The sequence below is a fragment of the Triturus cristatus genome, chromosome 6 (assembly GCF_964204655.1).
Source record: "Triturus cristatus chromosome 6, aTriCri1.1, whole genome shotgun sequence".
Lineage (NCBI taxonomy): Eukaryota > Metazoa > Chordata > Amphibia > Caudata > Salamandridae > Triturus > Triturus cristatus.
Window position 1 is genome coordinate 1,187,958,516 of NC_140589.1, and position 72,089 is coordinate 1,188,030,604.

The window sequence follows — 72,089 nt, forward strand, 5'->3', positions numbered from 1 at the left end:
TATTCTCATTTCTTGGAAACTTTGCTCCTTCTTCAAAATTTATAAGAAATGATAAAAGTTTGGGTGAGGTTTTTCCGATTGAGTTATGGAGTTGTGCCATCCATCTGTGGCGTTATTGGTCTTTGCTCCTCCCTCTAAGCAGGTCGTTAACAGGTCCACCACTTCACAGGATACCTTGCATTGCTCCTACCAACTGACCTGCTTAGACGGCCAATCAATGTGTCCTCAAAGTAATTTGGTAGGGCGCCCAATTTGTCTTCATTTTTAGTAAAACAGACAGATTCAGTAATTGAAGTGTAGTATTCATCCACACAGTCAGGAAGAACAAAGTACAAGGCAGTTTGTTTTTTCAATTAAAATTGCAGTATTTTGTCTGATATGTAATCCTCAACTAAGGTTAATTTTTTAATGTTTTGCCAATTCGCCTCTGAAAAGTGAAAACAACATCCTTGAATTTGAGTTCTGGATACATTTTGGTTATGGTGTTAATCATTGATAATCGAAATCATTTATCACTGTACTAGGACTTTTATTTTCTGTTTCAGATTTTAGAACTGTTGAAAATTCAGTGTAATTTGAGGTGTGCTCAACAAGGAGTAAACTGTATACTAATGGATCTACAGTGTTATTAATGTAGGTGCTAATAGTGTATATTTGGGTGACTGGGTGGGGTGTGGATTTGAACGTCACATCCATCATCCAAATATCACTAGTCTCCAATTTTACAAAGTTACGGGGTGTGCTAAAGATTAGTATTCTTGTCTTAGGGTTTTCTTTGTCATACAAAAGAAAGGTTTCATTAGTAACAGTGATAGTTAGTTCAGGAGGAATGTAAATATCAGTTTATGATTGGGGTGTTACACGTTGGGGGTTACTTGCCTGTTATTTTTACTGTATAATTCTGCATAAATTTGGGATTGTGGGCATACAACTTGCTACATGCATAGAAATGTGTTGAATACCTCCCTCAGAACTGCGCCACAGGGTTCATTGTAGGTGGATGCAAGTTTTCATTTGATTTATGTTTTCTCAAACATAAATCTTCATTGCAGAGACAGAGTGGTTATGCTCTGTGGTCCAAGAGTAACCGCTCTGCCTGCTCAATGGGATGAGTAATATTGCACACACCTCCAATGTCTCCTATGCTCAGTTAATCTGTCCAAATATAAAGGTAGCCACCTTGTTCCAGGAGTCGGTTTCCTCTTGGGGATTTGACATAAGTAGCTTGCCTTGCTAATGCCATTTTTGAAATGTCTGTAAAAGAAAGGAAAAAAAGTTTTTTTGAGTTTTATGTTTTTAAAAGAATGTTTAATCTGAAAATAAAAATGTGTTAGACATGTTTGACTAGTGACATTTCAGAATACAGTTTATTACAATGTATTCCTGGTAATATGTGCCTTAGCAATTCAATATTGTTTTGTGTTTTGAACCTCTCCAAAAAATGGTAAATAGTTTTTTTGTTTTCAAGTGAGATTTTCAAGAACATGCTCTTTGTTACTTATTTCTCTTGGTTTTTGCGACCTGTGATTTTCTAATATGATTTGTAGTTGATTCCTGTTGTAAGAAAAAGAGGCATTTCATATACTTAAGGTTGTCTGCCTCACCTTACTAAGGTTTCCTTGGTTGTCTTTTTGGTGTTCTGAAATTGTTTCCTCTGCTTTTTGTGTGGAATAAAAGTGTTGTTAGGAAGGTCTAAAAGAACATTTTGATTTTCAATGATTGATGTTTGGCTAGCTTTTGGCTTTGTAAAACGAAACATTATGGTTAGTTTTTGTGGCATGAATAGTTTTTTTAAATTCTTTTACTTATGAAAGGCTTTCTCATTGTCAAACTACTGCCGGTGATGATGCTTTGCAGTCCAGATGATGGTTTGCTGTTTATTTAAACTGTACAAAAAAAATAATAATATATGTTGGATTTTTCATTGTTTAGATTTAGTTAACCAAATACTGATGAACACCTTCCCTGAGGCAAGCAATTGGTTGAATTAAAGTAGTAATTTTGCCCCCTACCACTGACCTTCTCTGAGGGTATCACCCGTCAAAGTTAGTGTAGTGATTTTGGCACCCAACACTGAACAGCACATTCCCTGAGGCAAGAACATGTGTTAGTTAGAATAGTACATTTCCTCCCCTGCACTGACCAGTACCTTCCCTGAGGCAAGCACCCTGTATAGTTAGAATAGTTATTTGCCCCCCACCAGTGACCAGCATCTTCCCTGAGACCAGCACCCTGCGGAGTTAGACTAGTACTTTTGCCCCCCACCAGTGACTATCAAATTACCTGAGGCAAGCACACAGGGGATTTAGAATAGTAAATGTGCTCCCTTACATTGACCAGCACCTTCCCTGAAGCAATACAAAGAACAGAAATTGAGACTGCGGTGGTGGCGATCGCATCATAATTAGGCATGCGGGCGTTCTCCATTCCGAAAGGATGTCTGCTATCCTAATGAGGCCCTACATTTTTACCCATGCACTGACAAGCACCTTCTATGAGGGAAGCACTCTGTGGAGTTAGAATAGTAATGTTGACCCCCACCAGTGACCAGCACCTTCCCTCAGGCAGGAACCCTCCGGAGTTTGAACAGTAAATTTACCCCTCACTTCTGACCACCACGTTCCTGAGGTAAGCAGCCTGCGGAGTTATTGTAGTAATTTTGCCCTATTTAACACTGGAAATATATAAGTTGTTGTAATGCAAACAATTTACAGTGTACTTACAGAAGAATTTCTGTTGAAATGTATTTCAGTTTTCATTGTTGTATATCTATGGTCCAAGTCTGCAAATGTTTTAAAAATGTAAATGTAATTTTTAAGTTTGGCTTTTTTACATTTAGGTGCCGATTCCAATCCTGTAAAACCCGGGTACGAATGGTCGTATGGAGCGTATTCTCCGTACGACTCGTACCCGGGAAATCCACCATACAAACCAGCAAGTACGATTCGTACAGAAATACAATTTCCATACGAATTGTAAAAAACTAAGGGTGGCTAAAAAATACCCACAATTCTGATCAGGGACATCGTGCACGTGATGTCCGTTTTACGGACCAGCAAGTACGATTCGTGCCTACGTCACTCCGCACGGCTCATTTTTTACGGCAGCCAAAAACTCCTGGGAAATTGAGTACGACGCGATTAAGGAGCACCGGTACGCGACGGACAGCCATGGACCACATCCTACGTGTCATCCTGGCCCTCCTAGCCTACGACCTGGTGCACCGAACCCAACGCACACGCCGCAGAAGGTGAGAACAACACCCATGGGTCAAGGGGGGGTGAGGGGCAAGAAACATACTCCCTACACAAATTAAAACATACAATATGGAGGACATACATTACCTCCAGGGTCTGGTCACTTCGGGGGGGGCGTGTCCACCAATCCCTGCGTACCGCAACAACGAAAGTGGACTTGTGGTACGGACCATACCCACGCCCTCAGAGCATGGGTACGGTCCGTACCACCATTGTAGGGGTGACATAGGGGTACGCGTGGTACGGACCGTACCCACGCTCTGAGGGCGTGGGTAGGTCCGTACCACCATTGTAGTGGTGACATAGGGGTACACGTGGTACGGACCGTACCCATGCTCTGAGGGCATGGGTACGGTCTGTATCACCATTGTAGTGGTGACGTAGGGGTACGCGTGGTACAGACCGTACCCACGCCCTCAGAGCGTGGGTACGGTCCGTACCACCATTGTAGTGGTGACGTAGGGGTACGCGTGGTACGGACCGTACCACGATTGTAGTGGTGATGTAGGGGTACGCGTGGTACGGACCGTACCCACGCCCTCAGAGCGTGGGTACAGTCCGTACCACCATTGTAGTGGTGACGTAGGGGTACGCGTGGTACGGTCCGTACCACGCGTACCCCTACGGCACCACAACAATTGTGGTACAGACCGTACCCACGCCCTCAGAGCGTGGGCACGGTCCGTACCACGCGTACCCCTACGTCACCACTACAATGGTGGTATGGACCGTACCCATGCCCTCAGAGCGTGGGTACGGTCCGTACCACGCGTACCCCTACGTCACCACTACAGTCATGTCAATGCCTACTAAACTAAGAGAGCCAAAGAGAACACACACTGTCACGCACATCCCAGGACTGATAGGAATGTACAGGTGCTGGGACAGCCACCAAGATGTTGTCTCTCATGGAAGGAATAGGGTGGAGTTCCCACAGATACAATGCCCACAATTGTGAGTCAGGTGCCCAAATACCCTGCAGAACAAGAACCATATGTGTGCTAGGCTGGGATTAAACACATGCATAGTCCGGAAAAGGGAGAATTTCTCCATGAAGGCATGGCAACATACTCAATACACAATGCAGCCGGAGGCATTGCTGAGCAGGCATGGCCATAGTTCAAGGGATCCGTCACCAACAAAGGGAATGTATACACAGGTCAGCACAACAATTGTGCAACTCTCTGCAGGGAAGATGTCATGTGCCACGGAGGAAGGGACACTCCTTGGTACAATGTATGAAAAAACAAATAACACACACGACCAAAGATCCTTTGCAGAGACCTTGTGATGGCACGCAGATCCCATGGTCCACCTCATGACCATCAGACTCGAACCTTTGCCAGAAACATAACACATTACCACAACCCCAATTCCTGGAGCATCAGCACCAACATCAATACCTGAAATGCAATAGTGTTCAAAGTAAAAAGAAAATGCTTTAATCAGCATAAAAATTATTTTTTTCAAGAACACTATATACAAAGGCCAATGGCCAGTCCAGAATAGAAGTCCTTGGGGGGACACATGGGCACGCGTCTCCTCTAGCTTGCCTGCACAGTGGAACCCTCAGGTTCGTCGACTGGGGGGGGCATCATGTGGGGAAGGACCAGGCACTGCAGGGACAGGAGGTGTAAGGGTAGGTGTGGTGGGTGCAGGGCCGGACGCCTCCGCCACAGGGGGTGGGGCAGCACCAAAGGTGGAGGTGAGCTTGGCGCTGCACACTTCTGCCAGGGCGTCCAGAGTATCCCCTGCACCGGAAGAAACCACAGGCACAAAGGAGAGGGGGGGGTCGGAGGGATGGGGTGCAGCACTACTGGGGGAGGGGGTGGACATGCGGGGGACTCAACTCCCCTACCCGGGGAGTGCCTTGCCCGTTTGCGGGCTGGTGACACAGTGGGGCTGAGGCCCAGCACAGACATGTAGCTCTCCTTGTCTGACTGTGTGGCAGGGGAGCCAAGGGGAGTGCTTTTGGAGGGACTGGGTAGTGAGGCATGCAGACTCAGACTGTGGCTGCGTGTATGTCTGTGTGCCCCAGACCCAGTGGGTGTGCCTTTATCCCCCTGAGTGTGCGTGCCAGGAGGTGTGTGCTTGCCCTTACGTGGTGGTGTGCTGCCTGTGTCTGGTGGGGTGCGAGCTTGGGAATGTCTGGGTGTGCATGGGACAGGCATGGGAGTGGGAAGTGTGGATGGGGCTGGGTAAGGGGGGACGAAGCACTGCAGGAGACTCACTGCTGCCGTTAGTGAAGAGTCCATGGACCTCAGCAACAGCAGTTGGTCAGACATCGCTGCTGACATGCCCTCCATGAACGACACCATCTGTGTCAGCAGTCTGGTGTGGCCATGGAGGACATTCAGCATTGATGTCTGGCCAACCTGCAACTGCCACTGAATGTCCACAGACTCTGCAGTGAGGACAGCAGGGGTCACAGGGGCAGGGGGTGCGGTGCCTGGCACGAAGGAGACATGATGGTGCCCTGCAGGGACAGAAGGGACCGGAGCAACTGGGAGGGCGGTGATGGGAATGGAGGAGGCGGGGATAGATGTTGTGCTGCTGCCAGGTGTTGTGTAGCAGCCTCCGCCCCCTCGATGAGTTCAGCCTCTGACCCGTCAGCGTCGTAGTCTGTCTCGCCACCAGACAGGTCCTCCACCTGACTCCCCTCGCCCTCCGTGCCACTTGCTCCCGCAGACTCGCCAGCACTGGTGGCACCAGTGCTGGATCCCTCCTCCAGGTCCGTGCAGGTGTCTCCCTCGGTTTCCTCTGATGATGCTGTGGGCAAGGTGAAGATACAGAAAATAATCAGTCACCTGTATACATCTGACACATGAGTCAAAACAAAATAGGTCACAGTGCATATCAGGCAATGCATCATGAGTAACATCTAGATTACTCCGCACATATGTAAGTCCTGTACTCCCCAGTTGGTTGACCCACCATGCCACTTGGAAACAAGGAAAAATAGGACACAACAGCCAAAAACTTGATTTAGAAATATACTGAGAAGCTAGTGTCTGGGAACAGTTGAGCACAGCAATACTATGAAGGCATGCCACCTCTTGTTTACTGTGAAAGAAACAGTATTGGTGCACCCAAGGCTAAATAACAGACCTCAATGCTGAAGGTGTCCCCACACTCAGAGACCTGTAAGTACTTTGGAAACCCAAACGAAATACGTTGTTATCCCTTGGGAATCACACCACTTTACACAATCTACATGTTTAGAAGGTGTGAATGTGCCACTTTGTGAACAGAACACACATGTGCCTGTATAAAAGAAGTCACACAAGGAGGTGCACACAAAACTACATTTACACAGTCATTGTATGAGCTGGCAGCCTTATTCAAAGAAGCCACTGTTAGAAAGAAATGGGGTTTCAGTAAGTACATATACATGGGACCACGGTGGTCTGGATGACTTGACACTCGTAAGTTGGTATCAGCAACAACCAAGGACTTACCCAAATGCCACCACACTGTGGGTCCATGGATATGTGTAATCTGAAAAATAGTCTTATTCGAACTGTGCGTTTCTTGAAAATGTGCCAGCGTGTTCCCTGAAAGTGTACAGGTGGTTTCTTGTGCACTTCCTTGGGAGACATCTGACATTCAGGCACATTATTGTCCTTGCAACCAATCAATGAGAGAGGGGACTAGGAGCGAATGAAAAAGGTCCTGTACCAGTGCTCCTGAAAGTTATATAATTATTCCATGTAAGGTTATACAGTTCCTATATAAAGAGAAAAGGATAGCAATAGCCCATGTATCGGCTATAGAGAGTAAGGTGTGTCTCCAAGGTCAAAGTGAGTGTGTAGAGTGAGGAGAGGGTACTCCTTGTTGTGATACTGAGTGCCCTCACACACCCTTGCGGATGTTTAGCATCATCATTGGGCACAATTGCTCCTCGTGGGGGTGGCGCTGCAGTCCCTCACGGGCCCTTGATTAGGGGCTCTCTGTTGGAGTTCTTTTAGGAGTTGCCGCATTTGTGAGTGTGGGTGTGTGGGTCAGAGTGTGCTAGTGAGTGCAGGTATTAAAATTGAGACAGGGTCCAAAAATAATTTAATTGGGAGGTCCCTGGTTCAAATTAAAAAATTGGCGGGGATGGAGATGCACGATAGTGCTTATTATGAGAGGGGAAACTAAACAAAATAATGTCCCACTTCTCTCAACCCGTATGGTGTGATAACAAAAAGTGCTATAAGAAGAGTTAGGTCAACATGTTTCGCGCTTTAAGATGGTCCCTATTGGATCAAGGAGCGCTTCGTCAGGACCAAAAGAAGAAAGTTTACAAGGGTGGGTTCGGGAGGAAACAACCCGTAATCCCATCCGTTACCTAGGTCTGGTACGCTTGACAATTCGTGTTCAGAATCCGTTATTATACGAAATTCATGTTCTCAGCCTAAGGGGAGACATAACAAGGAAAAAAGGGGGGGGGGAGGAAAAAAGATAGAGGTAGTATTATATCAAGATTATTGATATTGCTCTGCCACGAGTGCACTGGAAGTGCTATAGTGCCCAGTGCATGAGGGCCCACCGAATGTTATACAGTGGTCATGCTGCTGAGGTGGCCGGGAAACCACCTAATAGGAATGGGCAAGTTGCCCATGGTTGAGAGTGCTCAAAGGGAAGAATAGCGACACACGAGGTGAAGAGATAACATTGAAATACGCCCCTGAAATAGTGCTAAATAAGTGCCGGTGTGCATCAATCTCGTTAAGAGCGAAAGTGCGATGCTGCGGCGCCCGGGCCTTACCTGGTACAAGGGGAGGATCTGGTTCTAATAACCAGGATAAAGGCTCAGGTCTTAAAAGGTGGTACGCGTGCAAGGCTGTGGAGGAGATACCTGTGAGAGCCTGGTGCGGGGTGACCTAGCTGTTGAGTGCAGGGATCGAATGGTAACACTATGAAATACACCCCTAAGTAGCTATGTAAGTGCCCGTATGCAACCAACTGGGTAAGAAGATTGGTGCATGGCGACGGCGTCTGAGCATCACCAGGATGTAAGGAGTGGGTCCGCTGACAACGAGCAAGTAAGAGCTCAGGTTTTATGGAGTGAAGAGTAAGCCGTCCGTATATAATGGCTGTGGAGGAACTGCCGGTGGGGTGCGGGTGCGGAAGGACCAGGCTGCTAAGTGCACGGATCGTGGATCAAGCAGTGAGGTCAAAAATACAATAATATGTCAAAATAACAAAACATAAAGCGCGGGCGCAAGCCTACCCCCTCCTATTCAGTGGTGGGCTCCGTCAGCGTGAGCCGCGTGGTAAGGCTGCAAAAAGTAAAAAGTAAACTCGGTAAGTAAGCAGAGTTGGTACCTGGATGAAGGCAACTGCTGGGGCGTCCCGGGTAGCTGGTGCTCATACTTACATCGTCGTTAGCCTTACGGAGCGGGAAGACCTACCCGTGCGGTGGTTCAGCCGGTAACATCGGTGTGTGCTGGCCAAAGGTAAATATAGTATTTCCGGGTAGGCGCGTCTCCCTGGCTGTTGACGTCACGACGTCCAGCGCTACGGAACGGACTACTCGTGGGCGGTTCGCCGGGTGCTCTGATAGTGACTGCCGCGGCCATATTGGATGGGTAATAGACGGCCCGGTTGAACATAAGTATTAACGGAGGGTGCGAGGAGGGAGGGGCCCCTTCCTCCAAGTTCCTGCCGCTGCGCTAGACAGGATAAAATCCGAGGGATGTTAAAACCGGACTTAGAGTTATAATGTCCACAAACGGACTTAGAAGTACTCATCCCACAGATGGTAAACAGAATATGAACTCTAGCACGGACCACAGGTCACGGATGTCCCCGTGTTGATCCTGTGTGTGTGGACATGTTGTTTGGGTAAAAAAACAAAGGGGGAGTGAGAGGGGGATGAAGGAGAAAACCGCGCTGTTCTCTAGGTGTGTGGAGTATGAGTATGTGAGAGGACTTCTCTTCTAATTGTATGGGGAACTAAAGCCCATCTTGTCCATTAATGTCATGATCATGGGTGGATGACTCTGCCGATTGAAACAGTCATGTAGATAATGTGAGCCCATGCTCACCGGTACAGCGATAGACATTCAACATCATATTCATGATGCTTGATCTCGTAGATTGTCGAGTGGTGGTGCTCAATGATATGTTAGCTAAGATCATCTCATGATTGTTCTAACGAGATAATTCCACCCAGGGGATGTCATCATTCAATCCCCCATTATTACTTTTCAATTTAAACACCCATCGTTGTTCCTGCCTGAACAGTGTGGCTGCTGACCATGTGGGATTGGATTCAATGATGGTCCATCGCAAACTTTCAGGGGGGTGATTCTTTTCTAGAAAGTGGCTTTGTAGTTTGGTAGCTGTGCGTCTGCACCGAATCGTGCTCTTATGCTCACCGATTCGTGTTTTGATTGGTCTCATAGTCATGCCAATGTATCTTGAGCCACAGGGGCAGGTAATCATATATACACAGTTTTTCGTATTGCAGTTGGTGTGATGTAATTGCTTCCATGGTTTCGCAAGTCCCAGGTCAATTTCCTTGGTGGCGCTGGTCAGTGGGCATACTGTACAGGACCCACATGGATAGTGGCCAGTTACCGGGGGAAGGTTCCACAGAGTTGGTTGGATTTTAATCGTATTCTTAGGGTGTGTGTGAACTAGTATGTCTCTTAGATTTTGTGTCCTCTTGAAAGCAAAGAGGGGTTTTGGGCCTGGTTGAAACTCCCCAGTCTCCAAGATCTTCCAATGCTTCTTAATTATCCTCTGAATTTTGTTGGAATTCGGGGTAAAAGATGTTACACATGTTAGTGTCTCTGAGATGGTTTTTTCTTTGGTTTCCAGTAGAGCTTCTCTATGGTTGTTTCTGGCTCTTTTCCGTGCTTGTTTTATAATTTTCTTTGGGTACTTTCTTTGCGTCAAGTTCTCTGTAAGGGTGTCTGCCTCTTTTTCAAATTCCAGAATGGTATTACAATTGCGGCGCAAGCGGAGGAATTGCCCAACCGGTAGGTTATTTCTTGGAGCCTTAAGATGGTGACTCTGGAATAGGAGTAAACTATTCCTGTCCGTGGGTTTTTTATAGTTAGTGGTCATCAGACAACCTTCTTTTAGGGATATCAGTAGGTCCAGAAATGGTATTGATTCTGAAGACTGTGTGCCTACAAATTTAAGGTAAGGATTGAGTGTGTTCACCCATGTGAAGAAGGTTTGACATGTTTCTTCGTCCCCTTTCCAGAAGATGATAATGTCATCGATATATCTGCGCCATAACATGATGTTGTTCTTATATCGGTTGGTTTCTGTCAAGATGTGTTCCTCTTCAAAATGTGCCATGTATAGGCAGGCCAGACTCGGCGCAAAGGTGCTCCCCATACTGGTGCCCTGTGTTTGGTGATAGAGGTTTTTTTCAAAAGCAAAAAAGTTCTCCTTAAGTGCTATTGTCGCACAGTCACAGATGAAGGTGACCGGAGTTGGTGATGTCCATGGGTCGATGTTCCGAAGGGCCTGTTCAAGGACCGCCAGTGTGGCATCTTGGGGAATGTTAGTGTATAACGCTTCCACGTCTAAGGTCACCAAGAGGTTGATAGATTCCGGTGTAGTAAAACCCTCAATGAGGTTGAGCACCTCAGTGGTGTCTCTCAGGTACGTCGGGGTCTCAGTTACCAGGGGGCGTAGAAACACATCACAGAACTTGCTCAGGGGTTCCAGCAGGGAATTAATCCCGGACACAATCGGTCTACCAGGTGGAGGGGAGACTCCCTTGTGAATCTTCGGGAGACAATAGAAATATGGTATATGTGGCTTGTTGTTCAAAAGGAATAGAGCCTCCTCCTTAGTAATCCATCCCTCTGCCTCTGCTTCAGATGTCAAATGTTGTATCATGGTGGAGAGGCGTGTAGTAGGGTCTTCATTGATGGATTCATAGTACCTTGTATTAGATAACTGTCGTAGGCATTCCTCATCATAGACATCTTTGTCCTGGACGACAATGGCGCCTCCCTTGTCGTCGGGTTTTAATATGATGGTATCATCCTCTGTCAGGTGTCTGAGGAGTGATCTTTCTTTTCTCTTCTCTGTTCGAAGCAAGAACACAAGACCTTAGTGGTCAACTTATCCTCAAGGCTTCTTACTGAAGATGAGAACGCACTACTGGAAAAGGGCCTGGGATTTGTCCCTACACCGAAGGAAGACGACTTCACCCTGCAACAAGAACTACATCAGTTTTTTCGGAAAGTCCGCCTAAGAGCCTTCTTCCAAGACAAACCGGAGACCCCATCGATCGGGTCGGGCTTGAGGAATAAATCCAAATTTACCCCCACATCAGCCATGACCTTAAATGAAGTACTAACATTTGAACAAGCTGTCTTGAAGGAGATAAACAACATCGTCCCTACTCGCCCGTTTGACAACCTCTCGAGAAAAGAAAGATCACTCCTCAGACACCTGACAGAGGATGATACCATCATATTAAAACCCGCAGACAAGGGAGGCGCCATTGTCGTCCAGGACAAAGATGTCTATGATGAGGAATGCCTACGACAGTTATCTAATACAAGGTACTATGAATCCATCAATGAAGACCCTACTACACGCCTCTCCACCATGATACAACATTTGACATCTGAAGCAGAGGCAGAGGGATGGATTACTAAGGAGGAGGCTCTATTCCTTTTGAACAACAAGCCACATATACCATATTTCTATTGTCTCCCGAAGATTCACAAGGGAGTCTCCCCTCCACCTGGTAGACCGATTGTGTCCGGGATTAATTCCCTGCTGGAACCCCTGAGCAAGTTCTGTGATGTGTTTCTACGCCCCCTGGTAACTGAGACCCCGACGTACCTGAGAGACACCACTGAGGTGCTCAACCTCATTGAGGGTTTTACTACACCGGAATCTATCAACCTCTTGGTGACCTTAGACGTGGAAGCGTTATACACTAACATTCCCCAAGATGCCACACTGGCGGTCCTTGAACAGGCCCTTCGGAACATCGACCCATGGACATCACCAACTCCGGTCACCTTCATCTGTGACTGTGCGACAATAGCACTTAAGGAGAACTTTTTTGCTTTTGAAAAAAACCTCTATCACCAAACACAGGGCACCAGTATGGGGAGCACCTTTGCGCCGAGTCTGGCCTGCCTATACATGGCACATTTTGAAGAGGAACACATCTTGACAGAAACCAACCCATATAAGAACAACATCATGTTATGGCGCAGAGATATTGATGACATTATCATCTTCTGGAAAGGGGACGAAGAAACATGTCAAACCTTCTTCACATGGGTGAACACACTCAATCCTTACCTTAAATTTGTAGGCACACAGTCTTCAGAATCAATACCATTCCTATTCCAGAGTCACCATCCTAAGGCTCTAAGAAATAACCTACCGGTTGGGCAATTCCTCCGCTTGCGCCGCAATTGTAATACCATTCTGGAATTTGAAAAAGAGGCAGACACCCTTACAGAGAACTTGACGCAAAGAAAGTACCCAAAGAAAATTATAAAACAAGCACGGAAAAGAGCCAGAAACAACCATAGAGAAGCTCTACTGGAAACCAAAGAAAAAACCATCTCAGAGACACTAACATGTGTAACATCTTTTACCCCGAATTCCAACAAAATTCAGAGGATAATTAAGAAGCATTGGAAGATCTTGGAGACTGGGGAGTTTCAACCAGGCCCAAAACCCCGCTTTGCTTTCAAGAGGACACAAAATCTAAGAGACATACTAGTTCACACACGCCCTAAGAATACGATTAAAATCCAACCAACTCTGTGGAACCTTCCCCCAGTAACTGGCCACTATCCATGTGGGTCCTGTACAGTATGTCCACTGACCAGCGCCACCAAGGAAATTGACCTGGGACTTGCGAAACCATGGAAGCAATTACATCACACCAACTGCAATACGAAAAACTGTGTATATATGATTACCTGCCCCTGTGGCTCAAGATACATTGGCATGACTATGAGACCAATCAAAACACGAATCGGTGAGCATAAGAGCACGATTCGGTGCAGACGCACAGCTACCAAACTACAAAGCCACTTTCTAGAAAAGAATCACCCCCCTGAAAGTTTGCGATGGACCATCATTGAATCCAATCCCACATGGTCAGCAGCCACACTGTTCAGGCAGGAACAACGATGGGTGTTTAAATTGAAAAGTAATAATGGGGGATTGAATGATGACATCCCCTGGGTGGAATTATCTCGTTAGAACAATCATGAGATGATCTTAGCTAACATATCATTGAGCACCACCACTCGACAATCTACGAGATCAAGCATCATGAATATGATGTTGAATGTCTATCGCTGTACCGGTGAGCATGGGCTCACATTATCTACATGACTGTTTCAATCGGCAGAGTCATCCACCCATGATCATGACATTAATGGACAAGATGGGCTTTAGTTCCCCATACAATTAGAAGAGAAGTCCTCTCACATACTCATACTCCACACACCTAGAGAACAGCGCGGTTTTCTCCTTCATCCCCCTCTCACTCCCCCTTTGTTTTTTTACCCAAACAACATGTCCACACACACAGGATCAACACGGGGACATCCGTGACCTGTGGTCCGTGCTAGAGTTCATATTCTGTTTACCATCTGTGGGATGAGTACTTCTAAGTCCGTTTGTGGACATTATAACTCTGAGTCCGGTTTTAACATCCCTCGGATTTTATCCTGTCTAGCGCAGCGGCAGGAACTTGGAGGAAGGGGCCCCTCCCTCCTCGCACCCTCCGTTAATACTTATGTTCGACCCGGCCGTCTATTACCCATCCAATATGGCCGCGGCAGTCACTATCAGAGCACCCGGCGAACCGCCCACGAGTAGTCCGTTCCGTAGCGCTGGACGTCGTGACGTCAACAGCCAGGGAGACGCGCCTACCCGGAAATACTATATTTACCTTTGGCCAGCACACACCGATGTTACCGGCTGAACCACCGCACGGGTAGGTCTTCCCGCTCCGTAAGGCTAACGACGATGTAAGTATGAGCACCAGCTACCCGGGACGCCCCAGCAGTTGCCTTCATCCAGGTACCAACTCTGCTTACTTACCGAGTTTACTTTTTACTTTTTGCAGCCTTACCACGCGGCTCACGCTGACGGAGCCCACCACTGAATAGGAGGGGGTAGGCTTGCGCCCGCGCTTTATGTTTTGTTATTTTTACATATTATTGTATTTTTGACCTCACTGCTTGATCCACGATCCGTGCACTTAGCAGCCTGGTCCTTCCGCACCCGCACCCCACCGGCAGTTCCTCCACAGCCATTATATACGGACGGCTTACTCTTCACTCCATAAAACCTGAGCTCTTACTTGCTCGTTGTCAGCGGACCCACTCCTTACATCCTGGTGATGCTCAGACGCCGTCGCCATGCACCAATCTTCTTACCCAGTTGGTTGCATACGGGCACTTACATAGCTACTTAGGGGTGTATTTCATAGTGTTACCATTCGATCCCTGCACTCAACAGCTAGGTCACCCCGCACCAGGCTCTCACAGGTATCTCCTCCACAGCCTTGCACGCGTACCACCTTTTAAGACCTGAGCCTTTATCCTGGTTATTAGAACCAGATCCTCCCCTTGTTACCAGGTAAGGCAGCATCGCACTTTCGCTCATAACGAGATTGATGCACACCGGCACTTATTTAGCACTATTTCAGGGGCGTATTTCAATGTTATCTCTTCACCTCGTGTGTCGCTATTCTTCCCTTTGAGCACTCTCAACCATGGGCAACTTGCCCATTCCTATTAGGTGGTTTCCCGGCCACCTCAGCAGCATGACCACTGTATAACATTCGGTGGGCCCTCATGCACTGGGCACTATAGCACTTCCAGTGCACTCGTGGCAGAGCAATATCAATAATCTTGATATAATACTACCTCTATCTTTTTTCCTCCCCCCCCCCTTTTTTCCTTGTTATGTCTCCCCTTAGGCTGAGAACATGAATTTCGTATAATAACGGATTCTGAACACGAATTGTCAAGCGTACCAGACCTAGGTAACGGATGGGATTACGGGTTGTCTCTTCCCGAACCCACCCTTGTAAACTTTCTTCTTTTGGTCTTGACGAAGCGCTCCTGGATCCAATAGGGACCATCTTAAAGCGCGAAACATGTTGACCTAACTTTTCTTATAGCACTTTTTGTTATCACACCATACGGGTTGAGAGAAGTGGGACATTATTTTGTTTAGTTTCCCCTCTCATAATAAGCACTATCGTGCATCTCCATCCCCGCCAATTTTTTAATTTGAACCAGGGACCTCCCAATTAAATTATTTTTGGACCCTGTCTCAATTTTAATACCTGCACTCACTAGCACACTCTGACCCACACACCCACACTCACAAATGCGGCAACTCCTAAAAGAACTCCAACAGAGAGCCCCTAATCAAGGGCCCGTGAGGGACTGCAGCGCCACCCCCACGAGGAGCAATTGTGCCCAATGATGATGCTAAACATCCGCAAGGGTGTGTGAGGGCACTCAGTATCACAACAAGGAGTACCCTCTCCTCACTCTACACACTCACTTTGACCTTGGAGACACACCTTACTCTCTATAGCCGATACATGGGCTATTGCTATCCTTTTCTCTTTATATAGGAACATTATTGTCCTTCACAGCAAAACATCAAAGTCAAGCAGCGAAAACATGAAGACATGTTGACAAGTGTAGTGAGTGCCAAGGTACAAGACTTTTTGACTAACAACTTGAATCATGCCACCTGTCACATGACCATCTGTACCATGATGACACAGTTGGCAACACATCTGACCCACTGCCTGTCATGTGGAGTGGCACACATGTCCAAACACAGGACAATGCATAAGCTAATGGGCCTGCAATTGTGTTGGAATAAGGCACACCTGCACTGAGGAGAATGTCCACACAGATGTCAGCACACAAAGACAAAACTACGTAGCATCTGGACCACACACTGGTGCCAAAAATGGATGAGCAGGAATCATGTATTTACACTTTTGACACATGCAAAGCACAAACATTAAACCCTGCACAACATCACTGGGTCACTGCATGTTGAGTGTCTGTCCAGACAATTATCACACATAGGTCAGACCTGGCAAGGAGACATAAGGTTTGGACATGTAGGCCTCACCCGCACAAACCCCCCATACCTGAGACAATGTGATTGAGACAGATCAAGAAGTGACACCTCTTAATCGGGGTTTACAAAAATGTGCATCAAGAATTCCCAAATGTACTCCACATCACCTCGTGAGGCTGCCAACACATATTTGTGACAAACAACCATCAACAGATAGTTGTAAATAGACACACAGGCACTGCCCAGTGTGAGTATGCACAAGCCAAATGGGGTCACCCTGTCCAATGGACACATGTAGCACACTTTAGATAAATACAAATGAGGCCAGGGAACAATGCCACAGAGGCCAACCTATGCTGAACACACAGAGAATGGGCACAGTGTTGGATGAAACACATGATTACGAGACAAGGGTGTCTCAGGGGACTGTAGTGGACACACTGCTCCATGGACCTGGAATGATGTGACTGTAACATGAGCAACCGTCCTGGCACTATGCACATCTCCCACTCATGCACATCATGTCTAAGGCCACAACATCGGTCATGCATGCTGCAAGTCTGTTGATTTGAAACCTCACACTCCTATTTTGAGACTCAGCATCACTGCCAACAAATATGGACCCCCAAATGAACAAACAGGACAGGGCACAGGCAAGGTACCGACACATGTCACAGACCACCCCCTCACATGATGCAGAAAGCAATGTGCACTTGGATTAACTGGCAGCCTAGATGACCATGTGCAATAGTGATTACACACAGACCAGGGAACACATGTCAAGGAGGGGAAGGGAGGAAGAAAAGCAACGGTTGACTTGGGGGAACAGGATATGCACTGCACATATAAACCCTGGCAGTGTATCCAGGCAACTGAGCACTTCCAAAAGCTGGTGACACACAACAAACACACATGTACCTACCACCTCCTTGCTGCTGTCTCTCTTGTAACTGCATATCCATGTCAGGGAAGACCACCGCCAGGACACGCCTCATCTGGTGGGTCAGGCATCGGCGCCCGCCGTGGGGGCGTGGAGGTGAGTCCCCCAGCAGGACCCGGGCGATCCTCCGGGTCCAGCACCGGATGTCCTGCCACCGTTTTCGGACTTGGGCTAGGCGCCGATTGCGACCCTCCACCCATATCACAGCCCTGATGGCCCACGTCCAGATCTCCCCCTTCTCATAGGCAGTTAACTGTGAGGATGACAAAGTGAGACAACATCACTACACCTGCTCCATGTCAGAGAGACACACATTTGAACATCTTTGATATGTTGAACAGGGCATAGGATGCTGCCAAGGAATAGCATCTTTGTCATATGGACATCGGCCTCTGTGGAAGCCCCAATGCACTACATGGCATTGAAAGTACACAGGTGGCATGAGGGGTGCAACACACTCCATGATCATGGCACACACTGTGCATCACAAGCAACACCAGGCTGATGGACAGCACCTCCAAGCAGTTACATGCCCCAGGCCACTGACACAACCTCAGCAGAGTACACAGACACACACTGGCACAGATCAATCACATGCCATTTGCAACAGCGGATACAAACCTCACTCTGCACATGTGCCACTTGTCTGTGGGGTGTCACAGGTGTGGGGCTAGCTCAGCAAGTCAGACACACAGCACGACTTACTTCTCACATCAGATGGGTAGAGCTGTTGCCTCCTCCATGCAGCTGTGGTGCAACACTTCACATAGACACTCACCCACATGACAAGGAACATTCACACACATCAATGTCCAGGGGGCGTATACATCACTTGGACACTCTCACCACAGCTCCACTCAACTCACACACATCTGTGGGTACAGTCACCTGTCACACCGGTGGGACCACTGAATCACCTCAGGACTATAGACAAAAAATGCCACACAGGATTAGCCAGGCTGAATGTGTCATGCACTATGCAGTGAATGTCACAGTAAGCACAATGCAAGTGAGGAGTGCACACATGAACTACATCCTGCTCTGCATGGGTGACATAAGCCATTCCCCCCTGGGACCCACTCTAAACAACATTGCATGTCTGTCACACCTGGACACAATGCCAGAAGTGACAGTCACAAAAAAGGTGCACAGTCAAAGGTAGTAGAGTCAGCACTCACCTGCTCCCCTGGTCTCCCATACAGGCTGGTGTACTGTGGGAGGATGACATCCAACAATGCCTCATTCTCCTCCTGGGTGAATGGCTGGGCCCTCTCCACAGACCTTGACATGGTGCCAGAGGAAGCACAGACAGCAGCAGTGTTGTCAACAGGAAAGTTGTGCAGGCAAGTGCCCTCTCATGGGTTCTGGCTGACTTATATTTGTCTTGCTGAGGGGCATTCATTTGGAGGAGTACATAGTGATTGGTCAGATTCATTCGCATCTTACGTTTACTCCAATCCCTTTCCACATACACCAGTGACAGCATTTGCATCGTTCAAATTTTGAGCATCATGTCAAGTCAACAACCACTTTGCAACATTGTATTTTGTGGCCAACTGACTTTTCCAGGACACCTGATGGAAAAATTTGAACTGAAAACTCTGTATCCATGACAACCAGCATACATTTAGTGCCTAAAACTTGTCCCTTATGTGTCCCCTATGTAATTTTCAAATCCACACACAGGTACGGTGCGTTTCACACGTACCCCTACGGCACCAGTTGCACAGTGCGTTTGACACGTACGTGTACGCACTGGTAGTACACGTACGGGTACGTGTACTACCAGTGCCTACATGTATGGGTACTACCAGTGCCTACACGTATGTGTACGCACTGGTAGTACACGTACGTGTATGCACTGGTAGTACACGTACCCGTATGTGTACTACCAGTGCGTACACGTACGTGTACTACCAGTGCCTACACGTACGGGTACCACCAGTGCCTACACGTATGTGTACGCACTGGTAGTACACGTACATGTACGCACTGGTAGTACACGTACCCGTACATGTACTACCAGTGCCTACACGTACGTGTACTACCAGTGCCTACACGTATGGGTACGCACTGGTAGTACACATACCCGTACGTATACTACCAGTGCCTACACGTACGTGTATGCATTGGTAGTACATGTACGTGTACGCACTTGTAGTACACGTACCCGTACGTGTACTACCAGTGCCTACACGTACGTGTACTACCAGTGCCTACATGTACGGGTACTACCAGTAACTACACGTACGTGTATGCACTGGTAGTACCCGTACGTGTAGGCACTGGTAGTACACATACATGTAGGCACTGGTAGTACACGTACGTGTGTACGGTCCATACCACGCGTACTCCTACGGCCACACAACTCTAATGATACGGACCGTACACACACCCTCAGAGCGTGTGTACGGTACGTTTCACACGCTTACACTGTTGATAGAATGCGCACACGAAAGGAATGGAGGTCTCAGACATGCACAAGGATGTACATCAAGTCATTGTCATTGCTGTCCTACATGTGCAGGGCCTAGGTGTGTCAGGCAGTGATATTGCAAATGTCTCCTCATGTATTTGCACAATTGATGTGTGATGACCTGTGTACACATGTCATGTGTGATGGGGCACTATGTGGCACACTTCCCCTTCACACTTTGCAAATGTGTGCATGTAGTACAAACGTGTCAAGCACAGCATCACTGGTATGGCACAGTCACCACCACCCGCAACTGTCCCCTGATGCCAGGCACAGGGACGCTAACAATTGACATTTAACGACCAGCGTGGACTGATGTGACTGTCATGTGTGTGTCATGTGTTCCCATGAGCTTGCTGTTGGTGTTCCGTCAACTGCATCTGCTGTAGCTGCATCCAACATGTGTCTGTGTGTAGATGGGCATGGCACACATCTACGCACACCATGCCACATGTGGATTTCCACATAACGTGTGTCTGTATGCATCGAACATGATATTTTGACATGAGGACATATCTGCGTCGTCTCAATGTCTGTGTTTTCTGTTTTCACGTGTACCCCTTCATCGCAATGTGTTTGATCTGTACATTTGACATTCCATGTGATCTGTGTGTCTAGCTTGCCGTCAGCTGTCTGTATGAGATGACATCCTTCAAATGCAGATATGTGGATGTATGTCACTCTTGCGATGTCTCTGGCTGTTCACTGACACTGTCCCACAGCTCTAACACAATCCAATGGTCCAGCACCCAAAATACAATTCAAATATTAAACATTATTATGACACAAGTAATTGTCAAAAGATTATCTTTCCATAAAAAAACATGAACTTTCAGCAGAGTTGTTTTTTTCTTCAATCCTTTATTCAGAAATTTCTTTCAAACATGTTAAAACAGACCATAGCCAACGCGTTTCATCCTCGCGGACTTCTTCAGGGCTATAAACAATACATATATATTTATAAAATTAATATACATTATTTACAAAAAATTATTTTTATAATACACTTTATACGCTACAAACAGTCATTACAGCTTGTTAAATAAAATAAGCAAACCATGTTGTTTCAAGTTTCTTAATTCTTTCTAACACAGCAATAATTCAACAATTCTTTTAACATGTAAAAATAAGGCAAAAGGCTTCTAATATGGTTCCTTCTTTTTCCCATTTCTATTCATCTTATATAGGATCTTGATCACTCTGCTGATTTCAATGTTAAAAAGGAACAGTTTTATACTATATTCCTAAGGCATATCATTTATTTACATTTCTGTATATTTTTTACATAAATATTTTTACATGAATATTTTTAGTCCTACTGGAGCATCACAAAACCTTTAGCCATTAATACAGTAATATCAATTCCATATCGCTTACCATTAGTTAGTGACTTTGTTTTTCTGTGGTCTGTGCTCTACCGTTTAAAATTGCAGAATTCTTTCTTTATGGTCTTTTTGTGTACTCTTACGGTATCTATCAAAGAAATCATATTGTTTTTTTGTAGAGCACAACACGTATATGGCTTGAGTGACATATTGTCCAAGATTATTATTAAATTTATGCTATTTTTTCATTGAAATTTGGTAAATTCACTATCCATACCTGAGGGAGAGTTATGGCGATTAGATGCTTCGTATTCTTTATTTCCACAGTTCGTTAAATTATTCAATATCAGCCATCCCTCAATCAGTAGTTATCTATCCATTGAAACAAACAGCATAGAGTGGCATCAGAGTAGCGAATTACAGCTTACTCGCCGAGTTTAAATACCCCGCTAATACTATCAAGATTCAAAACACCTGTACGAACTAAGTCGTCTCGCCCATTTTTCTGCCTAATCTTGGCCGCCATCTTGGAATGGTTAAATCATCGTGAGTTACATGCCTTTTACATCTTTTAGTCGCATAAAAGATTTGAAATTAGACTCAATCATATTTACATAATTGTTTTGTTTGAAACATGTTACGAACTCTAATATTATGAGTATATTTTTAGTTTTAGTATTCCAAATGCGCATATTAACGGCGCTATTTGTTTACCACGGTACGCTATGTAGTATATCCTATGGATAGTCTCATCCTTTGCCCATTACGTGCTGACTGATAAATAAACAAGGGATATGTTATAAATACAAGCTGGCCCCTTGAACCTTAATGATTTGTCCCCAAAATATATTACTAAGAATTACCTGGGAAATAGCGCAATCCCTGGGAGAGGATTAAAACAAAACGACTATAGTCTCTCTCCATGTGGCTTGCAATGTAAATAAAATAATTTTTTAGCTAATAACCTGAGCGCCTTTCCTGAACGCCTTGGACACGATGCAGATCTGATGTTATTAACAACATAACAACGAGAGGTGCATAGGCTTAATGATTTGTCCCAAAATAGATTACTAAGAATTACCTGGGGTATAGCGCAACCCCTGGAAGAGGATTAGAACAAAACGACTATAGTCTCTCTCCATGTGGCTTGCAATGTAAATAAAAGAATCTTTTAGCTAATAACCTGAGCGCCTTTCCTGAACGCCTTGCACACTATGCAGATCGGATGTTATTAACAACATAACATCGAGAGGTGCATAGGCCAATTATATGGTACTGTGATAATTAGATTATTGTATATAATAAAATCTTTTAATGATGCTGGCATAAACGATTTAAAAAAATTCCTATTCAAAGATGGCGGAAATGGAAATATAATAATAGGCGGGACACTAAATTAAAGATCGATTATACACAACAAATCTCCGTCATAATGATAAAATTACATATTGTACGTTTTTAAAAAAAAGTGAAAAAGGGAGAACTAAATAATAGTCATAAGGGAGCATATTGCACTAATACATGTGCATTTCGAAAAACGAGAAAATTCGAAATAAATTAAACCTTCCCATTCCAAAATGGCGGTGTCCACTCCATATATGAGAAGATTCGGAACAAAACTAATAGAACTCTTCCACTATCAAAAGTTGATGTGGAACTTTATACTATCAACAAATGAATATATGGCACTAATATATGTGCATTTATAAAACGAGAAGATTTGAAACATACTAAAACCTTCCCATTCCAAAATGGCGGCACATTTCCTATATAAACAAAAATTCTTCCACTCTAAATTGACGATGTGGAATTATTAAATGATGGGTCACCGTATCATGCTTAGGAAAAGATCTGAAAATTAAACGAATAGGATATACTACATAGCGTACCGTGGTAAACAAATAGCGCCGTTAATATGCGCATTTGGAATACTAAAACTAAAAATATACTCATAATATTAGAGTTCGTAACATGTTTCAAACAAAACAATTATGTAAATATGATTGAGTCTAATTTCAAATCTTTTATGCGACTAAAAGATGTAAAAGGCATGTAACTCACGATGATTTAACCATTCCAAGATGGCGGCCAAGATTAGGCAGAAAAATGGGCGAGACGACTTAGTTCGTACAGGTGTTTTGAATCTTGATAGTATTAGCGGGGTATTTAAACTCTGCGAGTAAGCTGTAATTCGCTACTCTGATGCCACGCGACTATGCCGGCAAACTGAAATTGACAAGTAAGTTTATGGATTTGCAGATGGAATAGTTTGAGCCTAGTGGGGGGCGAATAAGACAGTAGGTAGACTGCCTAAGCTAGTAGTCCCAATATATGTGTGATAAAAAAATAAAAAAGTATGACAATACATTTTAACTTAAAACAAATGTTTAGGTAATAATGAGGAATTTTATATGTACTAGATTGGACCTAATAACAGGATGGAGGGACACCTTAGGAGCTGGCAGCCTTATTATGAGTGTGCTTAATTTATACTCATATAAAAATATGGGATTGGGACCTGAACTTATCTCGTGGTAGATAAATAATTAACATTATCTCTTTGAGAAATTGGTATAAAAGCTGAGTGTATTAGACAAGAAATTTTTCCTTTTTAAATCACTAAGTTCTCTAATACGGTAAAGAGACCTATGTATATTAGATTGTGATGTTTATGGATATGAGTAGGTACATACTCTATGCTGTTTGTTTCAATGGATAGATAACTACTGATTGAGGGATGGCTGATATTGAATAATTTAACGAACTGTGGAAATAAAGAATACGAAGCATCTAATCGCCATAACTCTCCCTCAGGTATGGATAGTGAATTTACCAAATTTCAATGAAAAAATAGCATAAATTTAATAATAATCTTGGACAATATGTCAGTCAAGTCATATACGTGTTGTGCTCTACAAAAAACAATATGATTTCTTTGATAGATACCGTAAGAGTACACAAAAAGACCATAAAGAAAGAATTCTGCAATTTTAAACGGTAGAGCACAGACCACAGAAAAACAAAGTCACTAACTAATGGTAAGCGATATGGAATTGATATTACTGTATTAATGGCTAAAGGTTTTGTGATGCTCCAGTATGACTAAAAATATTCATGTAAAAATATTTATGTAAAAAATATACAGAAATGTAAATAAATTATATGCCTTAGGAATATAGTATAAAACTGTTCCTTTTTAACATTGAATCAGCAGAGTGATCAAGATCCTATATAAGATGAATAGAAATGGGTAAAAGAAGGAACCATATTAGAAGCCTTTTGCCTTATTTTTACATGTTAAAAGAATTGTTGAATTATTGCTGTGTTAGAAAGAATTAAGAAACTTGAAACAACATGGTTTGCTTATTTTATAAAACACGCTGTAATGACTGTTTGTAGCGTATAAAGTGTATTATAAAAATAATTTTTTGTAAATAATGTATATTAATTTTATAAATATATATGTATTGTTTATAGCCCTGAAGAAGTCCGCGAGGATGAAACGCGTTGGCTATGGTCTGTTTTAACATGTTTGAAAGAAATTTCTGAATAAAGGATCGAAGAAAAAACCAACTCTGCTGAAAGTTCATGTTTTTTTATGGAAAGATAATCTTTTGACAATTACTTGTGTCATAATAATGTTTAATATTTGAATTGTATTTTGGGTGCTGGACCATTGGATTGTGTTATGGTTATTTGAAGCATTGAGCTTCAGGAGATTTAGGGGTTTTGGATCTCCGGTCACTAGCACCATATTTATATAAAACTCCACTAGGGATAGGTGCAGTTGTGCTTTGCCCCAAACCCTTTCTTTTTTCGCTTAAATAAACTGTCCCACAGCTCGTTTCAGAGCATGTCATGTAGACTTGACAATCAATGGGTGTAGCTGGCTTTTTGTAGGAGTATCACCTGGCTGGCATACGTGTCCTGGATGTATTGCACGGACCAGACTCTGTATTTAGCAGTTGAGCATGTGCTCAGTTAATTGACATTGATGTTGTTATGTTCTCACTCTTCGTTATTCATTCCAATTTTCTGCAGGGCATCGCCTGTCCCCAGACCAATGCCAGACTTGGGTGCCATGAGGGAACGTGACTGCATACACCATTACAGATTCACCCAACAGTTGATTGAGGACTTGACCGCCAAGCTGGCACCACACCTCCAACCACGACACAGGTATCCTACTGCGCTGACCCCCAAGATGAAGGTAATGGCAGCCCTGCATTTTTTTGCCACAGGTACGTTTCAATTCACCATTGCTGATGTTGGTGGCATGTCACAGACGATGTTCAGCCGTGTCCTGCATGATGTTTTAGCAGCCATGTTGGAGCACCTGGATGAATTCATCCATTTTCCGACTCCTGAGGAGTTGACAGGTGTCAAGGGGGATTTCTATGCCCTGGGAGGGATGCCCCATGTCATTGGGTCCATTGATGGGACACATGTGGCTTTGGTACCACCACAGGCACAGGAGGTCGCCTATCGCAACCGTAAACATTACCTCTCTATAAATGCCCTTGTGGTGTGTCTTGCTAACATGCTGATTTCCCATGTCTGTGCACGTTTTCCAGGGTCAGCACATGATGACTACATCATGAGGCATAGCAGGGTGCCACAAATGACGCTGCGGCTGCATAACGAACGAGCATGTCTTGTTGGTGGGTATACTCTGTTTGTCCTGTGTTTTGCGGTATCTTTGTATCTTATGGCATCTCCTGACCCACTTCTTTACATAGGGGACTCCGGCTATCCCAACATGCCATGGCTGATGACGCCTCTCCGCAACCCAAGATCAGCTGCAGATCACCGTTACAACAATGCACACGGGCAGACCAGGCGAGTGATTGAGAGGACGTTTGGCCTCCTGAAGAGCCGATTCCGGTGCCTTCACAAGACAGGCAGGTCCCTCCCATATGCACCGGCAAAGGTCTGCAAAATCTTCCTTGTGTGCTACATGCTACACAACATGGCAGTGGAGAAGGCAGTACCACTCATCCTGGAGCAGCATGAGCAGGAAAATCCACCCGTGGAGGATGAAGGGCTTGGTCATGAGCCAAGTGAGGAGGAGGAGGAGGATGTCTAGAGCCAGCTCATACGCAACTTCTTCTCATAATGGTGAGTCACTGGGTCTGAGTGTGCACGCTTGGAGCCTTGTGTGGCATGTGTTGCAATGTGTGTGTCTAGCTGACTGTATGCTAAGGGACTTAGATGTGTGTTCTAATGTGTCACTCGAGTGATGATGTCATTCCACTCATTTTAGCTGAGACACTACATTTTCTATTCGCATGGTGACAACATTATTCCTGAAGAGTAAATGACCATGTATGCGGATAACAATCTTTTAGCTGACTTCTTGTGTGTCTGTCATCCACAGGTTCTTGCGCATGTCGTCTGGTTGTGTCATCGTTGGCCTCCTGCTAGTCCTCATTAGTATTGCAACGTGTGCTGAATCAGCGTTCCATGCATGGACATGGGGAAAAGTCATTTTGGGTGAGGATTGCAGCAAGGCATTTTGGGGGTGTTACATGTTTGGAATGTGTGGGGACTGCTCCTGTGCATGTTGGGTTACCATGCATACATGTCGACTCACCATGGAGCACATGACATGTAGCATGACTCCCATGAATTGATAGTCAACCTTCGTGACAGTCATCTGTAATGGTTTGTGGATTCTGATGATGGCATCAATGTGTGTAAAACTTCGCTCAGAAACATACGGGATGCTACGGGTAGACATAGTGTGGGACATCCCCATAAGAGGCTCAATGGGGAATTGCAGCCTCTCCGTGTGCAGCAGGGGGTGTTTGGCTCATCCCCTTAACTTGTGTGCCAGGCCATTTGGATTTACTACATCTGTGTTGTGAAGGGGGTGTCCAGTGTTGGTCCCACATGTTCAGACAAATGACCTGTGAGTCTGTTCATATTGATGCATTTCCCTTAGTGTGAGCCTGAGTAATAAAGGGGTTCCTCACCCTCCAAGATGCCTCATCTCTGTCAATGCAGGTCTCTTGCCACTTTGCATGTGGCATCTCTGGCATAGTTGTCAAAGATTGTGCATATGAGTCTATGTGTAGTTTGGCTACATGCATGCAGTTGTTCATGGGTTAGAATCTCTATTGTGCATGAAGTCCATGGTTGTGTATGTATTTTGGAATGTTGGTACCCACGACGGGCCGTCAACGCCTGCTGAGGGTGTGTCTCCTGTGCGCGGCTCGGCCTTCGGTTTCCTGATCCTGTGTCAGTCATCTTTGGTGATTGTGCATCCATTTTCTCTGGGTGTGCCATGGGTAACCGGACACTCCTTCCTTTACATACACCTGTTGCAGTTGTCCTTTCTGACATCCTTATCTTTGTGTGCTACTTTTGGCATACTTTCCAGGACATGCCGCCTGCTGCTGCGGCCCCTGCAGCATGGGCCCACAAAGTAGTGGGATTCGGCAACACACACGCCTCAAAGATGCTCCTCCCTGCCGCCCTGCACCCATTCATTTGGCTGTCATCATCTTGTCTGTGCCACTGTTGAGGCCACGCGGTGCCAAAGGCAGGACCGTCAGCACATGCAACGTGCACATTGCACTACCCTCATGTCCTTGCATGACCCACATCACACTACAGTCTGATGTTGCAACCACCCTCAAAGCAATGTCCATCCGAAAATCAACCGCCTGCTCTCAGGCATACCCTAAGCGCACACACGACACCTTTGCATGCTGAGTGTGCAACTCCAACTGCCTACACAGCGCTGCCCCGCCTTCCAGGCCCTGTCACACCAACCAGATCATGTCCCTCCTGCTCCACACTGGCTCCATCCACCAGCAAGGCCAGGTGAGTGGGACTCAAGCCTTCAACATGTAGTAAAGTGGCGTCATCTGGCACATGGCCCAGGGATCATCTCTCAGCGTGTCAATCTTCAATGTGTCCAGGACCCCCCTCTCCACCATCACATGCGCACACAACCTCATCATCATGTCATATATGCCATTGACACCCAGGTGCTCCTCACCCTCACCAAAGACGCAGCCATTGCCAGTTCCAACATTCAAGAAGGCATGAGGTCTGTGGATGAATGGCTGAACATCAGCCACATGAGGCTGGACTTGTACAGGACTGAGGTAATCATCTGAGGATTGTCCCCTTACAGCTGGCTCAACTCCTTGTGTCCCACCCGCAGGGGCCCTACACAAGCACCCAGTGGCCACGCACACAAGATGATGTGCATCATGGATTTGTCACTCACATTTGCCATGCAAATCACCAGTATCTGTACCTCATGCTGCAAAACCCTCTGCATGATGCACATGATCCACAGATAGATCCACTCCAAGGAAAGACAGACCATCCCCCAGGTCCACGACACCAGCCGTGTCAAGTTCTGCCCTGCCCTCTACGGAGCAAGTACATCCCATCTCACGGGAAACTTGTCCACATCCAGGGTGCATCTGCACAACTCAGCTTCAACATCCCGCACCCCATCCACATCACCGTCCACCTGAGATAGCTGCAAGGGATCACTGTGTGCTGCAGGATGACCTTCGCACTCCTCACACACACTCAGGAGGCAGTCAACAACCCCAGAACCCAAAATCAACCTTGTACGTCTGTCATCCAAGACCCAGTCGGCCCAACTCTATGCATCCGAACTTGGCCTGGCCACCATTCTTCACATCCACAACACTCCAGCATGAAGGAGATGGTTCTCCCACCGGGACAAACATACCTGGGACTCCCTCCCCGGGAACCTCCACATGAGCCCTGACCTATAGGTCTTCATCATCCTCTTCCTGATTGGTGTGTCTGCACAGTATTGCAAGCCCCCCCCTCAGCAGCTTGAGGCCATCACGGGTGAGTATTGGGCTCCCAGGCTGTATCGGATGATACATTGTGACCGATGTGTGTCCTGTACCGAATTCAGATCCCAGGGTATGGATGGCTGGAGTTAGTTCAACACTCAGGGATAGTTTGACATTTACCCACACGTATGTTGTGGACTAATGCAAAATGACTGCAACATCTAATAATGAATAAATAGTTTTATTCTTGGTGGGGTGCGTGTTAAAAATAAGGTGCTCTACCGGGTGCATAGAATCCAAAGTTCACAGGGGGAGATGAGATCCTTGGCATTTTAAGTCATCAGAGTCCAGACCACAGTGTTGGTCATCATTGGTCAGACTGTGACCAGCAAGTCCATGTGGCAGAGAATGTCAGTGAATGAGGTGCTGCTGTTGCGCATGAAGGCCAGGTGTCAGGCTAGGTGACCTGGGAGATGTGGATGGTCCGCTGCCTCTCACGGTCCTTTCCGTGGACGACCGACCTTCCCCCGGGGACCCTCAGATGCAGGCCTTGACGATGCTTGGGACGCTCCGTCGGATGAATCCTCCTCCTCCTCCTCCCTCCCTGTGGCTGGTGCTGGTCTGCACCTGGTGTCACAGGGAGGGTTGCCCATGTTGTCGGCGATCCGACGGAGTGAATGGCTTATGTTCCTCAGCCAGTCTTGCCACCATCCATCCTTGGTGTTGTTGACTGGCGTGTTGCTCGGCCTGCTGATTCTTAATGTCTGTGAGGGTTGCCACTACCTGACTGATGGCCCCGGTGGCACGCCGGTATGCCTCCATGATGTTGCGTACGTGTGACATACCGGTCCCTTCAGCTGTCTGGTCAGGTTCTCGCCTCCGCCTGCCTCCACTCCCACCACCCTTGCCCACACGAGCCTGGCCTGCCGTTGTGGGAACATCGGCTCTACGGGTCCCCTGAGGGATGGCAGTGTCGGTGTTGTCTGCCTCCTCCTGGGTGCCCGGCGAACCTTGTCCCTCCAGGTCAGACTGGCTCAGTTGTTCAGTGTGGACAGGGCTCCTGGGTGTCTCCTGGGATGTGGCAGTAATGGGGGTGGTGTTTGGCACAGATGTACCTGAAGCAGGTGCTGCAGGGGCTTGGACACCAGTGGGGCCAGGTGGGTTGGGGTCATTCTCGGAGTGTTGTGAGGTGTCGCTGCCAGTGGAATCAGGTTCCTCCCGAGCCTGGGACTGTTAATGCTGTTTAATGCGACATCCATGTTTCATACATATTCTAGTTGCCACAGTTCCTCCAGGTAGTTGTATGTGCCTAGCATTCACATCAATGTTCACTTGTGGATGGGTATGTTGCAGGGGACTGATTGAAATGTTCTCCAGGGTGTTTGACATGTCGAATTTGGGTTTGGATGCTTCTTTGGCTGTGGCTTGATCTTGTTGTGTCACATGTCCATTGTGAGAGTGGGTAACACCATTGGCTGCCCCGGGGGTGTGTGCTTGTGTACGGGGTGAGTGATCATCCCTCAGCCCGACGCTGTTCAACATCCACATGGCCCCCCTCACACAAGTGGCCCGCCCCACCACCTCAAAACCATCTCCTACGCCGACGACACCCAGCTCATCTTCTCCCTCACCAAGGACCCTCACACCACCAAAACAAACATCCACGAGGGTCTTAGGGCCATCGCCGACTGAACTCGGACAAGATGGAAGTCCTCATCCTCGGACCCACACCCTCAGCTTGGGACGACTCCTGGTGGCCGACCGCTCTGGGGACAGCACCGACACCCACCGACCACGCATGCAACCTAGGATTGATCATCGCATCCTCCCTCTCCATGTCCAAGCAGGTCAACGCCGTCTCCTCCTCCTGCTACAACACCCTACGCATGCTCCGCCGGATCTACAGGTGGATCCTGACCGAAACATGTAGAACAGTGACACAGGCCCTCGTCAGCAGCAGACTGGACTACGGCAACGCACTCTATGCAGGACTCCCATCCAGACACCAACGGCGGCTACAACGCTTCCAAAACGCCTCCGCATGACTGATCGTCAATGCCCCCGCCACAGCCACATCACCCCCCTCCTGAGTGACCTGCACTGGCTCCACATCGACAAGAGGATCACCTTCAAGTTCCTCACCCACACACACAAGGCACTCCACAACGCCAGACAGGCCTACCTGAACATCAGACTCAGCTTCTACACCCCCACCCGCCAGCTCCGCTCCGACAGCCTCGCCCTCGCAGCTGTCCCCCGCATCCAACGTACGACCGCCTGCGGCAGATCGTTCTCCTACCTCGCCGCCAAGACCTGGGTCACCCTCCCAACCCACCTACGACTGACCCAAGACCTACTTGCCTTCAGAAGACTCCTCAAGACCTGGCTCTTCGAGCAGTAGTGGAACCCCCCCCCCCCCCACTCAGCGCCTTGAGACCCTCACGGGTAAGTAGCGCATCTTACAAGTACCCTGATCGATTGTTGATTGATTGACGGTGCCTGCTGGTGGGTGTAGTGTGATTTGGCAGTGGGTCTCCCAGGTGATGTATCTGTCCCCCCATGGAGCATGCTGCCATGTCAGTGAGTGTGAGTTCCTGTCCTAGATATCTGAGCTTGTTGTGTTTGTGTTAGAGTTTGCAGTGGTCACAGGAGGGCCTTGTGCTGCCTACCGCAGGGCCAAGTGTCAGCTACCTTGTCAGTACTTTGCCAGTCCCTGTGCATTGAGCATGGTGCATGGGTATGTACCTGGGCCATATGGGCTGAGGGCAATGGTGTCTGTTTCTGAGTTGTACAATATGTTTTGTGATCCCCACCCTCCAAGCATCCCGGACATCCAGTCTTGGGTTTGTGGTTTGTGTAGCCTGGGACATGGCATGGCCTTGCTTTGTGAATGGGGCATGCACATGTTAGTGGCATGAGCGTTGTTTTTGAGTGTGGTTGTGTCCGGGAAGGGCTTGGGGGTAGGTGAGTGCATTTGTTGTAGTTGGGGTGTGGATGCCATTACCCCCATGTTACGTAAGTTGTTTGTGTACTCACCAAGCTCGGCAACTCCTTCGACTCCATGTACTCTCACCGGCAGAAGCAGGGCCATCACCTTCTCCTCCCAGGGATGGTAATGTACCGGTCTGCGGGGCAGCCCACCTCCAGTGATGTTGCTCTGGGCGTAGTCCTCGTTCATTTTGCACTTGACTGCCCTCCGCAGATCGTACCACCTGGCTTGGCATTCATTCCTGGTCCTTCTGATGGGTGCAACAGCATTCACCCTTTCGACAATCCTCTGCCACAGGCGTGATTTTTCGGCTATGCTGGTCTGTCTGACCAATGTTCCAAAGAGCTGTGGCTCGACTCTGATGACTTCGTTGACAAGGATGTCCAGCTCCTCCCTTGTGAACTTTGGATTCTTGTTTGTGGGCATGGTGTGGGGTTTGGGTGTGGATGGTTGTGGGTGTGTGTGTGTGAATGTGTAGGTGTGTGTGTGAATGTGTAGAGGGGGTATGTGTGAAGGAGGTTGTGTGAAGGTGTGTAAGATAAGGTGTATGGGTGCAGTTGTTTGTGTGTGGTGTCTGTCAGCAGTGGGTCTGTTGCAAAGGCTCATGGTTTGTGAGTGTGGGCCCTTTTTATTGGTCCATTTGTGGGTGTGGCTGGGTTTGAAATGTTGGTGGGTGTGTTATAAGAGGTGGTTGTGAGTTTGGGCCTCTGTTTGCCTGTTTGGATGTGCCAGGTCAGTCTTTTAGAAGTTTTTTCTGCTGTAGATGTGTTTTGTGGTGTTGTGCGAGTCGAATTGACCCTCCTTGTGCTGTTTTACAGTGTCCTGGTTCTCTACGAGTCGTTTTAGCATATGTAAGGTGCGTACATACGCGATGTTGTTGTACAGTGCTCACATATGCAATGTTGTAGTACGGTTCGTACATACGCGATGCTGGGGTACGGTGGTGGGGTACGGTGCGTCCAAGTATGGTGCTCGGGTATGGTCTTGGGGTACAGTGCGTACAAGTACGGTGCTGGGGTACGGTGTTGGGGTACGGCGCTGGGGTACGGTACGTCCAAGTACGGGCCTGGGGTACGGCGCTGGGGTACGGTGTGTCCAAGTACGGGGCTGGGGTACATTGGTGGGGAATGGTGTGTACAAGTACGGGGCTGGGGTATGGTGTTGGGGTACGGTGCGTACATGTACAGGGCTGGGGTACGGTGTTGGGGTACGGTGCGTACATGTACAGGGCTGGGGTACGGCACTGACATACGGTGTGTCCAAGTACGGGGCTGGGGTACGGTGGTGGGGTACGGTGCATACAAGTACGGGGCTGGGGTATGGTGGTGGGGTACGGTGTGTACATGTACGGGGCTAGGGTAGATTGCGGACATAGGGGGGTTACAGTGCTGACATATGGGGGGCGAGGGGGGGGCTGTACGACTCGTATCCCAGGCCAAGTTTACCCGGATACGAGTGGTACGGCTTTTTCTCCATACGGGGCCTTTTCCATGCGCTTGTGTTTTCGGAAGGGCGCTACGGATCGTACTTGCGTGCTCGGACTTCAGTTTTACGATTTGTATGTAAAACTGTCCGTGGACGTCTCGTAGACTTTTCCCGAAGCGATTCATATGTATTTTTCACGTACGAATCGTACTTCACCGGTGGGACGGCACTTGTACGATTCGTACGTAAAAAAATACGGATACTAGTCGTACGGTAATTTTTTTTAAAGGATCAGAATCGGCACCTTAATGTTTATTCATAATTATTTTAAACAGACAGTTGCTTTCAACAGAATATAGATATTGTATTGTTTGATGTCTTTTTCAAGTTCTGCAAATATATTAAACATGTTTTTTTTAATGGCTTGTCAATTAATTGTTTTTTATCTAACTGTGCTTCGTTTTCAACTTATACTTACTTCTGTCAATAGATTGCAGTGTCTGAGTTCCAAGCTACCAGTTTTCTCCTGTTACTGCAGATGTTTGTGGTTACCAGGAAAGTCAGTGCATTACTGAGCACACATTGGTGGCTTGCTTGATTTATCTGTTTGTTAGGGGTAAAAGAAATTTAAATGAAAATATGTTTTGAAATCTAATTTTCCACACAGTGCAGAACCTGTGAGAATGTGTGTTTTTTATGTTGTGTGTAAAACGTTGTTTTTAACGTTTCTGTTCAGAATGGCAGCCATTTTTGGTAGATGATAGTTAGGTCGATGTAGTGGAAATAATGGAAGGACACCATTTTTTCTACAGTACATTATGGCTAGGATGTTTTAGTGGAAATAGTGGAAGGACATCACATTATTATTCTTTGTATGTATATGCTGGTTTTGGTAATAAATTAACTCTGCTTTTTTTATTCATAAAAGTTTATGTATAAGTGGAAATATTTTAATTTAAAACAATAAAAAATTGGAAAGTATAATTGTTTATTTTTTTACTGTTTTCACACTTATTTTATGTGCACGTTTAACATATTATAATTATTTTGCATTGTAATGGTGTTAGTTTTATTGGTATTCGTTGTAATAGTTGGTTATGTAATGTCATTTGTATGTATCTCTATTAACATGGGTTGTAATGGCTTGCAGTGTTAAAATAGGCGTTGTAATGGGATGTGTTGTAGCCTCATATATATTCCCTACATAATGGTGGGCTTCATATTCGTTGCATGTCTTTGTGGGCCGCCACCCATGGCCCTCCGGTCATGGGGATCGGGCCGAGCCCAGTCATTCTTGTCGCTGTGTTGACTTCATCAAGTTCTGATCCTGTTCCAACTATAAGCAATCATCCACCGGATCTTCAAAAAACATAGGTTTGTCATTGGCTGTGACTCATAACAGGGTCGAAAATAGGAGAGCATATTTTAGGCCTTTGTTGCTAAACAACATGAAAAACATGAACCTGGATACATTTGAAGCACACTGGGTACGTCTGTGGGCATGAACAATCTATTAAAAAAATACACCTTGGACTATCTAAAGTGAAAATTAAACACATTAGTATTCCAGACATTCAAATTTCACTCAAGCTGCTAACTACTTCCCAACTAGGACGAGTGCATAATAAACATTTCACTCACTCCTTATACTTGAGAAAGTGCCTCTGTTTCTCTTTTTTGTCATGTTTTGGATTTCATAAAGTAATAATTATTTTGTTCAAGTCACTCAAATAATTATTTTAAAATTCTTACCATTCACTTCAATAGTGTTATCCCCCTCCTTAACCCAAACCTACATATATTAAAAGTCCCTCACATTTCCAAGATAATAAAGGGTCTTTGTTCTGGTTGGGGGCATGTGAGAATATTTATTGAAAACATTATCTAAGAACTATAATTTAAATGTAATGATCTACTTATTTGATTGTGTTTAAATTATTAAACAGAAATGCTGTTTGACGTTTAATGATGGTACATTTTTACATTACTAATAGGGGCAATGAGAAGCCAAGGCTGGGAGTCTTTAAACATATGAGAAAAGGTTGATGACCACATGGGTGCAGAGAAAGTCCGGAGTCATAAATTAGGAAAGGCCAGTCAGAGACAAAGGGAGACTGCAGCACAGAAATGTGAGGGCACTTATTGTCAATGTGAAGAGGAGGCAGCAGGACTCAAATAAGAACAGGGCCAGGCAGGACCAGCATGAAAAGAGGCCACAGGACTGAAATAAGAAGAGGACCAAGCACTGCCAGTGTGAGAGGCAGACCGCTGGACTGAAATTAGGAGAATTGCCAGCGTAAGAAGAGACTGCGGGTCAGAAAATAGTGGAACAGGCAGTGCCAGCGTGAGAAGAGACTAAGGGACAGAAATTAGGAGCAGTGCCAGCATGAGAAGAGCCTGCGGGTCAGAAATGAGAGAGGGCCATTACACAGCAGCATGTGGGCAACAGTGAGCACTACCTTACCTAGAAGCAAGCGGAGCCTATCTACAGTCAGCAGAAACCACTCTGATTCCCAATAATCAAGGCTGTGGCTCCACCAGCATAAGAACTAATGCCTTTCAAACACGGATATCCAACTTAGGGGAGAGGGTGTGGCGTAATAGCCAGAGCTGCTGATTTGGAACAAGGGAACCAGGTTGGATTCTCAGTGTCGGCTTAACATCCTGTGATCCTGAACAAATCATTTAATCTCCCTAGGCCTACCAAAAAATTAACGTTTTCTTGTGTAATGTAGCTGGTGCTCCTGTAAACCACTCCAATACATTTAGGTGAAGCTTGCGCCATAGAAATCTACACCCCCAAAAAATGACGGTCCCTTGAAGAATTGGGTGGCCCCTGAAAGGTTGCTCCCTGAGCTGCAGTGGCCTGCGTTATGCCCCTGCCCAATGCTTTCCATTTGTGGTCACACAGATTGCTGTTGGCCTACGTTTTAGTGCGGTGCCATTGTGCACCTGTGTACAGTTGTCCCATTTTGTGTATCACTTGTTGCCCTCATTCCATTATCGAATGTGGTAACTTTGAGTACCTCTGTTACACACATTATAGTTGACAAGGCGGTTCATGGGGATAATACCCCATTCGGTCTTCTTGGTGGCCCTTTGCTGCAGTAATAACTTGGTACACCCCTGCCAGTGTAACACAGGCTGGGTGAGAGCAAAGGGTGTGTCGGGGAGAAAAGCAAGGGGTGTGCGCTGCAAGCTGCAGACTTTCTGTTGACGTATTGGTGGCGCGCAGTGCTATATCTACAAGGCCACGTAAAGCCATCCTGCATGGCTTTTTTATGGCATTGTAAATATGGGGGCCTATTTACAAGCCCCTTGCACCAGTGCTGTGTTACCTTTAATGTGATAAATGTGACGGACTGGTGGCACAAGGTGCTAGTCAATAAGTCTCATGGTGTGAGGCAATGCAGCGCAAGTCACTGCCTTGCCTCAAACAGTGAAGGGGAGGCATGCAATGGGCATTACTGTGGGTGTTCCCACATAACACTGATGACATATGACACAGTCCCAGATTTACAATGTTCTGTAAACCTGGGAATGCATCAAAAGCCTGCACCTCCCAAGGGGTGGCATAGGGGAAGTGCAACGAGGAGAAAATGTTTTTATTGCTCCTAGTTTTTTCCTCTTTCTATGTGTGCTGCATTTAGCTACACACACAGAAGGAGGAAATCACCTATATTGATTTTATTATGGAGGAAGGTGTCCCTCCGTGCAAAAACCAATCATTCCCACAGTTCAGACACCCTTGCACCATGGTGCAAGGGTACCTGTATCGGCGGATTGAAGCCAATTGTGCACCAGCGCTGGAGATGCAAACAGGAGTGTGCTATATCTAATTGATATGGTGCAGTCCTACCCTTTTCTTTTGATGTAGGGCAGCACAGCAAGAAGGCTTGCGGCGCTCCCCAATGTCAAAAGATTGTAAATGAGGCCCAGAGTGAGTTGCCAAAATCCAGATATAACAGGACTGAAGTTCCCAGCACGGTCACCCAATTTTCCTGAGGGAGAAAAGGGAGACTTTTATTCAAGGCATGGCAGCAAGTTTTTTTTTTAACTGTCAACATAACAGGTTACATCACGATCAAACCAGAAGCCCATTTTTAGGTCTCGGCCTGACGTAAGCAGCGCATGCACTGCTCTCGTCATACAAGACTTCTTGGAATCGATACGATTCCAGAAGCGTCGTTCCAGATCCCCCTTCAGCTTTCATTTGTGTGCGTCGTTTGGCGTCACAAATTATGCCAAAGGCAGTGCAATGGTTGCACGGAAGGGATGTCAATCCCTCTTTGTTGCCACCCTGTCTCCTTTCAACCACGCCCACCGGGATTGGATCTTTTACCCGCGGCGTTTCACTGTGGCCTTTAATTACTGGGGAAGCACTATTTTTTCCCCTTCCTTCTGTCTCTCTCAGAGACACAGCTGCTTTTTTAACAGTGCATGCCCCTTTCTCGATTTCCTCCTTTTACATATACCAAGCAAAACGACTATTTATGAAAAATGTTAACCTATACACAGCGATGTGGAGCATTGGAAAACGTCATTATTTGCATCCCTCTAAAACAGCGCGGAAACTGAAGAACCCTGCATTCATTACAATGTTGCAATTTTACGTTACGTAAAAATGGAATGTAATTAACATAGAGTACATCGTGTTTGGTGTTTCCGAAAACGGCAATAGACAGGTTACCCTTCTAACATGTAAAACATGTAGCCCATTAGCGCTGCGAACTGTCCCAGTGTCCTTGACTTTTCGAGAAGTAAAACACAGTCGGGGAAGTAAACGACGGAAAGAACCTTGTGATCTTCTTTGAGTTTAGGCACTAGATTCTAGGGAGGTACTTTTTGGTTTTACAAAAACTTTACGTCGGATTCCGTAATTCTCACTCACCAAATTAATTTTTTTATAAACCAAACTCCTATATCTCCCAACCAACAGAACAAAAACCCTGGGTGTATACCTCAATCTATTTGCTGTCCCTAAATTTCCATTTGATTCGAGGCCCATCTGGTTGTCTCTATCATCTCCCTCTCTCTCCTCCGTCATTACCCTCTCCTCCCAATCTCGCCATCTTCTCTCTCCACCTCTTTTCTACAAGTTCTCTCACAATTTTTTCCTTCTCCCCAGCTCTGTTCTTTTCGCTCTCTCCAATTCTTTTATCGCTCCATTTCTGTCTATCTGTCCCTTCTCTCCCGATCTGTCCCTTCTCTATTCCTACTCTAACCCCACTCCTCTTCCTCCGCCCCCTCAGCCCCTCCCCCAAGTATTGCAGCATAGACAGCTTCAGGTCTCTGGTGCCTTCTTGGTGTCGGCCCTGGTGGTGGGTGAGGGAAGCCCCCCTCCTCTCAGTGGATCACATCATCAGCAGATAATGAACCTCTCTTTACCAACAAGCACGAGCAGTCTCGGGTGACGGGTGATACGGGCAGGGCTCTGCTCTCGGCCCTGGCAGGGCCTGTGGAGAGGGGGCGTTACCATACACTAGGAGAGGAGGTGAAAGTGATACCACCCCCCTCTCTTCCCCCTGTATCCCCCACCTCTGTTTCTCCTCACCTCTGTCTCTCCTTACCTCCACTTCTGACTCCCTTCCACCTCTGTCTCTTCTCACCCTCCACCTTGGTCTCTCCTGACCTCCACCTCTGTCTCTTCTCACCCTCCACCCCTGTCTCTCCTCACCTCTACCTCTGTCTGCCCCCCTCCACCACTGTCTCTCTCCATCCTCCACCTCTGTCTCTCCCCCCTCCACCAGTGTGTCTCCCCATCCTTTACCTCTGATTCCCCCTCCACCATCTCACCCCATCCTCCACCTCTGCCTACCCTCACCATCCACCACTGTCTCTCCCCATCCTCCACCTCTGTCTCTCCTCACCTCCACATCTGTATGGCCTCACCTCCACCTTGATCTCTCCTCATCCTCCACCTCTGTCTCTCCTCAATCTCCACCTCTGTCTCTCCTCACCCTCCACCTCTGTCTCTCCTCACCCTCCACTTCAGTCTCTCCTCACCCTCCACTTCAGTCTCTCTCTACTCACCCTCCACCTCAGTCTCTCTCTCCTCACCCTCCACCTCTGTCTCTCCTTACGCTCCGTTTCTCCTCACCCTCTACCTGTCTCTCCTCACCTCCACCTCACCTCTGCTCACCTCAACCTCTGTCTCTCCTCATCTCGCCTCACCCTCCACCTCTGTCTCTCCTCACCCTCAACCTCTGTCTCTCCTCACCCTCCACAGCGGTCTCTCCTCACCCTCCATCTCTTCTCACCCTTCATCTCTCCTCACCCTCCACCTCTGTTTCTCATGTTAGCATCCACAGCTGGGTTCTAACTGGGACTGAATTACTGTGCAAGTTGCTCATCCACCTACATCTGGGCAATGCCAGTCAGTAACAAGCATTGGCAAAGCCAATTAGTCTGGCCTAGACAAGATAAATTGACTTTTGTCAATGTGATTTTCATCCATGTTGCACAGCAGCTGATCTAAACGTTTGTTTAAAATTGTTTGGTGACGTGGAGCATCATAGCGCTGTTTAAAATCACTTTCAGACATGTTGCATAGCAGCTAATGTACAACATGGCAAAACAAGCATTAAAAATGCAATAGGTCTTGCCTTTGATTAAGTTAAAGCCATTTCCTTTGCTCTACAATACCATTAAAAAAGTAAATGGCTTTAACTTAATCAAAGGCGAGACCTATTGCATATTCAATGCTTGTTCTTGCTTATATTAGGTCCCATTATACACTTGCTAAGGGGCCTAAATCATCATGAGGGGGCATATTTGGCACCCAGGGCCTTGCATGTCTTGATTGTGATGTCCATACAATAATTTACTGAGTTAGTGCTCACTGCTGAAATCTCCAGTGGTCTGAAGCCCAGGAATTTGAAGCCTGGCAAGGAAGACTGAGCTTTCCATTCTTTCATAGTTGGTCAATTATATTGCATTAACTAGGCTAACAGTAACATCTGCTGCTAGTATTATTATTACAACACTCTCTCCACTATCATCTAACCCAACTTCAGCCAGCTCCAGTTTGGCAAGGTGGACAATCGGTCACAAGCCAATGGGCCTGTGTTTGAGGACCTTAGGTGGGCCGTTTTTTTAGTGGCCATCTCAGTCTCAACCACAAGGGCACAATTCCAAAGGCTGTAGTATCAAATAAATATCAAAGGTCTTGACATACATACAATGTTCCTAACCTGATGCACATTAAGGTCAGGCTGCCGCTTTGTCAGAGGGAAAATGACAATGACTGCTCTGACTATCACAGCATGAGGTGTGTCTGCCCTCTGGCTCCCTCCAGGTGTGAAAGCAGCCTCAAGAAACTGCTGATGGGAAGCCATTAGCACTTGCTTTGCAGGGAACTGGACAGGGAATAGGACTAGAGAGGGTGGTGGGGGTTGGTGAGGGACAGCAAGGGGGCACTTTAGTTATTTGTATCTCCTTCTCCTGTATGTAATAGGCTGAGATACATTAGTCTCTGCTGTTCTCCATTGCCTGCCATAAATCAATTACTGAAGTCAACGGGGAGAGATTGTAGCCTTGGCCGACTTTGAAACCCAGCAACAGCTCAAGATCCTGTGATTCTGGGCAAATCACTTAATCTACAAGAGCCAAACAAAATAAATGTGACTGTCTGTAATATTATTTTATACTCATATAATGTATTTTTGCATTTACACTTTGGCATCTTTTCCATTATTGGAGATTTTCACCAGTCTCTAAGCATTGGAGGGCCTCTCTTAAGTACTGTAAAAATACATATCTAAAAGCCTAGGGTGACTGTGAAAGTAGTCTAGGTCTGTGCCATTACCACAAATGTTTGCCAACACTTAGCTCCATGATCGTAATAAATATTTTTTTTGCGAAAGGGTTTTATATGCGAATGTGGACCGCTTTTTTTGGCTGCCAGGGCCAAATTGTGGCCCCAATCCAACCCTGACTGCAGCAGTTCCTCATCTCGGTTTGTTTAGGCCATTAAAAAGATATTTAAAAATGCTACACGTTTCCCTTGTTGGTGCCCAGCTGGACAAAATAATCTAAATCAGTTACCATGCTATTTAAAAATAAGAACTATACATTTAAAATAATCTGTACACATTTGAAATTTCTTTAGAGGGATTCAAAACTGAAACGGCCAAAGCCAAATAACTAATATGGTCAGTTTCTTTTTGGAGGAGTGAACAAATACTTGAATTCTTCCTATTATTTTTGTCTGGTTATAACTTGCTGAAACAAGTTCTTTCTAAAACAGTATAAATAGTTGCAGTATATTCATGGTTCACATTCCCCCCAAAAAAGTGGTATATGAACATTCCAAAATGAGTGTTCAACCTTTTTACATACTGATTTCAGCCATCAATTTAGAACATGTGGATATGGGCAACAAACACCATTTCAACAAATTGAATGTTCTCAGTTTATCTGATTTGAAACTATTCCAAATGAGATAAACCTAGTTCAATCTGAGGTTACAGTTTGTTTTTTTTCTACATTTTTAAGTAGTAATGAAATAACAATTATACTTCATGTTGACAATTCGTTCTGGAGTACAAAAGACATGTCATTAACTGGGCTTTCAGATTTCCAACCCAGAAATTCAATTTTGAAACTCAAGTTTTATTTTCTTATCACATCAGAAAATTACAAAAAAAGCCAGAGCCAGAAACCAAGGAATCGCGTGTGGCTGTGCCTAACAAAAAGCGCCAGCGAGAGCGGAGCGAGGAGCAAGGACTCGATTTCCCAAACTCCCTGGTGCCACCGTTACCGACGCTGTGCCCGGAAGCACATAAATTACAGCTGAGGCTCCCGCAGCGTGGGAAGCCAGAGCCAGGAACCAAGAAATTGCGTGTGGCTGTGGTTGTGCCACCAAACCTCCCTTTGCCTACCAAAAGCGCCAGCGGGAGAGGAACGAGGAGCAGGGACTCCATTTCCTAGACTCCCCGGCACCACCGTTACCGACGCTGCGCCCGGCAGCACATAAATCACAGTTGAGGCTCCCACGGCACGGGGCTCGCATAGGCCACGTCCAGGCAAAACCTGGGACCAGGGTGGGCCTGTCTTGGACCCATCAGCGATAGGAAGAGGCAGAGCAGGGACACCCCTCTGGCTTTTCGACTTGATCCAGTGTTCTGGGGACTTGTTGCATCCCGTTTGTGTCAAACCCTCAGCCAAGGTTTGTTTTCCTGCTTTGATTTTGTTTCTACTGCCAACATCGATTCAGAAATTTCCCCCACTGGACCAGAATTCCTTAGTTGGAATCTTGACCCATCTTAAATCGGGTTCACCCACTGACGCAGCACCGCCCACTATTCTATACAAGATTAACAAGACCATCTCTTCAGTTATAGTCAACCTGATTAATGCCTCTTTTCTCACAGGAATTGTACCCCCCTTTGTGGAAACAGGCGATGGTCAAAGCCCTGCTGAAGAAACACAATCTAGACCCGGAAGACTGAGCTAACTACCGACCCATTTCCTTGTTGCCTGGCATAAGCAAAATCGCCGAGAAGCATGTAAACTCGTCCCTGTCGGAATTCCTGGAAAACATCAACCTGCTCCACTCCTCACAAACAGGTTTCAGATCACAGCAGGGCACTGAGACTGCACTCCTGTCGGTAGTGGAAGAAACCAGAAAAATTCTCGACAACGGAGGCTGCGCTGTTATTATTTTATTAGATTTAAGTGCAGCCTTCGACACAGTAAATCACTCGCTCCTGATTAGCAGACTTCGAGATGTTGGAGTTAATGGATTAGCACTTACATGGTTGCAGTCCTTTTTAGAAAATAGTCTTCTCAGTCATATTATCAAGCCAGGCGATAAAATAATCGCCGCTTTAGCGGCAGAAAACTGCCGCTGAAGCGGCGATAATGGGCTTGATAATATGCTCTATGGAATTCCAATTGAAGCCCATGTTAGACGTCCTTCACATCTAACATGGGCTTCAGTTGGAATTCCATAGAGCATATTATCAAGCCCATTATCGCCGTTTTAGCAGCAGTTTTCTGCCGCTAAAGCTGCGATAATTTTATCGCCTGGCTTGATAATATGCCCCATAGTATCTCCAAACAGATGCCCCTTACATGTGGAGTCCCTCAGGGATCGGCATTAAGCCCCACCCTGTTTAACGTCTACCTGAGTCCCCTGGCACATATAGTCATCCAGTTCGGAGTGCAGATCGTCACCTATGCAGACAATACTAAGTTAGTTGTCACCCTGAATAAAAGTGACAACTCAGGATCGGCTCTTGCATCCGGTTTAGGAAAAGTGGCCAGTTGGATGGACACCTCATATCTGATGCTCAATGGAGCAAAAACAGAAATGATGCTTCTTGGTAACGCGGCCCCCCTTAACATAGACTCCTGGTGGCCTAACGGTCTGAAACCCCGAAAAAGTGCATAAAAAGCCTAGGAGTAGTACTCGACTCCAACCTAGATCTTAAGGAACAAGCGCAGAAAGTGGCAGGCACTTGCTATGGTCTCTTGCGGATGATTAGGAAAATCTTTCCCCTACTACCTCTTTTGGCCAGAAGGCTGCTAGTACAAGCATTAATCCTGTCTCTTCTGGATTACGCAAATGCTATTTACCTAGGAGCGCCACTTTCCACTACTAAAATTCTACAGACGGTCCAAAACTGTGCAGCCCGGCTGCTCTTAAATGTTCCAAAACAGCTCTCAGCCAAACCTGCTTTGACTTCATTACACTGGCTCCCAATCCAGGAGAGGATTCAATTCAAAGCTATGTGCATTGTACATAAAGCATTAGCTGGAAAAGGATCCCCGCTGATTCAGGCTATGATCCATCCCTACCAACCCAAAAGAGCCCTTAGATCAGAGGGTAAATACCTATTAACAATACCAAAAATCAAACGAACAAGAAGTGGAGGCCGCTTGTTTTCATATAGCGTTGCCAAGACCTGGAATCTCATTCCCCTTCACATCCGCTCCCAACCTAACCACCTGTACTTCCGTAAACAGTTAAAAACCTTCCTTTTTCCCTGATCTGTTGTGAATCCGGTTTAGCGTACTCCTTAGCACTGGGATGCCCTCGGGTAACCAGGCGCTTTACAAGTGCTTCTTAATTCATTCATTCATTCATGTTCTATGGCCATTGTGGCAGTTGACTCTTGATTTTGAAATCCGGTTCTTGGGGACTGTAGCGTGACTATTGTCTATTGTCCTAACTATACCTACTTCTATCCCTACAGCAGATTTTCCATCATATTGGAAACGTTTTCTTACCAACGCCATCTGCTGGGACCCTCCTAATTATATTGGTCATGGTAAAAAGGAAGTACCTGGGGTGGCAAATAAATCACCAAGGGATACCCTGCCTTCCTCCTCCATCTTGAATTATGTTACGGATGCAATGGGGGCACTAGATAAGCAGATCATAAGTGTTGAGGAATTTATAACCAACTGCGCTAATATCATCTCTGGTGACTCTGGCAAGATTCCAACTGCCCCTGGTGCAACTCCTATTGTGATTTCTGGCAGCCCACTTGTAAATGGTAAGCTGGAAGCAAAGGACCTTGATAAGTGTAACCCTAAATCTTCACTTACTGTCACATCAGATACCCAACCGCCTAGAAAAAGTTTTAAACCTTCTTTAACTACTACCACCTTGGGGGTGCGGGTGGGGGAGGCAATCATCCCCAAAAATATCATCCCAAAAGCAAACTTTGACCACCAAACCCGCTAAAACACTGGTTAACCACCGGTATACAGAACACGTTTACCTGACTGCCTTAGTACAGACCCTTTCTGATACACGCAAGACTGCACTCAGCTCTCTTACAGATCAACTAAAAGGGTTTGAGAGGAACGTGCTATCTCGTTTAGATATGCCGGGAACATTTCAGATAACATCAGCTTGTTCCCCTCATCCCAGGGATCCCTCAGCCCTGCTACAACATCCTCCTCCTTTGGAACCTGTGCAAACTCCTCAAGGTACCTATCACCTTCCTCCCATAGTTTTAGCAAGGGTTGGTGAGGTGAATAGTGCCTCCTTGTCCCCCTTTCAAGGTCACCAACACCCTCCTTTTACTTCCTCAGTGAGGATAGGACTTATAAACAATCTTCTAGGGCCTAGCTCTAATTTTGCCCCACCCCAACAAGACCCTATTAATCTCTCCTCCACATTACTCATCAATCCCCAGTGCTCCACATATCCTAATCATGTTAACCTGGAGACACCACGTGTTTTCCCTATCTCCAAAATGGACCATCTGGAGATTACGCCTGCAGCCACACCCTACGTGGTAATCCCAGCCAATGTCCCCAAAATTCCTAGTTCAACATTCGAATCATTGGAGTCCATTTGGAACAAAAGCATAAATTGGCTGCACGCCAGGGTAGGTCTTGGTGGGGTATTTTTTGCTGACTTGAACATGATCAGGAGACTTAAATGGGTGGGTTCCGGTAGTAAAACTTTGGAGGGAGATTGTGTGATGCTTTTGTTTACATCTCCTAATTTAGTGAAGCTAATACTTGAGAGATATAGTTTGCCATCCCTCACGACGAAGCAGATTGCTGTCCAGCCCCGCTACTAACAGCAACAGGCTCACACCAACAGGTTCATTTTTCGGCCCCCCCAAATTCCCCCAATTAAAACTTCTAATAGGTTTTACAGCCTATTCACTTTTTGCAGTGTGGATTGACTGAGGGATTCCAACCACCCAAACACTGGCAAACTGTGCGGATCTGTAATGCCTTTAGAGCACGCCTGGGTCCCTTGTTTGGTCACTGACGATGCCCGTATGCTTCATGAGCCCTGCTCCGCTGTATCCCTGAGGCCTTGCATTGCTGCTGATCCTACATTATCGAGATCTCTCTCTCTCTACTTTCACTAAGTTTCCTGCGGTAGCTAACACGGTTTTGTACTGGGATGTCGCTGGCTTACGCAATAAAAGTACTATGAGTGAGTTGGCCGATTTTACTACCATGTATCACATCCTATGTCAAAAAGAAACTTGGTCAGTGGGCCCAATACATTTAAGTGGCTTCAAAACAATACATTGACCTAGCAGTGGACATCCGAAAGGATGCTTGTGTATTTACGTATCGAACTTGCTGTCTCCTTTGAACACAACTGTAATTGCAACTAGTGCTTTTTATCAAATTGTCATTTTATAAATGTCTGCACACTCTTCCATTGCTATTGTGACATTATAACACTGCTTGCAGTCAGGAAATTACAATAGCTCTTAATTGTTTAGACCATGATTTAGAGACAGCCTTCCCAGTTAATTGCAAGAACCCAATAATTCTAAGGGGTGGTGATTTTAACATACGCACCTGCCCTCATCCATCCAATAACGTCTGTGGCATGACATTTCCCGACAACTGTGATATTACTCACTGTTCCCATTCAGCATTTGGGGATTCCCTAAATGACTTGCTTTTAAAATATAACCTGTCTTTTTGTAATGAGCTTATTAATACCCCTGTCCTAGTGAGTTGTACCTACAATGGCAGAGGTGAGAACAGTGTGATCGATTTTCTACTTTTCTCCCAGTGCCATTTTGAGCTGATTTTCGGGTTTTCTATACATGGCAATGCAAATAGCGATCATTTCCCCCAAAGTGTTGCCCTGAACATCAATATTTTGACTCGCAGGGGGGAGGTACATGGCTACCAAACCAAAACAGTTCAAAGCAGGAGGGTCTCGGGGAAATTTTAAGACCACACAGGATTTACTCCCCAACCTTTACACAAAAAAACAGTACGAAATCCCTGGGTCTATTCAAAGAACAGTGTAAACAGTGTGGCAAGACACTACAAATATTTTTTTTAAACAAAGCTATCAACACAGAACCAATGGCTACACACCACAGCAATAACTGTGGGCACTTCCCTTTACAGGACGAAATCCCTCACTCACCAAAGGTGACATGCTTCATCATATGGGATTCTCCTCTCAAAGGAAATACCTAGTTCCTTTGAGGGCTACAACCCCCTCTCTGAGAGGGAGGAGATCAGGGATGTTTTCAAATATAGGTAGGATGCTCTATATCCACGTATGAAGAGGAAACAGTGTGAGTAAGGGCACAGTGCAAAGCAAAACAAATGTGAGGAAATGAAACTAAAACTGGCTAGGGAGCGTAAAACAGTATCCTTTATTCCTATACACCCACTGCCAGGATTAAAATACAGTGCACCAGCGGTATGGATTTAAACCGCATTGGTGGAGTGAAAAATAGTGGTCAACATGTTTTAGCCTAGAACACAAACGTAGGCAAGGCTTTCATCAGGACCTGTAATGGTGCTGCTGCGTGAACGTGTAAGTGATTCAACAAAAAAAGGATACACAAACAGACACTTTTCTCAGTCCATCTGTTCCCTAGGGAAGAATTACCTATATTAAGGAAGCCAAAAACAACCAAAGATCGTATATACAGTCAAACAAATGCTGCACAAGATGATATCAGAAGAAGGTTCTGTACGGATGAGCAAACAATATATAATGACAAGCGAACAATCTTACCCGCAACTGCTGGGTAAGCAACCCCACCTCAACCTGGCAACAGCTCAGGAAGGGGGCACCGCTCTGAAAGAAACGATGTAAATGCCATTAGCATTACCATGTTCTACTGAAGTCCAAGTGTGTATATTCACTTTTAGAGAACTTAAATAGAAATGTGTTCGGGAGCAAATTTTAAAAACAGGGAGCCCAAATGCAAAGCACAGGGCAAAAGAGGTCTGCCACCTACATTCCACCAAATCACTAGGTGACTATAGAGATCACCCTGAAGTGACCCCTACGCCTTAGAGGGAGAATGCATAGCCCTTCATATGGTAATATATAGTTGGTGAAAGCATTAGAACAATAAGCCCAATCAAGCTGTGCGTCATACTGCCTTCAACCTCTGCAAGGGCAGGAGTGTGTTCTGTGTCAAAGTATTGTGGCGAACAGCCCCAAATGGATTGTACGCAGCCTTTACCTAAGCCTCTATTAGTGTTCTAGAGAGGCTAGCATAGTGTCTCAATCGAGTCAGAAAAAATGAAAAACTCAACTGTGTTGCTAATATCGTTAAATCGCACAGTTTAGAGTCGCCACAAAAAGGAATCGCCCATTGTCGCTTTAAACAGCAACTCACATTGGTTAAAGTACAAGTAGCCACAGTCTCTATACAGTCTTAAGAATGTAAATAAGGCCAATGTCTTCTCGAGGGAAAATAAATGGTGCCAGTTTAGACAGCATAACATTGTCAAAGACAACTCACCTCTCCATCGGTACTCCAGTCCAATAGAGCCTGCTGACCGGAGGTGAGTATCCACGGACGCCGTGCTGTCTTATATCCTGCGCTTAACGAGGAAAAACAATTTCAGGTGCAGCAGACCCATCTGCAAAAATCATAATCGCGCATGCGCTGACACAGGAATACTCCCTGTTGCGCATGCGTACCACCACATATTCTGGATGTCTTGTAACAAACAAAGATGCAGAAGAACTTCCATCGTCAAAATGCTCATCTTTGCAATACTCTCTTTTAGAGATCTGTGGGGAGCCAGTCTTGATGGCAATTGTACTCAGCCGTTTAACATAAGAAGAGGGGTACAACAAGATTGCGTACTCGCCCCCTTCCTGTTCAATCTCTATCTTAACAGTGTAGGCGACATCTTGGAAAGCAAATGTGCGGACTTACCCCAAGTAGGTCATCGTCCAAACTTTTCTACGCCGACGATGCCATTTTAATGGCTCTTCCTCCCGTCGGACTCCATCGTCTAGTCGACAAGTTCGTTAATTTTGTGCAGAATCACAGCCTGAAAAAATTAACATTGGCAAAACCTTCACCATGAAGATTGGGAGCACGGCCTCTCGATGTTGTGACATTTTTATTGAAGGCGTAAAAATTCAGTACACAACTACTTTCTCTTACTTGGGGATAGTGTTTAGTCACACTGGGAAGTCGCAATTTCGTAAAACTACAAGGGCCCTGCTGCAGTTCGCTAGTACTCAAGGAATTAAACATCCTAGGGAAATGTTGACAATTTACAAGGCTAAATGCAGACCCACTGCCATGTATGGGTCTGAGCTATGGGGACATGAGCAGATTGATAGTCTTCAATTAGAAGAAAACACTTTCCTGAGAAACCTTCTTGCAGTTCAGAAAAGTAGTACAACTTATGTCTGACATTCAGAATTAAGAGCCACTTCTATTGCAGATCTAATTAGGATACAGCCAGTGTTGGTATGGCATAAAATGTGGTCATCGGAATACACATCACTTAACCAATCGATCATAACTGATTGCCTTAGATCCTGGTTCACCCTTAAAATCCCTTGGCTTAAATTTGTACACAACTCTGTGGCAGACATTGCTTATCCTGAGTACTTTGACCAGCCTGAGAGCTTGGTTTTCGTTCAAAGAAAAGTACTCAAAAAGAAATGCTTATCATTATTAGAGGAAACGAGATTAGCATCTGAAATGTTGAAACCTTCTGGCATGAGGAATCAGATGATATTGACCAGCTTTAAGATGGAATTCTATTTAGCCAATGTGTTCAATGCACGCTACAGGTTTGTGCTGACCCGGTTTCGTTTGGATATTTTCCACCATTTAATCAACTTCCCCACCTTCAATAACTGGACTCCTAACCTGGGGAAATGTCCCTGTGACGATATGTCTCTGCAGAGCACTATGCATACTTTCCTGTTTTGTAAACATTTTTCTGAGACGAGGAAGAAACTTGTAAAACCCTTGTTACTGCAGCTTGGCTTTGCACAATGCCGACCAGCCTTGCTGTACCTGCAATCGCGACCTAACATTTACTCATGTGCTGTAATGTCTCGATTTCTGTGGGCCGTTATTAATTGCAGGAAGCAGCGATAGTACTTGAAATTGTAATTGAATGTGCATTTGTTGATGGTATTTGCATTTGTATCTATGTACTGTAGTGTTTTAAGCTTTTTAATCTATTTTAATTTGTATACTGGTTTTTAATTTATTTCTATGGATGTAAAAATGCAGCTTTTATGATTCACAGATGAATTCGAAAAAAAAGCTTATTTTGACTGATTGAGTCCGCAAAGGTGCTTGTTAATGATGGGCATAACCCAGTTCCTCATGTTGTATATCATAGAAAAGATGTAAATCATGCAGCCTCTTCCAACAATAAGCACATATTTATTACTATATGTTATATTAAGAGCACTGCCATGCACCCCTGGGGAAATAAATAAACAAAAACGCCACTTGCAAAAGTAAGAGAACTCTGACTGTCCATAAACGGAAGTTGCAGTACTGATAATGCCCTTGACCACAAAATCTTCTACAGAGGCTAATGGAATCAGAGCCTCACAAGCAATCCAGTAGTAGTTCAAGGTCTTTATAATTCACACTACTCTTCAGATATCGAAAGGAAATATCAGAATTTCCAAAATGCTACAAATTCTCACTGTTCAGAGATACTCCTGATACCCTCCTGTCTTTAACATGCAAATTATGCTACTTACTACTTGAGCTTCAAGTAAACCCAGGTGTGGGACTTGATACATTGGTATGTCATACTCAACTGTTTGAAGTAAGTGACCCACTGGGGGCCACCTGGGTCTCCTCAGACCACCTCTCAGCCATCCATACTTAATGAAGAGTCTGAAGAATAGTGGAGAATTATACCAATAATTGTTTTATTCAGATGCACTCAGAGTGGATCCCCGTCTGCACAGTATCGAAGAGTGGTACAGAGGGAAATGAAATCAACAAGCATGGAGATACATTATGTACATTTCATACCTTGGCAAAGGCACACCCACAGTGGAATTTTCCAGGCAGATGCAGCTGGACAGTGAAATACAAAAAGTAGGTTTCGGTTCTCGTATCTCGCACAACCTAGCACAGTCAAAGGTCGTCTCACCCTGCGCCCGTCACCAGACAAGTGGGAGAGGTCCTCTATCTTGTGAGAAAAGTATGCACTAATATGAACAGTCTATTCATTACTGAACAAAACCTAACATTTCAGAAACAAAACTTAACAGAGGCTTTTTCTCAGAAACAGCAAAGGATTCGTTTCGATCATGATTCAAAATGGCACCTGAACAGAAAATGGTGCAGCGAATGCAAACCTATATAGGGCACTGCGTAAGTAATCTCGGGTCCATTTGAAAAGACCCTCCTTTTAGCATGAGCTAAAACATTTTCAACTATAGCGGGAAAGAACAGAATTGCAAATAATAGCAGAATATCAATTCAGGCTACAATTTTGAACATTTGATATCATCAACATCAGGCAGTGAAACAGCAAGGAGGGATGAATTCTCAAATATTCCTTCAGATATGTTCATCAGATCATCAACATCTTTCTGAAGCATTATAGTGGCATTGGTGTCATGAATTGATATTTTCATTTTGGGTGTGAAAACAGTGGCACATTAGGAACAACAAAAAGGGAGACATTGAACGAGGATACAGCAAAGCATCAATACCAAAATAAGATAAATCAACTTTTCAATGATACAGCCCCAACTGCCGAAAAGGGACCAACTCCAATTCCCACTTTTTATTCCCTTTACATTTTCAAGAATATCTAGAATATGTATGGGAATATTATTTTCCATATTCTTAATCCTGACCACACACTGATCGCCAACTACAACGCGTACACCATCACTTTGAGCTAGGATAAAATCCACTGCATATCTAGTCTGCTCCGAATATATCCACATACTTTCCAACTGAGTGGTGATGTCGAGCAAAACTGCCACTGTAGTGTTAGATAGAATTTGTAGCTTGCATCCAAAGAATTATCTAGCTTTCTCACCCCTGGCCATGGAAGTACCACCCAATCTGAAAATAGAGGAAAGGATGTATCCAAAAGTGATACCATTACTGTAATTATTGCCATCTATATCGGTCACTCCCTCACAAAATTATTTTGTTAGTGTCCTTTTAACCCATCTTATTATAGGCTTGGCATATTTACAGGCTACACCCAAAGGCAATACCATTCCAAGAGCTATATCATCTGTACCATTATAGACACTGGCATATGTTCCATTATACAAAAAGAAAAACCCTGGATGTGCATAAATCGGCCCCTTGTAATCCACTGCAGCATACCTAGAATTAATTCCAAATATACTTGGATCCTTTTTATTCACTAAAGGGATCGTGTGTTTGTGCAACACTATTCCCGAACAATTTATATACAATAAAGTATTCATACTATTCACAATAGGACAACAAGCAGGGTAATAACCAGCCTCTCGAGGCACTGTCAACTGCTTATAATGCCAGCCTACTAATGTTAAATTCTGTTCTTCCATCTAAAAAGTATCGCAATATGTATTATTGTTATCACAACCCGGATAACCCACCCCCATTGGCTTTCTGTGATATAGACATGGCCCTGGATAACCAAAACCAAACATTCCTTTCACTTCTGTAAATTGGAGTGGTCGAGTATATGTGTAATTTACGAGTGACAATGGATATGCAGTCCACAGACTAGTGACTGATTGAGAGGGGTAACAAGCGGTCCCTTTGCCAAAGAACCTTTTATGTGTTTACAGAAATACATTAATTGAATCCGTTCTTTTACTTCGTCCCGGGGACATGACCTTACCCTTACTGCGTAAAGGCACACTTTGAGCTTTTCCAAAACCCAATATACCCCACACAGTATTATTATCAACAGAATTTAAAGAACACCACATATTAGCTTGCTTTTTCTTGACCACTTCATACTATGCTGTGCAGCAGAAACCATTGGCTGCTCCTCCTCTATAACCTTTCTGCCAAAAGGGTACATAATGAATTCAAAGGAGTAAAATGCGAGAAAATATAAAGTTCCCTGTGTCTGTCAGTGCCTCACTGGGACAGGCTCCTAATGTCCATCAATAAGTTGGCGCTCTTGAGCACTGGCGGTGGAGCTTGCTCTGTCCTAAGCTCTTCTAATCTATCCCACATCGATGAAGGTGGTATACCAACAGAGTATACTTTTTCCCTAAACAATGTTCAAACAACAAAGGCTAAGCACTTATTGCATTTATTCGTTGGTACTGTTACTCAGCACTACCTATCCTATGCAGTCCATCGCTAATCTTTTTTCTTCCTGAACTTAGTAGCCCCCAGCCGAGGGTGCAAATTGTACCTGGTAGCCCCAGGCACTGTATGATCAATGAACAAAGGCTCCTGGATAGCTCGTATTTTTGGTGGAACAGCCTTGTTCAAAACATACTCATTCTCATCTGTCTGTGTCCAGGTCAATTTGGCGTTGCTAAAGGGGAAAAACCAGGGCACTTGCTCACTCTCGGTGTTGCCTATGCCCTACTTGACCCACTGGTCACATGGCAGCGGTAAAGGAATCCTCCAACGGGGTGGCATGCACCTTTTACAGCTGTCTGTGTCACCAACAGAACCTGCTCAGGACCTTTCCAGTTGGGCTCCAGATGTTTCTTCCTCTGGAAGTTCTGCACCAGAACAAAAGTCCCCAGGCTGAATGTCATGGCCGGGTCCCTCTGGTATAGGAGGAAGGGACTCCCTATCTGTTGGTGAATAGAACGTAGCGGCAAAGATAATCAAGCAACAAAGGATCTTCAATATCGGAATATTTACGAGGACGTGGGATGCCCTATACATGTGCCGGGCGTCCGAACACAACCTCATAAGGTGACAAGCCTGTTCTAGAATGAGCTGTTGCTCTAGTTAACAAAAGAGCTAACGGTAGAGCATCTGGTCATTTTAACCCTGTTGCCTCTTGGATTTTTGCCAATTTCAATTTGAGAGTACCATTGTACTTCTCAACCAATCCCGCTGACTGAGGATGATTGGCAGCATGAAATTTCTGTCTATTATGCAAACCTTCACAAATCAATTTAATCACTTTCCCATTAAAATGAGACCAGTTGTCACACCAGATAATTCAGGGCAAGCCAAATCGAGGAAAGTACTCTTTAAGGAGTACCTTCACAGTTGTAATGGCTGTATTATCTTTAGTGGGGTAAGCTTAAACCCATTTGATGAACGCACATATAACCACCAAAACATATTTAATAATATTACATCGCTCTAGTTCAATGTAATCCATTTGGAGGACCTCAAATGGAAAAGTAGGTGGTGCAAAATTACCTGGCGGTGTAGGGATATCCTTCCCTGGATTATGTGTCATACATGTCATACAATGTTTCACCAAATGCGCAGCTGTCTTAGAGATGGTGTCATAATGCCAAACAGGGGCTAATAATTTACGAATGCTTTTCCGAATAATATGGGCTGGACCATGGGCCATAGTAGCCACAGGAAGGACATATGCATCCAGCAACATCCATTTCTTTTCTCCCAGATTTATCAATCCAACATCCTTCCTCATTTAACTGTGCTGTACTCTCCTGCCATTTTGCTAATTCCTCTATCGTGGCTTTGCTTTGTATCTCCTTTACAGTCTCAAATGTATTTTTAAACATAGCAACTTGAGGAAACCACCTAGCTGGACCTGCAACATACATGCATTTCATTTTATTTCGGGCCATCTCTTTAGCAACCTGATCTTCAAATGCATTTCGTCTACCCACGTCATCAGTAACCTTCCTATGTGCACTGCACTTAATGATTGCTAATTTCTTGGGGAGTGTTACAGCAGACAAAAGCCGCAATATAAGTGGCCGATGTTGAATCTTGGTACTATGAGAGGTAAGGAACCCTCTCTCCGCCCACAATCGCCCAAAATTTTGCACAACTTTGAATGCATACTGGCTGTCAGTATAGATATTGACAACCATTCCTTCACTCAATTCACAAGCTTGAATAGGGGCAGCAAGCTCAGTGGCTTGGGCCGACTGATAGGGAACCCGTGATGTCTCTACCACCTTCTGCAACTTAGTGATAGCGTAAGCTACAGTGGTAGTATCGTCTGATAATTTAAAACAGGAGCCATCGACATATAGTTCTCCTTGGTGGTCAGATACGGGACTGCATCATTCTTAGAAGGGAGGGGTAGTAACATGGCTGGATTAAGAGTGGCACATCTTTTGATCGTAATATGTTTTGCAAACAATGTCAATTCATTACCGGTAAGACGTACACTGGTGAGGTGCTATGTCTTTGTCTCATTCAAAAGTGTATCCACAGCATGGGGCACCAAAACTGTGAGGTTTGTATCAAGTATGAGTCTAGCCGATTGCCTGATTGAAGTGGCCACAGCTCCAACCGCTCTCAGACAACTCGGAAGGGGCCTAGAGACAGGGTCGAGCACAGCAGATAAATAAGTGCTAGGCCTCTGTTTATTCCCAAATTCTTGTGTTAAAACAGAAAGTGCAGAACCAGTCATCTCATGAACATAGAGCACAAACGTTTTTCTATAATATGGTGTGCCAAGCCCTGAAGCTGAACAAAGCTCAATTTTGATTGCTCAAAAGACTGCTGACATTCTGGCGTCCAAGTCAAAGGCTTGTGCACTGCTTTTATTCTTAGTGCAAGCAAACGTTTAATTAGTAACAAATAATTTGTGATCCACTGGCGACAGTCGGAAGTAATACCCATAAAAGCACGTACAGCCTTTTGAGTTTGTGGAGTGGGCATTTTATTAATGGTACTGATGCACTCAGGGGTCAGCCTCCTACCCTCCTTCGACAGTAGGTGACCTAAATAGGTAACCTCTTGTCAACTATACTGAAATTTCGAAAGAGAGACCTTATGTCCATGATGTGCAAAATGCAACAACAATTTCACTGTACAGTCCTTACAAACTTTTTCCGTATCAGAAGCAATTAATAGATCATCGACATACTGCACCGATACATTACCTGGAGAAAGCAATAGTGAATCCAACTGACTTTTCAATGCTTGACTATAAATACTAGCACTCTCTGTATAGCCTTGAGGAGCACAACAGAATCTAAAGCTTCTGCCGGCCATTGTGAAGCAAAAAAAATACCTACTATCCGGGTGGATAGGAACACTGAAGAGTGCATTTTTCAATCAATAAAAGAAAAGAACTTAGCAATAGATTGGATCATCGTTAAAATCGTAGTAATGTCAGGAAACACCAAAACAGCGGAGCTACAATTTTATTAACCTCTCGCAAATCAATCACAAAGCGATAGACATCATCGATAGCATCAGGGGAACCTGAAGGTGTCCTCTTAAGAAACGGAAGAATAGGATTATTACAAATGTTGGCGGACATTTCTTCAACTACTCCCTTCCATATCCAGTGCCTTGAGACCCTCACAGGTGAGTAGCGCGCTTCATAAACCCCTGATTGATTGAATTCCTGAATAATTTGAAGAGCCCGTTCCCCTGCTTGCGGTATTTTATATTGAGGAATAAGGGGATTAATAGGATTATCTTTAACTTGTATAGAAACTGGCGGTATATGCAATAGACCCACGTCTGTATCACCTGTGGCCCATAATGTAGGAGGTACCGGAGCAAACTCATCTGGAAGGGTCGCATCCTGAGACAAACACTGACTGGTGTTCACATACAGGCCCATGGTAATATAGACACCATCAGGAGAACAATAATGATAGCATGCAACTTCTTCGGCAAATCAAATCCCATCAGATTTTCCCCACAATTAGATGTTACCAAAAATGGAGACTCAACAGTAAAAGGACCAACTGGAAGTGCAAGGGGGCACGAAATGGGGCTGACAACCGGTATACCGGAAAAACCTACCAAAACATTATTCTGGCCAGACAGGGCCACCCAGGGGACCACATGTTGAGAAACTGAACTTTGTGACGCACCTGTATCCATCAAAACTCCTTAGTAGAACCTTGGAAATCTGCTGTGATGTAAGGACCATGCTGATCTACAGGTATCTAACTAGAAGACATACCTGTCACATCATCCACATCATAATCATCATGATAATACTGCCTATCTCTAGGGTCATCAAAATAATTGTTGTCAGAGCAGCCAACAAGAGCAACTGCATTCTGATTTCGGTCAGTCCCACGACCTCTGCCACCAGAACCACGTCCTCTAGGGAATAAAACCTTCTGTAAAAGCACAGGGCACTGGCTACGCCAATGTCCTTCCTCCTTGCAATAAGAACCCTGATTTTGTCCCAAAGGTGTTGTTGACGGCTGCCTAGTACGTGGGAGTTTTAGAGAAGGACCTCTCCATCCCCTATTATTTCTCCGAAATGCCTGCTGCAACAACACTTTTGTCTTTAAATCCTTGTGTTTTTTAATCAGTTTTATCTTTCTCCTCCTGATCTCGATGCTCATAATATTAATCCATATTCCGGATAACAGAAGGAGAAGACGTAGACCAAGTATTTTCAGATGCCTGCAAATGAGTCAATAATTTAGGAAAAAGATTAGTAACAAACCTGTCAACAAACAAACTCCTCCCTCCGTGGACATATCCTGTCCACTGTAATCCAAAAACGTACCTTTAAACCTAGTGAAGAAATCAGATACTCTCATCCTTCTGTCAACAAGCTGTCAATCTATCCCAACTTATTTTCGTCGGTGGAATAAGGGTGTGCATATGTGTAATAATACAACCAGGGATGGCAAGCTCCACATGTGGCTTATCTCTTGGCTTCCTATTTGATCACATCCCTTAATCACATCCCATGTGCCACTGGCTCAACAACATGATCTTGAGTCCGCACCTGCAGCCAAATATCATTCGGAACAAGAAGACCAAAGAACATTTCAATATCAGCAAGAGTCATTACAGTAGAAGAGGTAGCTTCTGTTAATTCCTTATAATAAGCTGTGGTATGTTTCCTAGGATTGGGCAGAGTTGCCTTAAGGGCTAAAACCTCACTTCTTTTCCATGGAGTATAAACCCATTGCTCCTGAAAGCGGGCAGCTACGGCTGGTCTAGTGACCGTACCACGCTGGTCCATTAACTCAGGTATTTCTGGGTGATAAATTAGGGTGGACTTCACGCATAGGGGACTGAGTTATTTGATTAGGGCTCTTATCATACAGCCGACCTCTATAAGAAACTATGGAAGTAACATTACCATACACCTGTCCCGGTTCCAAATCAGTAACATAAACACGGTCTTGAATGTCAAATAATATTTCGGGAGCCTCTGATCCAATGTGTGTATGCCAAAGATCAATCAATGTAGCAGACATATGTTGAAGAGCATGCTGTTGCAAAAAAGGCTCGAAATCGCGTATAACTCGCCGGATATCCTCCACACTATAAACTGCATTACGAGCCCACCGCCTGGCCTGACTCACTATCGTCCTCTTCTCTTCCTCACCTATTTCAGATAGCTTCAATGGACCTGTTAGTTCCCTAAAATTCATCAAATATTGTCTTTAAACCCACCTACTGGGGTATCAGCATCCAAAAACATTGGGGGATCTATAACGGCAGGAGAAGGGGTAATAGGATTAGTAGGTAGAACTGTAGTCATAGATTGCATCGGAGGAGAAAGAACAGAGGGCACAACAGTAGGGGCAGTGGATGTAATAGAGGTCACAGTCATCAAGGAAGGCAAAGGGAGAGAAAGAACAGGAGGCACGGTAGCCAGAGCTGTGGGTACTACAGTTGTAGATACAGGGTCAACTTCGGAAGACGAGGCTGGCTGCTGTGTCGGAAAAGCAACAACGGAGTATATCCTCTGCGGGCCATAAGGAGGCAGGAGTCGAGTATCTAATAACTCCTCTACAAAGGTATCATCATCCTCTTTGGCCACATAGGACTCATCAATATGCAACAGAAATCTCCTATCTTGACATTATATTCCCGTCTCCTGCTTTTCTCTATCACATACCACAGCTTTCTGTGTAAGAGTCTGCATCCTCTCTTTCCATGCATCTTTCTCCATTTTTAACCGTCTTTGCTTTGCCTCTTTTTGCCAAGTTCGAAGAGAGTCAGACATCGACTGTCTACTTTTTCTCTTAAACAACTGTTCTTTTAAAAAGCCAATCGTCTGAAAGAGCCTGTCAAAGGCCACTGTAAGTCAGCATTGCCCCTCGTATATTTGTGCCATAAGCAACACAAATTCCAAAATTTACTGAGGCCAGGCATTGCAAAAGAAAACGAGAATCGTTATTATTTGTTAAAAAGATTTTTACCTGACAAAATGTTTGCAGACACTTTTTAGCAAAACAGTCTAGACCGTACCATACTCAAACCCAAATGATACCACATCCACAAACAACCAAAACAAACTCACCTGATATCAGTTGTACAAACAAACCAGTTCGCCACTGCTGACTCCTCAGACCAACCAGTCAAATCAAGGGTTTAGCATTCAGGACTCCAGTCAGGATGACCACTAGACGAGGCACCGTCTGGCGGGACAGAAGGAGCAGCTGCGAGTAATGGAAACTCCTCATGCAGGGATCCCTGAGCCGTCAGACTGACCCGACGATGTCCTCGTCCTCCCCCCTCTGCGGCAAGGGGCTGGATCACTCACCAGAAGGAGTCCCTGGTCGGGCACCAACTGAAGGAAGTGACCTTCTTGGGGCCACCCTGGTCTTCTCGGACCCCCTCTCTGCCTTCTATACTAAATGAAGAGTCAGAAGAACAGTGGAGAATATATACCAATAATTGTTTTATTCAGATGCACTCAGAGTGGAGCTCTTTCTTCACAGTCTCGAAGAGTGGTACAGAGGGAACTGAAATCAACAAGTATAGAGATACATAATGGACATTTCATACCCGGGCAAAGGTACACCCACAGTGGAATTTTCCAGGCAGATGCAGCTGGACCGTGAAATACAAAAAATAGGTTTCGGTTCTCGTATCTCACACAACCTAGCACAGTCCAAGGTCGTCGCACCTTGCACCCGCCACCAGACAAGTGTGAGAGGGCCTCTATCTATTGAGAAAGGTATGCACTAATATGAACAGTTTATTCGTTAGTGAAGCAAAACCTAACATTTCAGAAACAAAACTTAACAGAGGCTTTTTCTCAGAAACAGCAAAGGATTAGTTTTGATCATGTTTCAAAATGGCACCTGAACAGAAAATGGTGCAGCAAATGCTAACTTATAAAGGGCACTGCGTAAGCAATCTCAGGTCCATTCTAACATGTTCCATCATTTTATTTACCCCACCCCTCATGAATAGTTCCAGAAAATGAAATGCTGCTTGTTTTATTTCAGGCATAGTCGAGGATACCAAAACCATTTCTTGGAACTGTCCTGTTATAACTCGCTAGTAGCCGTCAAAGTAGCATGAAGCTTACAGGAAAATGCTGGTATCAAACCTCTTGGATAGAATGCATGACTAGAGGTCTATGGAAAAATAATTGAGCCTGGCTTAAGTAGGTGTTGTTTTTTACCTGTGGAAACTGAGCTGCTGAGACCGTTTCACAAAGTTCTTAAAAGTGACATGCGCTGTTTGTAAGTGATGCCAACTTGTATAAATATGTGAACTAAGTCAGAGGCTTTCTCCCTTAGCTGAACACATTGTGCAGGCCAGTGTATTGATTATATCATAGGAGCTAGTGGGCTGCAGTGTACACTGTTTCTACACTGGCAATATTGTATTTGAATGAAGTGCACCCAGTATTTTATTTTGGGAGCCCAATTTTCCCCTAGGAACCTGCATGATTTGCTGTTATTTAGAAATTGTGCCCATTGGGACTTTGGCGCCCTCTAAAGAATTGGTACAGTTTCTTGATTCCCCTTCAGAGCTGTCTGCAAAATATGGCCTTATGTTGCCAATATATTTGAAAACTGGTGCAGTAAAAAGCAAAGCCTGGCCTCAATCATTTCAAAACCAGCCAGAACCCACTACAGAATACTTCTCACTGCACAAACTGCCTAGGATGAATATTTTTTGCCCAGGCGGCTTATAGTCTCCAGTCAAGGCTTGGATGTAAGTGGAGAGCTTTGCAGTCTAAAACTCTTTCACATCTATAATCATATCTCTTTCAAGAGATTGGCACCAGAACCATTTCCAGGACTCCGAATGTGGCTGGGCCTTGAGGATGCATGTAGTGCAGACAAAACCCAAAAGCTGCCGAGAGATCAGCTGCTTTAGACACTGCAAAGCTGACCTGCCTAAGGAGTGGCAGTTGCATATCTTTAATTATGTTGGATCTAATTTATGGGACCACTGACCATACCCTGGGACCAGGACCTACTTTGCACTAAGAGCAGGAGAACTGGTCATATGGCCAGACAATGGGGTATATTTATATACCCATAGTGCCAACAGAGTGTCACTTTCTTTTACACTCTGGTGGCGCTTTGTGCTGGCCCATATTTACAAGACCATGTAAAGCCACTTTGTGTGGCTTTACATGTCCTTGTAAATATAGCCCTCTTTCACGCAGTACTCTGCGACAAAGGGGCGTATCATGGGTGTTGCTGTGGGTGTTCCAACACAACACCCATGGCTTTTTGACACTGCCCCAGATTTAGAAGGATTCATAGATATGAGGCAGCACCAAAAACTAACACCTTCCCAGAGGAGGCAGTGCTAGGATGAATAGACCTGGGCTGCATTCCGAGTTGGGGGGAGGAGATTTCCTGCTGTGATCAGTCTGTGTGCAAGTCCATCCCATTTTTTGCCATTGTTATTTATTTGTCTCTGTCAGTGTCCTTTAAAAATCCTGCTTTCTAGTGGTCAGTCCTGCCTCTTTGACCCTCCTTTCTCTCTTCCGTTCCTCCCACAGAGCAGTGGCTTAGTCCAGTCTCATTCCGCTATTGTTCTTTATCTGTTCTCTGAGGGACTATTCCTTTCCTGGTTTCCTGCTCTGTTACTGTTTGTCTGTGTTCAGCTTTAGTGCCCTAGCTTCTTACATTTAAATATAGCATTCTTCTTACTACCACTCTTAACACCACAGTTGTGTTTCTGCTGCCTCCCCTGCTGTGCGTCCTGCTGGGTGTTTGTTGTTAATTGTCAAAACTTTATCAGGGCTGCGCCCATTTTAGAAGCTCTGAGCTGGTGTCGCGTTCACTGTTGTGTATTTCTTTTTGCCCTACATCCCCCTCCCAGTCAGCAGGCTCCAGCCTGGCCTGCCTCACAGCAGAGCCAGGCAGACGAGGGAGAGGGTTGTGCTGCAGCCTGCCTCAGAGCAGGGGGCACTGCTGTCTGTGCCTGCCCTGCTTCTCGCAGCACAACCCTCCTTCTCTGCAGGTATGAGCTCTTTCTATCAGTGTTGTGCCCCCCCCTGCTCCTCCACCACACTCTCTCTGCTCTTCCTCCCCCTCGGTGGCCAACTGACTGTAAATTTCATGGACCGTCCCTCAATTAATTGCCAAGTCTGTTGTCCATTATAATTCTTTTTAGGGACGCCTTTTATCCCTAATTCTGGGGTTTGCAGAAATATGCGATGCCCCTTGTGAGAAGCCTCGGGAGGTTTAGAGCAGTCACTGTCAGGGGCCAGCTCACATTTCTTTTTAGGTCTCGCCTGAGCCAGCGCTTTAGCGCTGCTCTGGCGAGACTTATAGTAAGCGCGTTTTGGAAGTGCAAACAGTGGCTTTGCAGGCCTCCAACTACAGTGCATGTGACCCGTCCGGGCGCGCGCACCATTTGGAGTCCTGAAACCACTCGTTTGCTTTCACTTTCGCCGTGATGGAAACCCTTCTCCAAGCCCTGCCAAACATACCCCGTGCACCTCCTTCCAGATCTGTCCTTGCTAATCACCCGAACGCACTCGGACAATTTAAAGCAGAGTTGTATTTTTTTATTATAAATGAGAGCAGTCTTTAGTTGTTAATTGTCCTCTTGGTTTGCTCCACACACGCTCCGTCCCTGCACCTCCTTCGAGATCGATTCTTGCTAATATAGCACTGTTAACACACACGCTCCGTCAGGGCACCTCCTTCCAAATCTGTTATTGCTAATCAAATGCATTTTCGTTTTTGCTTCCGTTTAAACAAAAAAATATATAACCATTTGGCAGCCTGCGTGACCGCCTCCACTCCCCCCTCCCACTCCCTCTTCGTCAGCTTCAGAGCACGCTTGTTCAAAGTGCTGCCGTGGCCTAAAGCTACTGTGCACGTGAACGTGCACGCGCGCCCTCCGTTGCACGCGATCGTAATCGCGATTGCGATCACTTTCACTTTCGCGGCAGTTTCGCGGCCGCGGTTCCAAAGCTTGTTTAAATGTTGCTGACCTTGTTCGCTTCACTTCTCCTCTCCTGTTATCTCTCTGCTGTCTCTCTCCTGTCTCACTCGCTCTCTATCAAACCCTCTTTCCCGTTACTATTTCTCTTTTCTTCCCTATGTTACTTTGCATTGTCCCTTCCCCCATTGTCCTCTTTCTTCTCTCTCACCTGCCTGCCATCTCTTTTCATGTTTTATCTCCTTGTCACCTCTCCCTGCGCCATGTCCCCTCCTCTCTTTTGAATGCATTAAGTTTACCTCTTCCTCCCGTACCTCTTTCCTTCGCTCCTCCCTTCTCTCTCTGTCCACGCGTTCGCTCTTCCTCTCACCCTGACCTGTCTTCCCTTTCATGTCCCACCTCCTGTCGGTCAGAGAGACTCTTTCTTAGACAGACTCCGGTTCACCGCAGAGACTGGCCTCGTCAGACACAGATGCCCGGTACTGCTCGCAATATTGTTACAGCTGTAGAAACGAGGTTAGCAAGCGGGTGAATACAAATTCTGCCCCTCCACCCCCCCCCCCCCCCCAATTAGGCATCGTATTGATCGAAGGTCATATAATTACTTGATAACCTTTCTAATTTACCGAGTACCATCGTGGTTTTGAAAATTTGTAAAAAATGTGAGACATACATAACTGAAGCTTTTTTTTTTTCGAATGCACAACCAACTGATCGTTCTAAAAGTAATCTAGAACATTCACTGAATGAATTGTAGACGAAAGCTTGAGTTTCCAAAGCTAAAACTGTTGCTTTTTTGTATCTATATAAGTGCTATACTTCTGTGCTTTGTCACAGCTGTGATTCGGTGTTTCCAAAACCTCATAAAAAGAGGATTTAAAGTGCTTTGAGTGGGCGCCGTGACTGTGGTGACTTTTTTCTGACCGACAGTTTTGCTCTTGCCTCGGGTTAATCCCGCATTTAAAAGGGAAACATGTTCATTGCCAGAAAACACTGTGGTGGGTCCAGTGCCTGCACTTAATTGCATTTAAAGTGCCTTTGTAATGTTATTGAGGTCTTGGGGAAGGGAGCTGGACAGCATATGAAAGGATGGTCCAGGTGTCATTGCTAAGGTATTTTTAGAGCCGTTCTGTATCGAGTTTCACTCGAGTAACTTTATTTATTGCTCAGCAGATTAGTGAACAGTTGGTTGTTCAATCAAAATCTAGATTGCCAGTTGTACTGCAGGCTGTATACATTATACCACGACGTATGTAGGATTTGAACTCTGCATAAGCACCTAGTTATTCAAGGCACTGAAAGGCCACCATTCTACCTTGTAGGGGACGATGCTGCGAAAATAAAGGTATCTCGGGTTGGAGGGGCTCTTTCGAAATTACATTACACAACACTTGTTTTAGGGATCCTAGACTATTTATCTGGTGCACACTGTGTGCTCATGGGGGTGATTAGTAATATGCGCAGGGGCTTGACCATATGGATGTAGAACTGATTGAGGCATTGTCAGTAAGCTGTGTACAAAGCACAGCCCTTGCGAGTACAACCCACGGTTTGCTCAAAATATTGTGTGTCAATAGCACCACTATTTCTTGGATTCGATAACCTTAATGTTCAGTCGATGTTTTTTCCTTTGAACCCGAGTGTACGCATATAGACACAATTATTCTGTAGAGTAATCCCACAAAAAGTTTACTTTTTCAAAAGTAAAAAGTCCTAGATTATATTGTACTATTGACATTTGAAAAATGTGCATGCAGGGCTGGCCCAAGACCAGCTACCAACATATGGTACGCTCGTTTTTATTCATCTGTTACTTAAAATAGCATTTTGTTCTTGCTTGCTTTTTTGCCGCATCCAGATGCGGTTTTTCGTCTAGCATGGCTTCCTAGTGCTTTCGTCTGCCTGGGGATGACTCTCCAAATACTCCTGAGGTTTGATCGCAGACTGGAGCCTGGTTCCGCCTGTAGCTTTGTGGGTATGGTTTTGTGCTGTGAGACGCCTTTCTGCTTGGTGGTTCTGTTTTATTGATTGTACCATAGATACATATTATGGCATGTGAGAGGTGAGTGTAGAAGGCCTCATTGATTTGCTTTCACATCTTCTGAGTTGGTAGGTCTGCTCAGTGCTCATTGGGTTAAAACCAGCTGCCCTGTTGTAGTTGTGTTTGTGGCAGTCTGAGGTATAATAGATATGGGCGTGGTGTTGTAAATAGTGTTATTTATGTTTTGAGTTGTGTGTCGCACCACCTTAACGCCTCACATACTCCATCACTAATAACCCACCGTGATCACTAGACACTGGATATATGGGGGAGCCCTCAAGCATAGTTGAAGTGTGTGCACGCCTTTGCACCTTTCAGCAGGTAGAAATAATTCGTGGTCTATCGCTTATTCGTTTTCAGTTTCACGGACTCTAGATTTTATTTCTTGCTCCTGTACATTTCTTTGCTCTGCTTTTCGTCTGCTGAGTGAACTCGTGCATTTCCTGCCCCTCTGAGGTTAAAGTAGTTTGGGTAAAGGCTGCTCCAAGCTCTCTCCTCGCTGGCTGAGAGGTAATTGTTGGCATTCAGTTTTCACAGAGCTCGTCGCTCTGGTTCGCAAGCTTCCAGGGTATTTAACTGATCTGTTTTTCCAGGATCTTTGTATGGATAACTGTAGCATATTAAAAACAAGCATTTGCAATGCACTAGGTCTCGCATTTGCGAGAGTTTAAGCTATTGGCCTTGTAAATGACAATTCCTTTTATTGATGTTTTAAAAACCAACACATAAATAAAAGGCATTGTCATTTACAATGCCAATAGCTCAAACTCTCGCAAATGCGAGACCTATTGCATTGCAAATGCTTGTTAACTGAAGAGCCTTCAACAGCTCCTCCCGGACCTCACAAACTGTCAATTAGCCCCATCGTCATTCTGTCTGTGCCCGATTCTCTAATAAAGAATGCCAATGCGCCACGCTGCAGTTGCAGCATGTGGTGTGTCTGTGCCTGCATCCACCTAGAGCACTGCATTCTGTGTATGAAAATAACACATTACAACTACACTCTTGCTTGTGAATTGCTCATTGCTAAATGGATCGAAATATCGAGGAGTGACGGTTTCATCTATATGATTCTTTTAGAGGAATATGTTTCTCGTGACCTTCGAGGTTGCGGCTGACTGTAGGACGAGCCATTGCAGGGCTGCCCCGGGCACACGAAGGGGACCCTCCTAAGAGGGCGGCCCCCCTTAGTGCCACAGAATGGCACACAACAGTCAGAGGGCCTGCCCCTCCTGGACTGGCTGGCTGCAGAGTTGGGGCTCATGAGGGAGCGGAACATGAGGTGGGGGGCTCACTAAGGTCTATGTCGGGATTATCACTGGTGTGCAGTGAGGTGTGTAGTTTGCAGCGCCGGTCCGGCCATGTACTCCTACTTCGGGCGTTTGTGCGCCTGCTCTGTCTCTGTCGCCTGGTTCCACAAGACTGTCTCGTTCCCAGCCCTCGAGGCCCTTGGTTCGGTCCCACTGTCGGGTTATCGTTGGCCTGCCCACAAGTATGATAATCCTATTTTATCACTGGTGCATCCCTTGGCCGGCTCGCTAAGCGAGACACCTCTCCCCCATTTACCTATCTCCTCACGGGCACACTCTGGGGTTGTGCTGGCGAGCGGTGACCTCCTTGCCCACGCCCCTGTGTATTTCCAATTGCCACCCAGGCTCTTAGGGATGGCCCGCATAGTCTAAGATGATGATGGTCTACAGATACAGGCAGCGCCAGGCCTCTCAGGGGTCTTTGATTATACTTTGTGCCCATGTATATCACTTTGCTGGTTTTCTGTTTTCCCATGGATCTTTCTGACCCGGCCGCGCAGGGGCGGGGGGAGTCTGCTGCGCATTTCAACACAAGCAACTTATGGATCGGGAGAGATGCAATCTTTCATTGCTCCCTCCTCACACCATGGCTATTTGTGAATGTATACGAGGTAGTTTTCCTGTTTTTTGACTGCTGGGACACACGTTCGGAATAGTCAAGGCCGATTTCGGTTTAGAAGGAGGTGAAGTCGCTCCCCCGATACACGCTCCAACCTTTGGGCGCTTTTGTTATGGTGGTTACAGCGTTTTCGTACTATCAAGTAAAAATGCTTGTTCCTACGGCTACCGGTGGTATCTCCAGTTTCACTGCGAGGGTGGGGATTTCTGGCTCGTCCCTGGTTGACCCCAAATGGTCAGGCAGGGAAAATGGCGGCCCCCCTCGCACGTGATGTGCGTTTATGGGTAGTTGGTTGCAGCGCTTGGTGGTGATAGTTTAAAGCAAGCGAACTTTTTTATCGTTCCGGGGGCAGTTTATTATTATAAGCGTGCTTATGCTTTTTACCTATTATAAATGTTTGGCTCAGTCGCGGTTGTCGGGAGGCTCAGTATGTTGTCTAACTTTTTGGAATGTAAGCGCCATGCGGGGGCTGAGATATTTAATTTATTCCAGAAAGGACGCAACAACGTGCACCAAGTCTCCGATTGGGTAAAGGAGGTGTAAATAGCGCTCAAGCTGGACACCGCACCTCGCGTTTTTCTTCTAAGAGGCAGGTTTCGGCTCTCTGATCATAGAAAGATTCCAGGGTTCAATTAATTAGATTATTGGAATCGACGGTGATTCTTATTTTCTCGGAGCCGCTGTCAGGGCAGAACTAGCCTGGTCGAAGGCCTCGAGATGGCATTATATGTCTAGCTGTCAATGACCTATTCAATTTTCTTTCTTCTGTTTTATTACATTTTCTACAATCCACCGAACTTCAATCAGGCTTGAATTGACGGTGCTGGTAGGAGTGTGTTAGTGGGCTAGAGAGGCTGGGTCAGGGGCTGTGTGGCTTTGGCTGGTGCTTTTTCTGAGGGAACTTTTCCCCTGTTATTTTGTGTTGGATGCAGCCAAGGGGGCTCCCGCTGGACCAGTCATTGGGAGATAAAGGGGGGATGGGGGGCGAGCCGACACGAGACCAGTTTATTGTGTGTGAAAAAGGCCGCATTTCACAATTTCATCCCTTGGCCACTGCCTTACAAAACTAAACACCTCACTATACAAGAATTTCCTGACCCCTTGTTCCTCCCCCCACCCCTACGATCCCCACATCAGTTCCCCCATCCCACAAAATACAACATAACATTCCATAACCATAATATAACCCAATCCTACACAATCTATCCTTTCCAAATCCTAAACCCCCTGACCGTAATCCCTACCTGCCTTTGTGCTACTGTAACTAACCAACCTCTAATCTAAACTTATCGTACCTGGTTACCCTTTCCCTGCTCCTGCTCACAAACTACCAAACATATAACAACAAACTCCAGCCAATCCCGGCCAACTGTCAACCACCCGGCCACCCAGAAACAAGGCGGGAGTGTAGGCGGATACGCCGCCTTCCCCTGTTTCTGCCACCCCCAACAGTACCCTTCCCGCCCAACAACGGTAAACCCCTAACAACCGGGCCAACACCTCCCGCAATTCCAAAAGACACAGGTCCATGCCTAGCCGAGACAAGTGTACCCCATCATCTCTGAAAACATCAGGCGAGTTATAACTAATTTCCCTATGCGCAATCCTACCAATCCCCAAGTGCCGACAAAACCTCACCATCTCAGAGTTCAACTGCCCCAGGATTGACCGCCCCCCTCCAAACTCTCCGGGGGACAAACTCCGTCCATACAATGGAGCAACCTGCCCACTGAGCATTGATCAACTGTGGTAAATATTTCTCCTTTACCGGGACTGAATTTGGTACAGAAACATTATAAAATAGCTCAGTAAAATGAGAGGCAGAATCCGTGATATTAGAGTTTCGGAATGGGCTTTATTCCAATAAGCGATTATAATCGGATGCCTCAAGTTCCATCACCACGGGGGTTCAGGAAGTGAAGTACATACTTTATTGACAAGCAGTAACTTTTATAATACATACATTATAATGAAGTGAATACAGTAGGCGTAACAATTGATAAGGACATTTGATGTTTGGTTTGCGTAACCGAAAATGGGTGTAATAATGAGTAAAAAGAAACATGATTGGTTGTGATGTCATGTATAGGTGGATCTATAAGATAATACTTGGCATGGATGCGCGCGCAGCAGTATGACGTGTAATTGACGTGTAACTAGGGGGTGACGGGGACTTGACATTTAGCTCTATATGTGGAGACGAGAAGTCTGGGAGGTCAAGTCAACCTAATCCCAAATCATATCTAACATCCTATGTTTAAAGAACTATGTTATCCAAAAAGGAGGACTCTCGGACAGAATCTATTCTATACTGACTGTGCGTGTACAAGCGTCTAAGTGTCTACACTGAATGCGAGGGGGTAGGAATATTCCATGGTAACAAGGCTATGAATTACTTGCATGAGGACAGAGAAGATGGGTCTTTTTGCTTGGTAACTGGAAGAATGTTTACTTAAACTGCTAGGCAGGAATGCATCGGCTGAGGGGGAAGCAGATAATTCGAAGGTGAAATACAGTTCTTGGCAGAGAGTAAGCTGATGTCAGGCTTCGTGAGCAGCGCAGAGAATGAGACAAAGTTCATGGTCACAGATGCAGGCTCAGACTGGAGCTTTCAGAGGCAGAAGGCAAGAGGAGTTTCGATGGCAGAATCAGGGCCTACTTGCCTGGACTGAAAAGTGGCATAAGTGAACCATATAAAGCCGGTGGCCTTTCATATTTAAGAATGGAATATCCGGCCTATTCATGGCGGATCTGGCAAAGGACATGTTGACGGTGGACACGCATGTGTTTGCGTCATCAATACTGGAACTGGAGGGAACATACATGTACTTGCGACATGCACATAGAACCGTTGGGGTCCAAGATAGGGGACATAACTGACCAGGAAAATCCATATTTCCACATTCCCTCCTTGTCCCCTACTTGCCCTTCAAGAGATATCAATCTTCATCAATCCATTGATCTGTTCATATAGCATCATTTGTTCTTCTTTCTTCTTCCGGGATCTTGAATGAAAATCTTGATGTGGGATACACGATGTGGCACACAGACCACAAATCGCTGGTCCACATTGTAGACATAGACAGCAACTGAATAGTATGAGAAGGCCAATACCTAGGAAGGATAGAACTCTCCATCCCCATGCTGATACCGCATTCCAAAACCAACTGGACCAAGTCCAAGTGCCTGGGTTCTGGTGTATCTGGCTTACAATCTTATGAAGGCGAGTGATGGCTTTATATACAGATGGCGAATTTTCTGGTATGAATACGCAACAGCTTGATCCGATGACCCTACAAGCTCCGCCCCTATCAGCCAGGATGACGTCAAGGACAAGACGATTTTGAAGCACAACAATCCGCATAGCAGACTGCTCTTCCGTTAAATTGCCTAAGGCGGAAATAGTCTCATTTACTACTGCTTCAAGGGTTCTAGTTAATCTACGTATCAGCTTACTATTAGTAACAGTACCTATATAGGGAAAGATGCCTTTATTAAAATCTACATACTTGTCCCATGCCGTCTCAGTGTAATCGACAATGGGGAGATCTCTCCGTTTTCTGTTGTGTACTAAATGAATATTTCTGTAATAATCAGGAGGAGCTAGGAAAACAGGTGGCAAAAGGAATGCAATGTAGCAGGTACCATCCCAATCTAGGGGTAGACGCATATATGCAGTCTGACCACATATAAAGTAGGAGTGGCGAGAAGCTCTGAATGAAGATTTGCCTTGGTCACTGAATTCTACGGTAGTAGTGCATTGACTGTGGCCCATATGTATGGAACCAACCTTTCTTACACATAATTCACCTTTTGCTGGGAATACTGACATGGTGGGTAAGACTAGCTCAACTTCGGATACGACATTTAGAATCATGAGATTAGGTGTAAAATTACCTAATCCATATACTTCATTTTCTAGGTCAGTTCCTGTTCTCTTGGGGCGACCCTCCTTGTCAGGGTAACAGACTTTGAATAAAACTAGGTTCAGGTTTCCCCATATCCAATGGTCTTGGTAAACTGCTGTGTCTGAGTCTATGGAATTAATTAAACTAAACCATGCTCCACAGGAGCCATTATGTGTAAATGGATGTGGAAAGAAAGGCAGGACTCCTTCATAATTCTGGTAGGGAGGGAGTCGGCCACACACCCAACAATTGGTGGCGTTACTAGTCTGATGGGAATGATGTAACATACTAATGAAAGTGTTATTGCGCAGCGCAAGTCTATAAGACAATTCATGCGGAGGTAAGTCACTAAAAGAATGTTCAGCAGCAACATTATAAACATGTCTAGAAATAGGGTAATATATGTGCAACAACATACTTGTAATAATTATTAAAAGACTCAATAAAAACAAAATTAATAATGTCACTATGCAGTGGCTACGCAGTGATTTACAATACGCCTGTCGTTTCAACATTTTTCGGGTATTTTCTCTACTCAGGTCCAAGGGATACATGTCAGAGACAATTCAACCGCTTCACCTTGGAGAGGACTTAAACAATCAAATTGCTCGACTTGGTGGGCCTAAGCTTTAGTTTGTAATTTTCAGATTTGTTCGGTTCAACAAAAGGAAGCTTTGTATCAGTCTGTGAGGGAGTGCAGGGCACAATGTCTATATCCGAAGATAGTCCATGAAATTTCTTGATGTGGCTTGAATGAATCCAGCCCTTGCGGCCCTCGATCTTCACGGCTGTTCTTGTGGTCAACAGGACCAACTTGGGTGCTTTCCACCTGGGCTCCAGTTGAGTCTTTCGGTCGAAATTTCTCACAAAGACAAGATCCCCCGGAACCACGTCATGGGGTTTCACCTCAGTGTTGTCGGGAAAGGCTGCAGCTACCTGTGAACGAGAAGATTGTAGTGCAGACATCAAGGAAGCCAAGTAATCTGTCAGCATATTACAGTC

General features: G+C 45.4%; 1 protein-coding gene across 1 annotated transcript; it reads right to left on the bottom strand.

Annotated features, from left to right (window-relative positions):
• Window positions 1-4,988: 4,988 nt before the first annotated feature.
• Window positions 4,989-48,577, bottom strand: LOC146821159 (uncharacterized). The gene is made up of 3 exons (XM_085612108.1): window positions 48,486-48,577; window positions 17,242-17,512; window positions 4,989-6,026 (listed from the first exon to the last, which is right to left on the bottom strand). The coding sequence occupies exons 2-3, from the start codon at window positions 17,312-17,314 to the stop codon at window positions 5,683-5,685; spliced, it is 417 nt and encodes a 138-aa protein (XP_085468234.1). The 5' UTR covers window positions 17,315-17,512; window positions 48,486-48,577; the 3' UTR covers window positions 4,989-5,682.
• Between the last annotated feature and the right edge of the window lie 23,512 nt (window positions 48,578-72,089).

Bases quoted from the DNA above. Each gene is read 5' to 3' on its own strand.
- LOC146821159 (XM_085612108.1), bottom strand. From the start codon at position 17,314: ATGAGGCGTGTCCTGGCGGTGGTCTTCCCTGACATGGATATGCAGTTA. The intron at 6,027-17,241 runs GTAGGTACATGT...CCTTGCCCACAG, and splicing joins GAGACAGCAGCAAGGAGGTG to CATCATCAGAGGAAACCGAG.